At 48.2% G+C, this 72,089-nt stretch overlaps 1 protein-coding gene and 1 pseudogene across 1 annotated transcript; one reads left to right on the forward strand and one right to left on the reverse strand.

Annotated features, from left to right (window-relative positions):
• Nucleotides 1-1,302: 1,302 nt before the first annotated feature.
• Nucleotides 1,303-31,041, reverse strand: LOC149332132 (phospholipid-transporting ATPase ABCA3-like; annotated as a pseudogene).
• On the forward strand, nt 6,687-10,865 carry LOC149332133 (uncharacterized). The gene has a single exon (XM_089557084.1). It carries the CDS (start codon nt 7,002-7,004, stop codon nt 10,407-10,409), a length of 3,408 nt encoding a protein of 1,135 aa, XP_089413210.1. The 5' UTR covers nt 6,687-7,001; the 3' UTR covers nt 10,410-10,865.
• Nucleotides 31,042-72,089: the final 41,048 nt, after the last annotated feature.

Here is a 72,089-nt window from a genome sequence, read left to right on the forward strand (position 1 = left end):
GTGATCTGGGCTCCAGGGTCTACGAGGCAATGAGGCCGCTGATGCGGCCGCCCGAGCGCTCACACACCGGGCTCCTCATCCTAGCTCTCATGGCTCAGAAGCTCATAAACCGCTTCTGCGGTTCCGCGAAATCCTAATTTATTATTGCGACAGCCACCGTCTCTACCCGGCACCTGCCAAGGGGCTGAGTAAGGCGGAGGAGCGAACTCTGCGGCGCCTGCAGACGGGAACCCTTCTCTGTCCTGCAATAGCAAAACACTTCGATCCGAACACAGATGGGCGCTGCCCGCACTGTGGAGAGATCTGCGATATCTTTCACATGGTGTGGGCATGCACTCAGAATCCTCACCTTCCCCCCTCCCCCACCCCCACCCGAGAGGCATGGGAGACTGCCCTCCTCAACTGCTCCACACTGGAGTCCCAAAGGGCTCTGGTCAAGCGGGCGCGAGACGGGGCCTCGTCATGCGGTGTCCCGGACTAAGGATACCGACCATGCAGCAGGGTTATTTTTTTTTTTAACCCTCAAGCTCTCTTTGATTAACGTTTTTCACCACCACCACCACTGGCACACATTTATTACCGCTGAAATCGAACTTCAGTGCACTGAAACTGTACTGGACCGCGCTGTGAACGCACTGGGCCGCATTGGGTCCACGAAATGCTCTTCACACTGCCACGCTCGCGCATTGCATCGCGCTTGTGGCGACTGAGGGTGTGTGCTGCGTTCGGTTGTAAGAGTATGGGCATCACCGTGCCTCATATCTCACTTTTGTCTTTTGTGTTCTGCCATGAGATAATGCAACCCTCGCCCCATTTACACACATTTGCCCAAACCTGCAGGGCATCTGGCAAGAGACGTGTTAACAGAACTTGACAACAAACAACTTGACTTGACAAACGGCGCATCACTAATTGTAAACCCGATCAAGGACAAAACGCCAGTTTGTCAGCGTCGTCTAAGCGAACAAATTTACTGTGCGAATAGGTGTAGTCTTTGCAAAAGCCGATCAGCTGTTGAATAAAAAATTAAGAGTTCTTCTTTGCACTCCTCAACCTCGACGCTTAAGGGATTCAGTAAAGGACGCCATGTTAATAGACATATATACGTACATACATACATAGCGCGACCACCCAAAGGGAGATTGCGCACGCCGTTAATTAAAGAACTACAATGCTCATCTGGAAAATGAATAAATATAAACTTCCAAACATCGTCCTACCTTCACTGTTTGTAAACACCCCCATTGCGATTATGTATAGGGATGATAACCATTATTCCGGCCGCCATGCTAAGCAGTCGTCTTAGTCGCTGCCTTTAAGACCAACATGCTTGCGGCCGAGGCTGGCAAATATATGGTCCAGTGTGGTGTCACTGACGTAAAAAAAAGTGAAACTTGTGCTTCCGCTTGAGGAATAGTAGGCGGTCGAACGTCTCGCACAGGCTGGCCAGTGGCTCAAAAATTCGAAATTCCAGCAGGCCCTCGTAGCATCGCACCAGCGTGCACGTCGGGAAGTGGTCCACCATGTCCAGTGCGATAAGACGCTGGTGCTGCAGGTAAGACTTGCGGTCGGGGAACGTGTACACGGTGATCGTGGTGCCGCGGCAGTACCTGTCACTGAGTTCCTTCACCGAGCCAATGCATTCGATGCGACCGGCCGCAATGATGGCGATACGGTCGCAGGCGCTCTCGTAGTGGTGAAGACGCTCGCACGCCAATACCACGGTGCTGAACTGCCGAAGGGATTCCAGCACCCGTCGTACCACCGAGTGCGTCTGCGTGTCCAAGTCCGGAAGGTCCAGGAGGTATAGCCTGGGGAAGGCCATCAGCGCCAGGGCCAGGGACAGCTGAATCCTGGCGCCCACGGCGTACGACCCGATGGCCGCATCCGGTTCGGCGAGGTCAACGATGCGCAGAAGAGACCTCGTGATCCGTGGCCCGTCCTGGACTCCGCGAAGCACGGCAAGCAGGCAGATCATCTCTCGGCCCGTTAGCGCCTCCAGGAGACCCCCGGCAAACGGAACATAGCCGACTTTGCGTAGCCACTGTCGGTAGTGGAGGGTGAGGGACATGGGACCCATGTAGGCGTCCCCGGACGTCCGCGGGAACAGCTCGCCGCCGAGAACGCCGAGCAGGGTGGACTTGCCGGTTCCCAGGACGCCAACGAAGCCGAGACACTCGCGGTTTGGCACTGAGAAGCTGATGCTGTCGATCGCGAGGCGGGGTCGAAAGAAGCCGTGCGTCTTGCTCAAACGTCTCACGAGCAGCCCGTGTTGTTCGAAGTCACGCTTGTTGTAGATGTTCTCTACCTGCTGCCTGTCTTTCATGACGTCTTCGTCATCCGAAGAGTCCGGGAACGGTTTGCTTGGGGCGGTGGGTTCGCTGGTCCCAAAACGCGACCAGAGGCGCTGCAACAGCTCGGAATCGAGGAAGCTGACCAGGACAAAGCAGAATCCGCCCTCGAGCATCAGGGAAAACATTTCGTAAAAGCCCGTATTCAGGCCCACGCCGAAGGGCTGTAGCTGGTCGACGGAATCTGCAGGGATCAGTGTTAATAATTTATTCGCACCGCGAGGTTATAGAACAATCCGGCTCAGTGGGTAGGGTTGCGTTCAGCTGTACAGAATCTACAGGAAGCTACATTAGCCATATTGTGAGGACTTTTGACACCTGACTCTTCATCTCCAACTGAACAAATCAACTGACCTACAAGATCGGAATCAAATGATTTGACTGAACTGAGTACAGCTGAACTCGACTAACTGGTCTGAAACGAATAGGAAAGAACCGAATGCAAGAGGAACAGCAACATTGCGGCTATATAAATTATGGCAACCTGCCTCGTTGAACTCACGCCAATAAGTATAACTTAGGATGGTTATGGACCATGCGCTGTTTCGGTATATTTGTTGGTGTTTGGCCACAAGCTCTGACACAAGGGAAACGTAACATTACACAGCGTCCACGAATGACGCACGCCAGCAAAATACGCACGAGCGTTCTTGAGCGGCGGGCAGCATTCCTCCAGCCTCTGCGTGAAGCGCACGAAGTCTTCTCGGCAGTACTGCTTCAGCGAGAGGCCGTCTTCTGAGAATATGGTGTTCTCCTTCCTGAGCAGGATGAGCTTGGTCTGCAAAGCAATGAAAGGTGCCGCAGGAAAGAAGCAGAAGAGCACAATAAACTGGTTTCATAGAGAGGACACATGACGAGCATCGCTGACTAGCTACAACTATCTATCCGCACACATACATGAAAGAAAGTCACATGAAGACCTAATTAGCAGCTGTAGATGCCTTCACCGGAAGTGACGTCACCTCCGCACTGGTTACGTTACTTGTTTCTATTCAATGGGAATGCTCCCGTCTGGTGACGTCCCTTCATTATAGCCAATGGGAATTCACCGGCTTGGTGACGCCACTTCCTCGAGCTAAAGAGCCAATGGGAATGTTCCGGTCTGGTGTTGTAACTTCCCTCCAGCCAATCAGCGAATTTATCTTGAAACGGCATATCTTTCCGATAAGGCTTCTAATGCTATGGCTTTAATAACTCATTGCCTACAGAACGACGGTGGTATGAGAGCAGTCTGCAGGGCTGCTAAGGCGGCTATAGTCAATGCTGCATGATTCGAGCGGATCCAGCGCTTAGTTTTGTAAAGTCCAAGCGGAGGGAGAAAATAACTTTTATTATCCAAAAAGCAGTAAGGTTTATATATAACACTTACGGGCGAGCATCAGTCAGTGATTTCTTCAAAAAAAGCGCCTTACCCTCTATTCCTAACAGAAATCACATATGACAGAAGCCAACAGCCACAGAAACCAAGGGGCACAGGGGATTTTTTTAATTTATTTATTTAATTTGTGGTGTTGATAAATTTAGAATATTACTGAATATGTTATCGCTTAATGCTAATTGATTAGAAAAGCAGAAGAAAAAAACAACCACATGCCGCCGGTGGGATCCGAACCCACGATCTCCGAATTCGGAGGTCGTGGGTTCGGATCCCACCGGCGGCATGTGGTTGTTTTTTCTTCTGCTTTTCTAATCAATTAGCATTAAGCGATAACATATTCAGTAATATTCTAAATTTATCAACACCACAAATTAAATAAATAAATTAAAAAAAAATCCCGTGTGCCCCTTGGTTTCTGTGGCTGTTGGCTTCTGTCATATTTATAACGAGCCCCTCATTCCCCTTCCCTTGTTTGCATAAATCACATATGTCGCTTAAAATTTTTCTTTCAGTTAATTAATAATAATTTCAAAGCTGACGCCTCTAATATCCTTGCTTATTCCTCGGGGTACCAAACTATAAATCGCTATTAAATTCTCGAGTTAATTGTTTTAAATATTCTTCTTTTCCGGAATAACCTCACAGATGATGTTGTCAGGCAGAGATCATTGCATTTGTTTGAAGAGCACTTTAAATGATTGTTGTTGATGACCTTGCCGCGGTATTTTTTTGCTCATTTTCTATGTGCAATTCTGGTTTGTTCGTATGCGTCTGTATTTTTGTATCTTAACACATTTTTCCCACCTGCTATGTCTTATGTACAAGATCGCAGTGTTAATAAATAAATAAATAAATAAATAAATAAATAAATAAATAAATAAATAAATAAATAAATAAATAAATAAATAAATAAATAAATAAATAAATAAATAAATAAATAAATAAATAAATAAATAAATAAATAAATAAATAAATAAATAAATAAATAAATAAATAAATAAATGGCATTCCCCCAACCCCTTGACAATATGCCGGGGAGGCAGGAGTCACCGCTTGTGATGCTGGCCAAAAAGACTACATGGAGAATGACATCACACAAAGCGCTGTAATAAAGAAGTTGATAGTAGCTCGCTGTTTCTCGTCCTTATCCGTGACCGGTCTCATTCAGGTCACATAGAAAAAGTTTCTTCCGTTCTTCCTTCTCGCACGTGCAAACAACGCAAGAAAGAAAAGAGAAAAATACAAAAACAACCAAGTAATCAGTGAAATCTTGTTTGTTTTTCTTTTCTAACGACCCTATTGTTGCTACACTGGAGCACTTACATGCCCTTTTTGTTACTGATGGCCAAGGCTTCAAATATTGCTATGCATCAGTAGCTCTCCATACAAGTGATTCCTCAACAGATCGAGAACCACACCTCTTGCAGTCGATCACAAAGTTGTTAGACAGATAACAAATTTCGAAATATTCACATGTTTAGGTTAGCAGCTAAAAACTGACGCAATGACTCGTCTGGTCAACCTGAAGCTATCCAATTTGAAACCAATTAACTTATGAATGCTATTTCGTGCGCAAAACCAGACCGGCACCTCACTAAACTTGTAAAGCGCTCATTATACTGCAAGTAGTTAACTCGTTGGCATAGGACCGTGGCAGTTTTCTGAATAAATATTCAATCGATTTTAAATCAGCACCAAGAAATTTGAATGAAAGAGAAAGTCAGATTCTTGGCCTCCAAGCAAAGATAGACGCACATCATCTCGACCACATGCGTGCGCCAAGGGAGTGACTATCTACAGGTCATTTGGGAACCAAGTTGCCCTGACCACATGTTCTTCAGGGCCCGTAGCCCTGTCCACATGTCCGTCATGGATCACGCCTGCCCTGGCCACATGTGATTCAGGGACCACGCTGCCCTGTCCACGTGACCTTCAGAGCAAAAGTCTGCCCGTAAACATGCCCTTCGGGGCCAAAGCCTTTCCGGCATATATGACACCCCACAGCCAAAGCCAGCTCGTCCATATGTTTTTGAGGACCCAAGCCTACCTTGCCATGCAGTATCCTCTTCGGGCAGCAGATATACGTGGGTGGGTGAGGGAACAAACGCGGCTTGGGCCGCGTGAAGGAATGGGCTTGGGCAGGTCATGCAATGTAAATGCAAAGTAACCACTGGTCCTTAAGAGTAATGGAGTATATTCCAAGAGATGGCAAGCGTATCATGGGGCTACAGAAAGTTAGGTGGGCGGATGAGATTCAGAAGTCTGCGGGAATAGAGTGGCCGCAGCTGGTAAAGGAGGGGTTAATTGGAGAGACATGGGAGAGGCTTTTGTCCTGCAATGGACGTAGTCAGGCTGATGATGATGATGACAGTTATGATACGCGCAATCGTTGTGATTATTGCCTCTCTGTGCCAGTTATAACACTTTTCGCCCGCGTTTTTCTTCGCTTAGATGCGCACTACTGATTTCGCCATGGATTGCGACGAACAAGAAGCAAAACGGCGAGAAATCCTCGCTCATTGCAGAACATGCACACTCACGATGCCTCTGGTGACGGGGTAGGTGGGCACCCAGCGAACAGGCAGCGTTATAGGGCCCCGAATCCCGGCCTGCGCGCTCGGCGAGAACAGGTACAGGTCCGTGGCAGTGGAAAACAGGGAACCCAGTACTCCTGGGCAATCGACGTGGTCATAGAAGTTTTCGACATTACCTATAGGGAGAAAGCTGGCGCCACCGCCTATGCCAATTTCGTAAAGATGTGGTGGAAGAAAAAAAAAACCTCAAAAGGGCGCGTCTGGTATTACCTTGAAGCCTAGTCATAAAAAACTAAAAAAGGATAGACTCGGTCCACTAAGTGATAGTGTGTAATGCGCTGAAGCGCGGACCAGCGCAGCAAAATGACTGCAGACTCTGTGCTTGGAAACAGGTAAAATGCTTGGAAACAGGTGTGAGCGCCAGCTCATCCCCGCCGACGGAGATCCTTCGCCGGAGGGCGAGCAACCCGAACTTTGAGTCCGAGCAACCCGAGCCGCCGTGGGAGGAGAGAGTGATGTGAGGAGAGGATGAGGAGGACGAGCGCTCGCGCGGCGCGTGAAGAACAGACTCAGGTGTTGGACACGAAAGAAGCAACACGGCCTCTTGTTAACCCAGTGACCCTTTGTAACGGAAAGACGAATAAACGTCTTTGGAATTGTTCGTTTATCCTAACAATTCAGAAGTGGGATACAGTCAACGTTCGCCCGAACTTACGAAGTTAACCGGCAAGCCCCACCATGCCTGTCACCCGCACCGGAGCATCTTCAACGGATATGGCAAACGAAGATGGCGGACGACCGAGCAACGATGGCGGGAACGACGACGCCGACGACTCAAGTGAAGGCGGATCCGACAACGTGGTGACAAGTGGGAACTTATCCCCGATACCTCCGTCAACGATCAACGTGGCGGAAATCCTGCAGGCCAGCGTTCAGGCAGCAGTGAGAGAAGCCATCAACGGAATTGCCTTGCTTCAGACGCAGCAAGCAGCGGCCACACCCATCATCGGCGCGGGAGAGACAGCTCGGTTAGTGCCATCGTTTGATCCAGTGTCATCCAGCTCTCCGACAGTAGACGCGTGGATAAGACGCGTGGACGACTTGGCACAAGTCTACCATTGGTCCGACCGGCTGACATCTGGCAACGCACTCTCGAGGTTGGAAGGGCCTGCGAAGACATGGTATGACTCCCTCTCTTCCGTCAACAAAACATGGCCGGAATGGAAAGAAGAAATTAAGCGCGCCTTCCCCACGACAGCGGGATTCCAACGACTCCATCGGGAAATGCAGGAGCGACGGCAAAAGCGCGGTGAGCCCATCGAGTGTTATTACTACGACAAGCTCTCGAAAGCTCGCCGTTGCAACCTCACAGATGAAGCTTGCATTGAATACCTCATCACGGGGCTATACGATGACAACGTGATTAGAGCAGTGAGCGTGCGCACGTACGAGTCGCCGGAAGACCTTCTTCACTGCCTGAAACGCCTCGAAGAAAGATTGGGAAACACTGCCTCCAAAAGTTCAAAATCAAGTGGTCCCCCGAACTACTCTCGTTTCCCCGCATATGCCAACGCCCATGGCAACAAAAGCGAAGCAATGGCGTCGGCCTTGAACACTACCGACCACAAGAACCTTTCTCCGAAGGCGAGGAGGAAGCCGCCATGGAATGAAAGAGGAGAGCCCCTCTGCTTCAACTGCAGCGAGTACGGTCACGTGTCCCTCAATTGCCCGGCCCCACAGCGAAAGGCGAGATGCAACGCTTGCGGACGAGTGGGCCACGGAGAAAAAGACTGCAGGGCAAAAACGGAGAGAGGAGCGCGCGTCGCTCAGAACGCGTTGGGCTTTGACCTCCGAGCCGCTGAAGAGGCGAACGAAAAGTACTTTATGATGGCGAAAGCGAACGGCTGCGACATACGAGCATACGTCGATCTCGGTAGCCAATGCGTAACTCTGCGGAAGGAGGATGCCAACCGAATCGGAGTCGCTTACACGAAGTTGACAAAGCCGTTCACTATCGGGGGCTACGGGTCCGGACATGTCACACCGTGTGGGGAAACGAACATCACCCTCACGGTCGACCAAGCTACAGCGGACGTTCCCGTGCTGGTCGTGCCGGACGCGTCACAGTCCATACCCCTACTTGTGGGCCAACCTTTCACCGAGCAACCACACATCACGATTGTGAGGCGGAAGAACACAGTGCGGATTTTTGAGGAGCACAAGAACGAGGACAATAGAGACGACACGCTTCAGTCCATTGAAATTCCAGAGCACCCAGAACGACCTGTGTGCCTATGGGCGAAGGAAACAACGGTTGTGCCCCCAAAATACGTGGGTTTCGTTAAGCTCTACGCCACTGGTAGCGCACCACGCTCAGATGTCTTCGTGGACATGCAGCTCAGGTGCCAAGAAGGTCAAGAGCATTGCATACCACGCTGTGTCCTCAGCGTTGACGGGACCAACGAAACAGTCGTCCCTATAATGAACATTTCCAATCATGAACTGATCATCAAAGAGAACGAACGAGTCGCACGAGCGGAAATTTGCTACCCAGACGATGCATCGCCACAAGAGGGTGAGTCGGACACCGGCATTGTCCAGCCCTTAATGATAACGAGCAAAGAGTTTACCTTCGACATGGAATATCGTAAGGGGGCGGCAATGGCTCATGTTGATGCACTTAGCCGATCTGCATACGACCCCCCAGAAGAGACGGATATCGTTCCTGGCCTTCACGTCCTTGCAACATGCATAGCGACAGAAGACGTGCTCACCGTTGCCCAGCTGAATGATCCAAAAGTTCAAGCTTTGAAGGAAAGGCTAGAAAAAAAAGAAGACCTATCCAAAGAAGACAGGCGCGTCAAAAACGAATACCGGCTGCGTAATGGCATAGTATTCAAGAAGAACCAAGAAACCGACACGAACGAAGGACTGCTGTGGGTAGTTCCAAACCAGACTCGCTGGAGAATCGTCAGGACCTGTCATGATGACATTGGCCATTTTGGAATGGAGAAAACCTTGAAGAAACTTAGGGAAAGGTATTGGTTTCCCAGCATGAAGCGTTACGTTAGAAGATACATAGCTTCTTGCATCGAATGTCTTTTCCACAAGACGCCATCTGGAAAGAGACCGGGCAAACTTCACAGCATTGACAAGGGCAACAAGCCATTTCGATCAATACACATCGATCACCTAGGCCCATTTGTAAGAAGCAAGTCCGGAAACGCCTACATAATTGTAGTCGTCGACTCTTTCACAAAGTTCGTATTGTTGCGTGCAGTCCGCAACACATCAGCTGCACCAGCGGCGCAGTTTCTACACGATGTGGCAGGAATCTTTGGCCCACCGGCTATGGTGATCACGGACCGCGGAACTGCTTATACAAGTGCCAAATTCAAAGCAGCGTGCGAAACTTACAACATCGTGCACGTCAAAAACGCTACTGCCACTCCGCGAGCTAACGGACAAGTCGAAAGATATAATCGCATGATAACCCCGGCAGTGGCAAGCTTGACGAAAGATGCAAACGGCAAAGACTGGGACTCTTCGTTGCCTCAGGTGATGTGGGGCATAAACAATACGCTCCACAAAGCCACTAAAACTACTCCGTTCGGACTGCTCTTCAACTTCAGGCCGCGAGGCATCAAGGGCGACACCGTGGAAGACGCCCTCGCCGAGGAATTTGACCATGAAGTTGAAACCAGGCGAGCCGCAGCGGCGGAGAATATCCGAGAAGACCAACGCAAGCAACAGGAGCGGTACAACAGGAAGCGGGTGGAAGCGCCGACATACAATCCCGGAGATGTTGTACTAGTTGAGCGAGAACCGGCAGCAAGTGGGGAGTCAAGGAAACTGAAAGAAAAATACAAAGGACCGTATATCATCCGAGAAAGGCTTCCCAACGACCGCTACCGCATCGAAAACGTGCCTCAGGGGCGGCAAAGGCGAAGAGCTTACAGCAGTATTGCACCGGTTGACAAGCTGAAGCTTTGGGACCGGGAATTACACGAGACAAGTTCGGAAGAATCGGGCCGCGAGGACGATCCCGACCGGGGCGGTCGGTGGCACAGGATGGCCGAATGTGAGCGCCAGCTCATCCCCGCCGACGGAGATCCTTCGCCGGAGGGCGAGCAACCCGAACTTTGAGTCCGAGCAACCCGAGCCGCCGTGGGAGGAGAGAGTGATGTGAGGAGAGGATGAGGAGGACGAGCGCTCGCGCGGCGCGTGAAGAACAGACTCAGGTGTTGGACACGAAAGAAGCAACACGGCCTCTTGTTAACCCAGTGACCCTTTGTAACGGAAAGACGAATAAACGTCTTTGGAATTGTTCGTTTATCCTAACACAGGTATTTGGTCTCCTCCTCACGTTATAGAAAAATACCTTCTACTGTGCGCTCTTCGGCCAAAGCTGCCCTTTCGCCATTGAAAAATGTCATCATCACCACCTGATTTGTGCGACTGCGTACTCTTAAATTCAGTTCATTCTCATTTGAAAAGAATGACAGAATCGTGCCCAAAGTACGACAAAATGATTTTTGTTCTGTCATAGCGGGATATTTTGATATAGCATTATAGTATTTCCCTGTAGTACGTTTCTGTAGTTCTGTACAACGGAAAGCACCTTACTATAGAAAAAAAATGGCATCACTCCAAAAAAAGTTAATGGCCAAAAATACTACAAAAAATTGTTGCGACGACAAAGAATATTCTGTTCTTTTCGACTGGACTCGACCCTAATCCAAGAAACTTCAATGATTTCTATCCGACTGGACCGTTACATAACATGCCGTTAAACCAAATGGCCTGGACACTATTCTGGCATACACAGTCTCACATAAACCACCGACTACAGTGTTTTAGTTATGAACTTTTGGAAAATGCGACGCTTTTTTGTGGACGTGGATGTCTCAGTGGCGTTTCTAGATGGTACTTGGACAAGAATAACTCACCTCCGACGAGGTACATGGTGGCTATCGTGTAGAAGGCGTTGGATGCGTTGTCGAACCAAAATGAGAACAAGTAGGCCAAACTGATGGCCACGAAAGTATACAACACGAAGACGACAAATATGGCATCTAAAACGAAGAAAGAGCGAAAACGAAGCTTGTAAAGGCTCTTCACGACAGTGCATAGAAGCTAATAAAAGTACAAGCAAAAAAAAATTGCCGGACGTTTAGTCATGTAGTAATGTGGAATACCACATAAGATTGGTTAGCGCGGAATGTTGGTGCCAGTACGGTCGTTTCTTAACTCCGGGTTGGGGTCTCCTAGTACCTTTAGTGTTTATGCCGCTGCACTCGAGTTAGTGGAAAGGGTTAAAGTTAACTGAATGACATGTTTAGATTTGGAGTAATAGTGTACACTAATAGTCAAGATGTGTGATGCTAGATGCAGGACACGTGTTCAACCGCAGCCATGCATGTTCGCGTATACATCCATATAAGGCGGGTGTCCTGCACTAGAAGCCCAGTGAGCGAAAAGGGCGTAAGAGAGAGAGCAGGAAGGAGAGGAGAAAGATGAGGAGGGCGCGGACGACGACAACGACAACGCGATTTCGCCTAACGTGCAAATAACAGCTCTCGCTGTGAAAACTAAGTTGCGGCTCACGGATGAAGATCCAGCTGAGGAAGGGGCGGAAGGAATCTGTGGCAGCGGTGAAGGCGAACTCGTGCAGCACTCCGCGGCAGCCGTCGAAGAGGAGGTGGCCCAGCCAGAAGAGGGTGCCGCCGATGCCCGTCATGAGCTGCTGGTGCTTGGCGCCCGACACGCGCTCGCCCAGCACCACGACCACAAAGTGGGCCGCGTGGTAGCACAGCGCGGTGGGCACGAACACTGTGCACAGCACGCGCACCAACACCACGTGCACCACGTAGCCGGCATTCTGGCTCCGAGGGCCGCCCAGCTCGAACTCGCGGAAGAAGCTCAGCAGTACGCCCGCGGTCTCCTCGGCCTGCGCCAAAGCACGCCACGGTCACCACACTCCCGTTGATCACGACCAAAAACATCTGCAGGGGCGTCTCTGTTACGCAGGTGTATGATGGGCTGAGACTTCACTGTTGTCGAAACAAGTGGAACGCGTCAGGAAGTACTTTGGTATGGGCTAATTGGTTCATAGCTAAGGTTGATCTCTATAGCGCCATCTTCAGAATCAACTTTAACGCATCAGAGACCGTACTCAGTAAGTACCTACACTTATCAAGTCCCATTAACCTTCTTCATTCCTGCCTTCAAAGCGTTCTTCAAATGCCCACTCAGAAAAGCAGGGCAAAAAATGCTGCACAATTTGGTGTGGTTAGGTAAAATGCGAATTAGGTTCGCCAGCTCTTCGATTTTCACTTCGGTTTCCGTTAGAGCCTCGGTTTTCAAGGTCAAGGAGGCTTCAGACAAAGATCGGCGAAATCGGACTTACGCTCCGCCTTACCGGTATGACGCGATAGCGGTAATGAGATAATGCGCCTATAGACGGAATTGATCATTCTTTACATACATTCACAGATCCCAGGGAGTCCTCATACCACTCCCGGAGCAGTGGTGAAGCGGTTACGGGATGTGCCACTGCCCTGCGATCGCAGATACTGCCACCGGTGGTGCTTGCAAGATACATATTGTTCTTGCAGAGCAACCTCTCGCGACCAATAACTTAACCGCCAGCTGCCACGGTGGGCAGTTTGCTCACAATCAGGTGGCCAGACGAAAGACAGTGGCCAGTGGAAAGACAGGGTGCGGTGCGGTTGCGTTGCGTTGTGTTGTGTTGTTGTGTGTTGCGTTGCGTTGTGTTTTGTGTTGTATTGTGTTGTGTTGCGTTGCGTTGCGTTTTGTTTTGTTTTGTGTTGTGTTGTGTTGTGTTGTGTTGTGTTGTGTTGTGTTGTGTTGTGGTGTGTTGTGTGCTGTGATGTGTCCCTTTCTGTTCCCCGTCCTTTCTTGCTATTGCTCCCCTTTACACAACTACTCGCTATCCTCTCGCTTTCTCTTTCACCTTCGCCGGCTGCAGCTCGTGTGCTTAAGATGTTAAATAGCAACTGCAGCGGCCGGCAACATTCTTTTCTTCCTTGATTTTTTTTAATCAAACACTACCATCCCCCATCCCCACCGCCACAACGCCTATTACTTTTCTCAGAACGGCTGTTATATGGTGACATCGCCTTTTAGTGCACGTCCCATATAGACGCAGTTTGTGCTTTTTGTGTTTCTTTGGTTTGGCTGCCTTGTTATTAGTGCATCAGCACCAAGACCGACAGTCGGGATGTTGATTGATTGTTACTACCACTATTATTACTAGACGAGCGTAAACTGCCGTCCAGGATTAACTCACCAATAATGTGTCGGATCATTTGTATCGCTTTGTGACACACTTAAATTTCCTTTTTTCATTTGGCTACTAAACAGTGCAAGTGGTTTGCGAGTAAATGTGTGGATGTGGAAATTATTGATACATTTCTTACGAAAGTTTGTTAGTGTATTCAGGGCGAGGCATATTTCCTGTTACCCGCTATTTGGTGTGCAAATCATGTGTGATGTATGATCTTTAACTTTCCCAAACTTTTTGACGATGTGCACACTGTCTACAGCAAATAACAATTGTATACTTCATTTATCACATAGTATGAAATCATGTTCCAGCTGGCTTAAGTTTAGCTAAACTCAGCTTTGGTGCAGAACAGGGCAATGCAGAGAAAAAGTTTATTTTCAAATCAAGAAAAACTCCAGAGAGACCAGCTGAAATGGTACATCTCAGAAATGAAAAAACAACAACGACAGCACTTGCACAATTCAAAATAAAGGCTGCATTGTTTAAAATTAATTCATCCACCCTAGCCAAAGCAGAAACCAAACGACTAAAGTGCGCTGAATACCTTTAAAGCTTTATTTAAACCTCTAAATAATGGAGCGTATGAGCCGGAGTATTAATTATTTTTGCGGACTTATCGCTCTTATCAAGTGTCGTAATTTCCCTGCTTAATGCTATTTATACCTGTACTATCTGATAGTGTATTATATCAAGAGGAAATATCGAAGTCGCGTATTATTGAGGTCACATGTAGTGACAGTTCATGTATTTTACATATAACGTATAATAGTGCGTGCGCATGCTTTTATCTCCGTTTTGTCCTTGCCAAGGCAAGGCTTACGGTATCCACAAATGAATAAATATCGTAAAAACTTCGCATAAGATAGGAAGGCTGCCTACATAACACGAGCGCTACACAACTAGGTAGTTCGTGTAATACGGCCCATTCTACTCAATCACTTTCGCATTCGTCTTTGACTGCGTTCGTGGCATCGTGCCTGAAAGGTGTCTGGGGCATTCGTGAACCGAATGGCGGCGGTCTTGTGTCCGGTCAGGTTGCGCAGGAGTGCCGTGTGCAGAAGGTTCAAGGCCAGCAACGCCGAGTGCGGGTTCTGTCCGTTGAACCAAAGTGTGATCCTGTATTGTCAGTGAACCATATATACTAAGCTCCAAGTATTTTGTACCCACAGTAAGGCTCACACTTAGAGGGAGAACAGGAACGTTATTTCAGCACTGAATAAAGCGAAGATTTCAGATCAGGTACAGGTCAGTAATATTTATTAAGGCGAAAACCTTTAATGCCTCATCGTTGTCGACGGAAGATTGTCAGCAGAAGGTTGTCAGCAAAGGTGTCACGCTTCTTCTAGTCAGACCACAAAACAAATATTTGTGCACGATGGGATTCGAACCACCATCCTTCCGCTTCGCAGCTGAGCGTGCTGATGGCTACGCTACTTCCTGCCAACGCATATGTAGTTCTCCTTGTTTGGGGCGCTGGAGAGTGTTGGAAGGAGGCACAAACAACACGAAGGCCGTCTGTCCTCCCCCTGCCCGCACGTCTGCGCATCTGTCACCATTTTTTGTTCATACAGCAAGGGACTGGAATGACCTGCCAAACGCCATCGTGGATCTGACCAACTCATCATCATTCAAATCATCCATCGAAGAAATATTCTGCTGAGTATTCCACCTCCTCATGTAATACCCCTTCAATGGGGCCTTTGAGGTCGAAATAAATAAATAAATAAATAAATAAATAAATAAATAAATAAATAAATAAATAAATAAATAAATAAATAAATAAATAAATAAATAAATAAATAAATAAATAAATAAATAAATAAATAAATAAATAAATAAATAAATAAATCATACGGATGCCTCCCAAACGCCCTCCAGTGTCTCCAGCATTTAAGGGTCACAAACAATTCTGTACTTAACATCTTAACCACACATCAGTGACACAAGCAGCGACACCGCGCTAAAGGCTTTCGCCTCATCGCACTTTAGGTCATCAAAGTGCCCCCCTGAATTTTTTTTAATACATGTTCGCTCACAGAGTCGCATGAAGAGATCTTACAACAAATCAGTGTAAAATGCAGAGATATTTCCTATAGTACAAATTAAGTGTTTCCTTTAAATGAGAACGGCACTGTATACGTCGGTGGCAGGCCAGCACGCGCTGCATGGTTAGCAGGTACAAGTTATACTATTTAAGACATCTATCACGCCATATATAAATGTTTTCTCTGTCCAGAAAGAACGTCTTACGTACACGGACGCCGATTCACTCGATACCGCGCCAATCTGGTAGCGCAAAACGTAGCTGTAGACGTCCCTGTCCGCCATGGAGAGCAGCTGGGGAGCAACATTAGTTAGGTCGATGGTCTCCAACCGCACGCCATTCTCCTCTAGCACAGGACACATGCTCTGGGCCATGAATTGCTGCAGAGACGACGTAAGAGGAACATGTGGCTCTGTGCTTGTGACGACTTTTGCTTTGCGATACGAACCGCCTTGCCGAAGGTTGCACTGGAAATAACACTGTTCTTGTGCGCGCACCAGTTACTCGGTCACAACCTCCGATACACGACACTTCGATGTAGATTTCAAGCATCGTTTTTCGCGAGCCAGCAGTAAGCTGCACCAACTCGCCCAGTTTCGGTTCTTCTCCAGCAGTAAGCATGCATGGCGCAGATTAAATAAGTGTCCATCAAAAAATCCCGGAGCCTATTTTCTGAAGGCAGACTTTACCTATGGCGTAACCACCCCATGAATCTGGTCCTTGGCACGCGCCATCAATAAACACCGTAAGCATGCACGACCAGCAGTGATGCCAATGTAAAAGCTTTTTTCTCTGCACTTCATTGAAAACAGGTGATGCTCTCATGAAAAGAAAGCAGTTCAATCCAATTTATAAGGCTGCTAGAATGCAGCCTTGGTTCCAGCCTTATTCAAATCTTGATTTCCTGTCTTCTTCCAGTCTAGTTCCTTTCGTGCAAGCGACTTAACTGCTAGGGAAGGTTAAGACTGCACTGAATTTCTATTGAGCCTGGAGATTAGAGTAAGTCTGGACTAAAGAGTTTTGTGCAAGCGGGCCCTGGATATGTCATGTACACTCGTATGGTTTATCGTGCTGGTCTATTTGTGTCCGGTTCTGTATAATGAGACAGGGTACAGGCCCATGTGGTTGGCTTGTGAATGCGTGAGAGAGCCCGCTTATGCAGTCCGCCGCGTTGTGCTCGTCGGTTTACTGCAAAGATGGAGTAAAATGCCGAGGTCTGAAATCTAGGTGCGGTGACAGCTCCTGAGAGTATACGGTAAAGGAGGGGCAGAGGGTGTGTAATGAATGTGCCGGAGGTAAGCGTGAGTCGGCTAGAAAACGTTGAGGACTAGTCCTCTCTTGGGCCCCAACGAAGACAGGTCCACCTGTCGGAACGTTGGCTGGCGGACTGAGGTGGTGGTGATCTCTTTTATTACTCCCAAAAACAGGGGACCAGTCCAAGGACCGGTTGGGCGGACTGAGGCTTCCCTCTTGCACATTGACCACTTCGTGCTATCAAGAGTTTCTGGATGATCATCAGCAACGCTCACCTGGAAGCGTCCGCCCTTGGCACCACAGAATCCGACGGCGCCGGCGACGATGTTGTGGACGCCGTAGGTGAGTGCCGCGTCATGCCTGGGGGTGCCGTACAACATGGATCTCTCGCAGTATCCGCCCAAGAGCAACAGGCCCGTGGGAAGCAGCCAACGGAGGGTGCGTTGAACAGACGCGCGCTTCCAGTGCAGGAACCTCTTGTGGAACAGACTCTGCAGCCTCGACCTGGTCGGGACTTCCACGAAGACTGTCCGGTGTCGCAGAGCTCGCAAGGCGTCCCTAATGTCGCCGCCGCCCAGTACTGCGTCCAAATGTTGCAGCCGCGCAATGTACGGGAGAAGGACGACGATGACGTCACGCCCAAGAGCGGATTCCCGCAACCTTATCATGCGCCCCGCTCGTGCTGGTCCCGGGAAGGGACTCTGAGGAAAGCTCCATCCAATTTTTGTTCCTATCAATAATAGATTCTCTGGCTCCTGTGGCTACGCAAAGAATTGTTTACCAGCAAAATTCATTCATTCAGAACTGTATATAAAACAAAACCTTTCTTCTTATCCCGCCACTAGATTCGAACTTCCGATGTCAAGACCAAAAATGACTCTGTGGTCATCGTTTAGAAGTGAATGGTGATGTAATCCAGCTCCAAAGTCTGCTTTAACTCTTTCGTCTTTTCTACCTTATAAAATATCTGATTTAAATGGACGTAGTCTCCGTAAAAATGTCGTACTCTGCTGATACAGGCTAACCCTTATCCGTCCTCACAGTTCCTTCAGAGAAGCAGCTATGTTCTGAAAGCTTCATGCAGGTCTCTGAATTTCCAGGAGGGAAAAGGGGCGCCACCGTACGTGAGAACTTATTAAAGAGCGCTTAATTCATGACGGGAATGCTTGGGCGAGCAAAGTTTTACCATGGCTAGCCTAATTAATGTTTGGCCACACTTACGATGCCCTGCAATAACATATATGAACATCTTTGCAAATCATCGACAGTGCGTGGTTTTGCGTCGAACATTTTCTCTCACCTGGACCTGGCTTCTCAGGCTCTAACCGCGACTCCAGGCTGCTCATGTCAGACTTCAAGCGAGACACGGCCTCTTTGACCGTAAGTGGTGTAACTACGGATTTCCCCCAATTGGATCATAACAACTTCCTCCCAATGTACCCTGTGGTCATTCATCCTGATGGTATAGTTAAAATAATTGACAACCTTAAGATATCCTCCAGTGCTGGTGTTGATTGCATTACTACAAAGTTCCTGAAAAGTACGAAAATGTATTCATCGCTCGCCTTAACTAAAATATTTCAGCAATCATTGGAGAAAGGTGAACTACCGGCTTATTGGAAGATTGGTAAGGTGGTCCCTGTGTATAAATCTGGTAATAAACACTCCCCTCTTAACTACCGGCCCATATCTATTACCAGCATCCCATGTAAAATCTTAGAGCACATACTCTTTTCACATATTGTCACTTTCCTTGAATCAAACTCGTTTTTTCATCCTTCTCAGCACGGTTTTAGGAAGTCCTATTCATGCGAAACACAGCTACTCTTATTCACACACAAACTTCACGCAATTTTAGACCGTCACTCGATCGCCGACTGCATCTTCCTAGATTTCGCGAAGGCATTTAATAAGGTTTCCCATCATCTTTTGTTACTAAAACTGCGCATGGTAGGTTTAGACACTAACATTTTAAAATGACTTGAAGTTTTCCTTACTCACCGAAAGCAATTTGTTTCCGTCAATAATGTTAATTCCGCCGTTCACCCTGTTCTTTCCGGGGTTCCCCAAGGCACCGTCTTGGGTCCCCTGCTTTTTCTTATATTCATCAACGACTTACCCAGCAATCTTTCTTCTTCTGTACATCTTCTTGCCGATGACTGCGTCCTCTTTCGGGAAATAACAAATGATAACGACAAGCACATGATTCAATCTGACCTTAAAACTATCTCAACATGGTGCAAAACTTGGAATATGACTTTGAATGCTGAAAAGTGCAAACTTATGCGCATTTCTCGTGTTAATAGTGATCTTCCCGTATATACTCTTAATGGTGTGCTACTGGATTCAGTTAAAAAATATAAGTACCTCGGAATTCATATTACGTCTAACCTTAGCTGGCATGCGCACATTGAGCACATCACTAACAAAGCTAATCGCATGCTAGGATATCTGAGACGTAACTTTCACGCAGCGCCAACTAACATCAAACTTCTACTCTATACCACACTCGTACGTTCACAACTAGAATATGCGTCATCAGTCTGGGACCCTGGTGTTAAGAGTTTGATCGACCAACTGGAAATGGTACAACACAAATCAGCGCGTTTTATTCTCTCTGACTTCCGGCGTACGTCAAGCGTAACGGCTATGAAAACTACATTGGGCCTAACTTCACTTGCATCACGACGCAAAATTGCACGCTTGTGTCTTTTTCACAAAGTATTTCATCATGAGTCCATTCGCTGCGAGTTACTTCTTCCCCCTTCAAATATTTCACGCCACACAGATCACATACATAAAGTAGGCATTTCTGCATGCAAAACTAAAACATTCAAGGATTCTTTTATTCCTAACACGTCATGTGACTGGAACCACCTTCCTTCTTCAGTCGCCACAATTCCTGACCCTGTATTGTTTCGGACTGCTGTTACCGCTTCTGTTGAATGATATATTGTGTTTATCACTTATTCTAACTTATCCATGTTTTGACAATTTATTCTTCTCTGCTGTTGTTTGTATTTTCAGTGTTATGTATTACCCACTCCCCTCTGTAATGCTTTGCCCTGAGGGTAAAATAAATAAATAAATAAATAAATAAATAAATAAATAAATAAATAAATAAAAGAGCAGAGGAGCTGAGACGCTTGTTGGCGACGCGTTTGGAGCGCCCAAGTGAGTGTTGTTCGTGGATGCTGTGAAGGAGAGAATATGACGGCCATCACGCATATTCATCATCCGCTTTTAAAATCGTCTATAGACTTTCTAATAGACTTCTTATAAACTATTGCCTTCCCGTAGATATTTCCTTTTGTATATTTGCAGTGTAAAGACCGTTTATAGAAAAAAGTATACTAAATGTGTATGGTCACATAAGTATAGGTTGTCAATAGACAGTCTGTAGACTTCATTGGCAAAAGTCTATGGGCACTCTATAAACTGAAGAAATTTCTGTAAGCGTTGTAATTTAGGTTGCGTCGGCTTCAAGAGAATGGCCCCTCCCACCGGTGTCCAACAAGCGCTGTTCGATGCTGAGGCCAGGCTATTCCAGAAAACTTCCCAAAACCATCTCCCCACTAGATTCTCTTCCACTCGCGCACCCCAACGGAATTCTTTCTGTTACCTAAACAGTCATTGTTTATCTGTTATCAAATTTGCATGTCCCGCATAGTCTGCAGAGGTCAAACTGAAACTCGGCATTAGGCATAGCATTTACAAGCTGTTTCAAGTATTTTACACTGAATACTATCAGACAGTGCTTTGAGTACCCAGCGCAGCAGTTACACAATTGGCACTGTCAGTAAGCACCCCTATCAGTGCAGCAATCAATGACACAACATGAAGGCACATTCCGTAAGGAGATAATGTAGAGTTTTTTTAGTATACTGTGTGAATAGACCGGACAGAGAAAGAATACACTATATTTTATTAGCTACGTCAATTTCCTACTAACGCTGTACCTTTCTGCGCTTAAACACCGTAAGGCTGCGCGCCTCCTGGAACAGCAGAGCCGAGACAGCGAGCAGTGGGCAGGGGCTTTCGAAGCCAATTGCAACAGCTGAATTCCGCCTCGCACAAGCTAGCACTCATAGCCTTTTTTCTGCAAATTTGCAACCCACAATTCAAACGTCGTTTCAGTCTTGCCGCCGCGGTGGCTCAGTGGTTATGGTGCTCGGCTGCTGACCCAAAAGACGAGGGTTCAATCCCAGCCGCGGCGGTTGAATTTCTTTGGAGGAGAAATTATAGAGGCCCGTGTACTGTGCGATGTCAGTGCACGTTAAAGAACCCCAGGTGGTCGAAATTTCCGGAGCCCTCCACTACGTCGTCTCCATAGCCTTAGTCGCTTTGGGACGTTAAACCCCATAAACCAAACCAAACCAGTCTTCTGGCTCTAGGATTATTGGACGCACTCCTTTGAGGTCCGAGCTAGAAGAAGGTGGGAATGTAGTTACGGCTCTAACTGATACCACCTAGTAACCTAGGTGGCATTGCTCTAACGCACCCTTCCAGGATGTCCTCTAGTGTGGTGACTATGACGCCCATCTTGGCAACGCCCAGTCTAGCCTTGGAGTCTTCCAGGTCGGCGAAGAGGTCCCGCATCAGAGTGGTCAGCGCGTCGGAGCTGCCGGTCAGCCGGTAGACGACGATGCCCGGCTTGTCTTCGACCTTTTCCGCCCCTGAGTGGTGCTTGCGGAGCACGGTCTCCACGCCTCTGGACTTGTACCCGGGACCCTTGTGGAGCAAGAGCTGCGCAATAGGGCAGTGTAAAGGCAAAGGTGAATTTGAACAGCCACAGAAAAAATAACAGCATTTCTTCCTATGTAGCTGCGTGTCTCCTTCAGCGCTTTAACGCGATAGCTTCAAGGAGCTTGTGTCGCAGAAAATCCAGCGTCGCTGACAGTGAGCGAATCCATGAAAAAAAATTGCAGTTGTTTAGCTCTGGTTAAACTTGGATGTGTTGCGAAAGCAACTGCTGCCTGGCTACGCTCAGAATTCGCTTGTGGTTAGGCGTTTTGGTTAAGCTCTATTGTTTATACACGAAGAAGACACACTGAGGCAAACCGTATACATAGTTTTCACTGACGTCATAGTGGACGCCATCTCTGGGTCCCGAAAGCACAGCGAGAGCCTCGGCGATTTGTTAACCCGTCCATCGCAAACCGGTTCCTGCGTACACTGTGGAAGCTAGCCACAGTACCCAAAGATGGCGCCCGTGACGTGACGTGAAAACTATCTATATTTGCCTTCGAAGCGACACCCCCTCCCCCCCTCTACTACGCACAACTGGCGAAGCGAGAGCCGGCGGCGGCGGCGCCATCTGGCGAAGCGCAGCGGCGGCTGCTGCGGTTGCTAGGCGACGGCTCAAGGTGGCGAAACGGTGGGCGTAGAGGTACTTTCGCAACAAAATGCCTAGAAGCGACCTGGGAGGACGGTGGGCCATCTAGGTCTCGCGACCTTGCGGCGTCATCAAAACCTGCCTACCGGATTGTCAGCAAAGTGGACACCGTGGCAGGTGGCGGTTAAATTACTGATTGGTCGCTAGAGGTTCTCAGCAAGAGCAACCTCGGTCGCACAAGATCCATCGGTCGCAGCGCCTGCAATCGCAGGGCAGTGGCGCATCGCTTAACCGCTGCACCACTGCGCCAGGAGTGGTATGAAGACTCCCAGGGATCTATGAATGTTGAGTAGAGAATAATTCTGCATATATGGTCATTAGCTATATGCATATATGGTCATTAATAAGATTGATTATGAAACAACAGCGCGAAGCCGACGGGGACAACAGTGAAGACAAAACGAGCGCTGGTTTTGTCGTCTTCACTGTTGTACCCGTCTACTTCGCGCTGTTGGTGCATAATGAACCGGTACCAACTCGCCCAACTCGCTATTCTTCTACTAGAATAAGAGGCAGGTATGCGCCTTCCCTTTTCTCAAAAGCAGCGGAGGGTTCAGACTCTCTTGGTTCTAAGGAAAGGAAAGATGCATAACTGGCCCACTGTGCCAGTGGATGCCTCAGTAGCGCTCTGAGGTGGCGGTTGTGTCCATCTTCAAAGTGAGGCAGTTATGCGCCTTTCCTTTCCTCAGAACCAACGGAGGGTTCAGTAAGACAAGACTGGGTCTCGCCCCTGCCGCCGCGACAGGATTCCTTTATTTCCTTTCTTCAAGAACCATTAATAATGCGCCGCCGCGGTGGCTCAGTGGCTATGGTGCCCGGCTGCTGTCCCGAAAGACGCGGGTTCGATCCCGGCCGCGGCGGCTGAATTTCTTTGGAGGAGAAATTCGAGGCCCGTGTACTGTGCGATGTCAGTGCACGTTAAAGAACCCCAGGTGGTCGAAATTTCCGAAGCCCTCCACTACGGCGTCTCTCATAGCCTTAGTCGCTTTGGGACGATAAACCCCACAAACCAAACCAAACCAAACCATTAATAATGCGCGTTACGCCTAACTGCGACATCGACTCCGCCATTGTACCCACTGTGTATGGCTCTTAACTAAGCTATAACAGCTTTCGCTGTAAAATTTCCCGTTTTCTTCTTACTGAAAACACGCTGCAACGCCATTTCACGCGGAAATCAGTGCTCCCTGCGTCAAAACAGTGGTCAGCAGAGGCGCTCCATCAGAAGCTTACAGTGGAGGAAGGACCATGTCTGGCGTACCATGTATCCCATGCCGAGCTGGCTCATGATGTACTCGGGCGAGCCGACTAAGCTAAGTTCCCCGTGTTGGATCACAACGAGACGGTCGGCTAGGGCCTCGGCCTCCGAGAAGTCACTGGTGGTGAGGAAGACGCCCTTGTAACGGCGGATCTTGAAGAGGAGCTCCCACATCTCCCGCCGGCTGCGTGGGTCCATGTTCCGCGTCGGCTCGTCCAGGAGGATCATCTGCACCTGATGAGTAGGCGCGTGCCACAAAGTTTTCTAAAACCCATAAATTTTAAACAGCCATCAAGGATAATGCGATAAGCGACGCCTAAGCGCGTAGGCAAACTTCATAACTAAGTATATCACGCGTTCACTAAGGATTCTAACTTCGTTAGTGGAGCGACCATCGATGGCCAAGAAAGAGCGAGAGGTCATTGAGGAACTAGAGGTCATCAATGAAAAGATGTGTCAATAAATTGCCGCTAAAATGACTCGGTGGCGAAGCAAGATTTTGCTTGCCCTCTGAACCTGGCAGACACGGTCCACGGCTTCTCAAACACACACCACGAGGTCTTGTCGGTGTTTACGTTTGATCAGGGTTATGTCCTTTTAGGCCTTGTCGTCGTGGGTACCTTTGGTCTGCTTCACGGACACGAACTTTGGGATCTCGCCGTCGTTGTCGCTTATGCTCTCGGCAACATCTTCACATTTACTTCGCGCTACAACGTTGGTGCTGATCGCTCTTCTCTAGCAGGAGAATAAGCACCTTAGAGAAGCCCCGCTCAAGCCTTCAAGACGAAGCCGTTCTTCATTTCATCGGCTTCACGTAGCCAGTAAGGGAGAGCGCGTGCCACGGTGCAAACTACTGGCGGGCACTTCAGGCTTAACACGGGATTTGGACTACTTTCTCTATCATTTCCCGAGGATGTTTGGAGATGAGCTCAACCACATCAAAACTGAATGTATGTGCGCGTGATATGTGTCTAGCTCAAAGGCGAACGCAGCACCTCGAATCTGGCACCTGCTCTCAGAGTTTGTTCATCTTGCTACGCAGCTAATGGCTCGTGCGCTCAGAGGTACGAATAACTTAATCCACACGAGTCCACCCATACGGCTAAAAAGTAAAGCTATGAATTTTTTTTTTTTACAGAGTCAGTCCAAGAAAAATTTCTCCTGGCCCGGGCTTAGAACTCGGGACCACTGCAAGTCCGAAAGAGCTGCCTTGGGTACTTAGCAGGCGGTGGGGACCAGCGCAGTCATACGGCTGCTAAGGTGAAGTGTGGGTGTTAGTAAGTAAATTAACTTAAATATATTCCAATTGAGAAAATTACCTTGAAGAAAACTGGAGGAAGTTCGCAACTCTATTGATCCAGCAAAACACCTCCAGTGGCTTTTTGTGCCGCGAAGGGACGGCTTTTTGAGCTATTTCTCGCTCCTGTGACGCCACAACTAGCATCGAGTCCCCATGAGCGACAAGCAGGCAGAGATTTCCACTCACTGAAACATTGACGTCACGGGTACGCTCCCGAAGGGGGTCGTTGGTCGTGTTTACCTGCTCGAATCCCACTGCCGTGCGCGTATATAGTTTTCCCTTCCTGCAACTAAAGATCTGTAGTTCCGGTGCAACATGTCATCTATTTTCGGAAGTAAAAAACAAAAAACAATGTCTAGTGTATGCGATGAGATGTGGTGGTGGTGGTGTGACACTTTTTTTTTCGAACATCCTTTTTGTTAGGCGTTCAGTACATCCTGGGCCAAGGCGACGAGGGCACGTTGCAGTCTCAGATCCAGGGAGGCGAGCCAGATGGGCCACGGTGGGGGTGGGGGGAAAGGATAGGCGGGGGACTGGAAGGCTGCGTGGCACTGTGTAAGGCAGTGTTCTATGTCTGCATATGTGTGTGGACAGTTAGGGCACTGAGGTGTGGAAGTGTACCGGTATAGGTAAAGTTTGGCTGGTGTATGTAGGAGATTAAACTGTATTCGGCGAAGAATGCGAGCTTCACGGATCGATAAGGATGGGTGCGGTGGTGGTAAATCAGCTAAATCCAATTTTTGCTGCGCGTAGTATTCGTCGACAGTGCGTTTGTAAGCCCTGACCGCCTGCTCCGTCGGTGGGCTCGTCCATGGGATCCCCGGCGCCCGGTGTATAGTTTCGCAGGCAAGCTGGTGAGCCAGCTCATTGCCGGGGATGCCCATGTGACCAGGGATCCACCGAAGGGTCACCGGTCGTGGACTTAATGCTAAGAGGGCGGCATCTAAGGCCGATCGAGTAGGGAAAGGGAGGGCTCTTTCATGGAAGGCACGCAGAGCTGCCTGCGAGTCTGTATAGACAACGTATTGGGGGGCGGGGGGTAGGGTGGCAAAGTGTGTGATGGCATCGGCGATCCCGTGTATTTCTAGGGCGAGCGTGGAGGGTGGGGAGGTGTATGGACCGGTTGTGTGAGTGCTGATTGTAGAGAGGGAAGGGTGGAGGAAGAAGGCTGCTGTGGAGCCCGCGGTTTCCGTGAGACAGGCGTCTGTGTAGGCCACCGCCGCAGCGTCCAAAGGTGGCTTGTGGTTGTATGCGTATGCTTGGCGGCGGCCTGCGTGTGTGTGTGCGGACATGTTGCGTGGAATGGGTGCGAGGCGGAGGTTAGGGGGATAGATCGGAGACTGCGGTGGGTCTGGGAAAGAGATGGGTGTGTAGGGAGTCTGGGAAAGTATCCACCGGCCAGCTGGTGTACTGGACAGGCGGATGATTTGTCTCTCCCGGTGCAGGTTAAGGAGGGCTTGAATAGGGTGGAAGAGGCCTGTTCTGTACAGGGTGTCTGTAGAAGCCTGAGGGGGGAGTCCTAGTGTTGCTTTATATAGTGTATTGAGGGCCCGGGTTAGTTTGTCTTGTTGTGTACTTGTAAGTGGGCAGTAAGGTATGTAGTACAGGAATTTGTTCAGAGCCAGCGCTTGAGCAAGGCTGCTGGCGTGTGTCTCGGAGAGGCCGGCATGTTTTAAATCTACGCGGCGCAGTAAGTGTGTTACTGAGCGGCATGTGCGTATGGACTGATTGATGGTAGAGGTGAAAGTGTTGGAGTTGAGTGGCATACCCAGGATGCGACAAGATTCGACGCGGGGGATGCGCTGTCCGGCAAGGGTGAGGGAGATGGAGGGGTTCATCATCCGTTGATATTTACTGCGTGTTATGAGTAAAAGTTCTGATTTCTCCGGAGCGGGTTGCAGGCCCGCTTGGGTGAGGTGTGAGGAAATGGTGTTAAGTGCATGTTTGAGTGTGGTTTGGACCTCTCCCGGTGAGCCAGCGGTGACCCATAAGGTGAGATCGTCTGCATAGAAGACGAAATGAAGGTTGGGAATATCGGCTAAGGCCCGGGCGAGTGGGACCATGCCTAGGTTAAAGAGGATGGGAGAGAGGACGGCACCTTGTGGAGTGCCACGAGTGAGTGGGATTAGGTTAGACAGTTTGTTGAGGCAGCGAATACGGGCAGAGCGGTGGGAGAGGAAAGCTCTTATGTAATTGTGCATGCTGTGTCCGCACTGCGTATCAGCTAGTATGGTGAGGATGTGGTCGTGTGATATGTAGTCGAAAGCCTTGCGTATGTCAACAGTTACTAAGGCTTTGACCTGCGCAGTGTCTGAGGCATTTGAGTTAAAGTGTGTTGAAGGAGAAGGAAAAGGTCTTGGGTGGATAGTGCTCGGCGAAATCCAATGAGGGTGTGGGGGAGATAGTCGGTGGCTTGAAGATGGGAAGTGAGGCGGGCAAGCACCATGTGCTCAATGAGCTTGCCTGCGCAGGAGGTAAGAGAAATAGGACGGAGGTTATTGATGCTGGAGGGTTTATTGGGTTTCGGTATGAATGAGACCAGGGACGATGTCCAGTCCACTGGCAGGGTGCCAGAGGTCCAGGCGTCGTTGATGACATTAAGAAGAAATTTGTTGGCTTCGGGGGGAAGGTTCTTGAGAGTTTTGTATGTGATTTTGTCTGCACCGGGGGCAGAGTGTGTGTTACAGCGTGCGAGTGCTGTGTCAAGTTCTGTGTGCGTGAAGGGGATGTCTAGTGCGAGAAGGGCTGGACCATGATATGGTGAGTTTAAAGAGGATTGTGAGGGTGGGAAATAAAGTTTTTGGAGGTCAGTGAAAACCTCTGTTGGAGTATGGGAGGCGAAGAGGCGTTCAAAAGTGGGTGTGGGATGAGGTTGAGGTCCGAGAAGGGAGCGGAGAAGGTACCAGGATGATTTTTGATGTAAAGTTCCGTCTAAGCGGTCGCATGTTCGTGTCCAGTGTTCGGTGTCGAGTGTCTTGCAGTGGGAGATAATGTCGTTGCGGATTGATTGTATTCTGTCGCGGAGCTGTGTGTTGTGTGGTTGTGTAGCAAATGTGCGTTGGAGACGTTTTCTCCGCTCCCACAATCGTAGAAGGTGAGGATCAGGGTTGTCACGGGGAGTAGGATTAGAAATTTCACGTGTTGCCCGTGACTGGGTGTTTCTGAAATCATCGACCCATGAAGCGTAGTCGGAGGGGTTAGATGGGGGTGGGGGTAAGAACCGGCGAAAGTCTGACCACGAAGTGTGTCGCACCTTCGCTCTGCGTCGGGGGTGTTGTGTTGTGTGGGTATGTTGATGACAAGGATGGAATGGTCGCTAAGTAGGTATGTGTCAGTATTGTGCCAAGTAACATGTGGTATGCATAGAGCGAAGTTCAGGTCGGGTGTGGTGTCTCTGTGATAGGAGGAACCCTGTCTAGTGGGGCGTAAAAAGTCATTCAGCAAAGAGTAGTGTTGAGAGTATATATGATCGTGGAGCAAACGCCCTGCTTTTTGTGTGGTTGTGTAGCCCCACTGTGTGTGTGGTGCGTTGAAGTCGCCTGCCACAAGGAGCAGGGAAGTGATGGCTTGGAGGAAGTCGAAAAGGTGGGGTAGAAGGGAATGCTGTTTGGGGGGGTTGTAGAAGTTAACGAGAATGGTGGGAGGGGATGTAGGTGCAAGGAAGAGCTCGACGGCAACTAGATGCTATGCGAGTATATCAGGAATTTGGAGGACTGAGAATTTGAGGTCTCTTCGGATATATGTTGAGACCAGCGGTGTTCGATCCGTAGAACTCGCATGAATCGCTTTGTATCCCGGGAGGGTGCGTTCGCCTCTGGTTTCCTGGAGTAGGAGACCAGAGGGGGGGTGTGGAAGGGTGAGGAGATGCTGTGAAAAGGGGCGTACGTGCCGTGCGGATGCATCGGCAGTTCCACTGGAGAAAGCTATGGAATTGGGGGCGGGTCATAGTCTGATATGTCATCTGGGTGGGGGCTTTGAGGACGGCCACAGGGCTTTTTCTTTTTAAGGAGTGGGGAGTCAGATGGAGAGGAGAGGGCTGTAAGTGTGTGCTGAATTTGTTCTATGAATTCCGCCTGCTTGGCGGCGGCGTTGGAGAGTGTAGTGACTAGAGCTGTGAGTTGAGTTATCTGCAGTGTCTGTGCCTGTATTTGTTGTTCCAGGGCCTCTTGGCGTTGTGGTATGGTGTCAAAGAGGGAGGCGAGGTGGTTCATGCGTGTCTCAAGGGCCTGCATGTCAAGTTGAAGCTGGGCTAGGGTTTCGGGTATATCGGGTTGTTGTGGGGGGGGGGGGGGGGGGTAACGGAGTGTGCTGGTGCGGGTTGGGGAGTTGAGGGAGTGGGAAGTGGCCCACCTGAATGCTGTCGCGAGGCTGGTGGTTCTTGGCTCAGGACACTGGCGGCATCCGTACTGGAGGATGGGCTCCGGGTGGAAGTAGGTTCTTGGAGTCGGCTTGGTGCGGCAGTGTTGGGCGTCAGGGAGCATTGTGCTGGTGGCCGTGGAGGTTCTTGCAGGATATCTGCATAGGTCTTGGTGGTGGCAGTGTGAATGGTGAAGGGAAGATGCCTGCCAGGGGAGTGGTTTGGAGTGGTTGCGGGGGTTTCAGGGCTGTTGCCCGACAGATGGCTTGGTGGTGGGTCACGGGGTTTCGCCTTTGTAGAGGGCTGTGCTCGGGCTTGATCCTGCTGCTTGCGGACCGGGCAGGTGTCGGCGAAGGTAACGTGGTCCTTTTGGCAGTGCAAGCACCAGGGCGAACAGGGATGGGTAGCGTTCGGGTGGACAAGGGTGGTCGTACAGGTCGGACAGAGGGCTTGGGTGGAAGGGCATTGGAACTGTCTGTGCCCATACTGAAGGCAGCGAAGGCAGCACAATGCCCGGGGACGGTGTGGGTAGCAGCGGTACGCTATTTGTTCGAAGTAGATAGTTCGTGGGACGGTGCGGCCTTCAAACGTAACCAGGACAGTGTTTGTGGATCCCATCATTCGTACACCGATAATAGTGTGGGTCCGGGAAGAGATGCCAGCCAGGAGTTGGGAGTGGGTGAGCCCGCTGCGGTCGATCCGGAATATTCCGCGGGCTGAGTTTGCGGGGGTGAGTTCGTACGGGGTTAGATGGTGAGTAGTGGAACTAGGAAGCGATGAGACGCCGGTTTCCGATGAGACGCCTGGGCCCGATGAGCCGCCGAAGACCGCTGAGACGCTGGAGACTGATGAAACGCCGAGAAGGCGTTTCGCAGTGTCGTTGGAGTTAGTCCGAAGAATTATAAGCCTTTGGTCCAAACGGGTGTGGACAGTAATTTCGGTGCGTGCGTGGTCAGTGAGGTGTGCGGCAGTCGTGATAAGGTGGAAGATATGACTCACCGGTGCAGCTATGAGTGAGGCAGGGAGATGAAAGCCAATCGAGATGAGCGTGTGTCGATGGCGGGGTGGCTCGGGAAGCTTGCGGGTTCTACGGCCGTGCATAACCGTGGTGAATGGGGTAGGGTCATCAACGTCTTGAAGTGGAGTCATCTTGGGCAGCAATGCAGGAGTAGGCAAGGCTTGTGGTGAGGCTGGAAACGTGACCGGCTCAACGCCGTCTTCGGCGAGTTCCATCACCTGCATAGGTTGTGGCGTGGCGGACACGGCGTCGGTGGTAGGCTTACCGTGGCGTCTGCTGCTTCATACTTTCAAAAGAGCGCTCCGTGGTGAAAAAAGGTCTGATTCCGTAAGTATTAGTGTTGGGTGAAAGCTGCGAACTTGCCGGGAACGATGTTGAAGATATTTTGGGGCGATAGGCAAAAATTCCAGCCAGTTGGGGCAGATGAGAGGGAGCTCGATGTGAGGCGGTCTGCATCTGCTAGGCCATGAGATGTAGAGAGGAATGTAATTTTCAATCGAAGATATTTTTGGTGTTAATGAAGCTAGGGAAAAAAAAATCTAGCGGTGCGGTGACGAGTGAGAAATAGTTTTCACTGATCTTTTTTTCTTAACCTCAGTGAAAACAGTTTCGATTTTTTTAAATGCTATACATGAGTCCTGCGTCTCTTAAAGGTGCAGACACTGGCGGTCTTCAGGGGGTCTACTAGGGCTAGTCGATGAGTATAAGGGGCCTACTTACGTTTGGATACGGCATGAAGGCGATGGCAGTGCTGAGGAGGCGCTGAATGCTCTGGGTGAGGTCATCGGCGAGGCGAGCCCGGTAGAAGGACAACCCGATGTCATCCATGAGTTCGTTGACGTCGAACCGGACTTTGCTTCTGGAAATCCCTTTTGCCTATCGGAGAGGCCATGGCCTAAGATGAAGCTTAACTGTGAGCGATATGCTTTTCAATGCAAAAAAACACTGATCCGAGTACAAACGAAAGGAAGCAGACGATCGCTTAAGCGGGAGGCATTAAAAGTGCACTAAAGAGTAATCTCAACTCGTCTTTTTACCGCGAGAACTCGATCTTCACGTTCCTAGCATTCTTATAAACTTCGAATTATTGTCCTGTGCGGCCGATTTTCCAAATTTAAATCGAAATTAAATGTCGTGTTTAAACAAATGGAGGAGTGATAGAGAAAAAAAATTAGCGCCGCGTACCATTCCCCTCAACACTGGCCAGCCCACCTTCCGACGGCGTGGATCGTCAGGCTCCTGCATCGACGTTGCGTTCGCGTCCAGCGGCATCGAGGCGACCTGGCGTCGTGCACCATCACTCTGGGGCTCGGATCACTTCTCCATCACCATAGAGCCCACTGCTAAAGAGGCGCGCCCCATGCGTACGTACGCAATCGTGAATTGGGGCCGCTTCCGCCAAGAGGTGGACGCCGCCGCTGCGTCCGGCGCCGATTACTTCACCAGTCTTGTCCGGAGCGCCCTCGCAGCCACGCGTCGCGCAGAGGTGCGGGCAGGTCAGCCAACACCCGACAATAAGCTGCTCGATCTGCGCGACAAAAGGGACAAGGCGGAGCGCAGGGCGCGACGGACGGACAAGCCAGAAGACTGGACGGTCTACAATCGGCTGGACGCAGCGGCAAGGCGTCACTCCAACAAGCTTTATCGACGGCAGTGGGCTTCTCTCTGCAACACGATGGAGAAGGATCGCAGCTCGCGGCGGCTCTTCACCACCCTGCGGCGCATCACTACACCTCAGGCGAACCCTCAGCCCCTGGCCGCTCTCGACATCTCGAGCGGCCAAACAAACCAACAGCTGGCTGAGCAGTTCGCTGACCGATTTGCGCCACAGCGTCCCGCGAGCAGTGCAGTGACGACATCGGGCCCCAGTTTTGACGCCAGGTACTCTTCCCCCGCCCCGGATGACGGCCCGTGCAACGCGCTCTTCACAGCGGCGGAACTGAACGACGCGCTGCACCACTGCACCCGCCGCTCATCGCCCGGGCCAGACGGGGTTACGTACCAGATGCTGCGCAACCTGGACGCGGAACAACGTCAAGTCCTCCTGCGGCAGCTCAACCTGGTGTGGGAACGCGGGGTGATACCTGAGGAGTGGCGCACAGCGGTCCTCTGCCCGATACCGAAGCCAGGCCGCCCACCCAGGGAGCTCAGCGGATAACGGCCAGTGGCGCTAACGTCGGCGGCATGCAAGCTGATGGAGCATATGGCGCTCCAACGCCTGCATGCGCGGGCCGCGGAGGCGGACTTGTTCGACGAGCGTCAGACAGGGTTTCGCGGGATGCGCTGCGCGGCAGATTCAATCGCGGACGTTGTCTCTGCACTCGAGCACGCCGTGGCGGCGCGGCAGGTAGCACTGCTCTTGCTGCTCGACGTGTCGAGTGCGTTTGACAACGTCCACCGTGCGGTAATTCTCGCGAGGCTGGAAGAGGCGGGCGCGGCCGGTCGTCTGTTGCGTTATGTGCAGGGGTTCCTCAACGCGCGCACTATTCGCGTGCGCGTGGGAGCGGCTCTCTCTCAGCCCCGCCCGGTGGATCTAGGCGTGCCGCAGGGGTCGGTGTTGTCTCCGTTCCTGTTCCATGTGGCGATGTCGGCGGTGCCGGGCTGTCTGCTCACAGGCAACCGGCACCGCGTGTACATCTCCATATACGTGGACGACATCGCTCTGTGGTGCTTGGGACCTCCGGGCGAGGCTTCCCGCGTGAGAGACTGTCTCCAGGGGTCCCTTGACGCTATCGGCGACCGGTTGCGGGGCCTCGGCCTGGCGCTTTGCGCGGAGAAGACTGCAGCCATGGCCTGCGGAGCTCGCAGATGCGCTCGCCTGGCGCCGCTGACGTTGGCTGGGACGCCGCTGCCGTGGAAGAGCTCCGCGCGGTACCTCGGCCTGGAAATCGACCAGCGCCTCTCCTTCCGCCCCGCGGCGACCAGGGCCTGCCAGCAGATGAAGAGGACTACAGCCGCTGTGCACAAGCTCACCGCCCGGGGCCAGGGGATTTCTCAGCAGGCTGCGCTGCGCCTCTACAACGCCGCAGCCTTAGGGGCGATACTCTACGCGCTGCCCCTCGTCACGGTGCGCAAACCATCATGGAAGGCACTGGAGGTGCAGCATCGCAAAGCGCTGCGGACCTGCCTCGGTTTACCCGGAAACTCGCAATGCGAGGCGACACTGGCCGAGGCGGGCGCGTGGCCGCTGCAGCTACAGGCCACGCAGCGCTCGCTGCACCACATTGACCGCCTTCACCGCGCACCAGACGGCGCGGAACTCCTGCAGCGCCTTCGTCACTACCCGCGCTCAAGAATGGGCGCGGCACTGCAGGAATATGACCAGCTGACGCGCGCCACGCCCCCCTACGGCCTCTGCTCCCCCTGGCCCCTCACGACGGAGGTACAGCGAGAGATCGTTGGCATCGCGTGAAAACGCAGCACACCACTATGTGCGGTGCAGCAGCTAGCTGGAGCCGTCATCTACGAGCAACTGCGCGACCATCTGCTTGTGTTCACTGACGGCTCCGTGGTGAGCGAAAACTGCTCGCTCGCCGCAGCGGCCACCATCCCCGCCCTGCAGCTGCACCGCCAGTAAAGAGTGGCTTACCTGGGCTCTTCGACCACGGCGGAGCTACTGGGTCTTCGCCTGGGCTTGGACCTGGTGCTCACCCTTACTCCGCCGCCACCCAGGTGTGCTCTGCTGTGTGATTCCCGTGCCGCCCTCAGCCGCCTGCAGACTCCCGGCCGTGGCACCCCGTTGCTGTGCGCGTTACGCGAGCGCATTGAGCGCCTCGCGGAGCGCAGATGCAGTATTCGCGTGCAGTGGATGCCCGGTCACTGCGGCATCCGCGGCAACGAGCAAGCCGACGAGCTCGCCACCGCCGCACATCAGCTTCCTCCCAGCGACGAACCGCTCGCCCTGGAAGACGTGCGTGCGGTGATCTACGACCACCTCCGTCAGCAACACCCGGACCCTCGCATCGCGCGAGGAGAGCGCATTTCTCTCGTCGGCGCGCGCTCACTGTCGCGCCTCCAGCGGGCGATGATCATCCGAGTGCGCGACGGCTGCGTGTGGCCCGGGGAAAGACGGGTGCGCCACGGACTGTCGTCGAGCGACGCGTGCGCTGACTGCGGCGCAGTGGAGATATTGGAGCACATGCTCCTTCGCTGTACCGCTTCTGCAGTGCCGCGTCGCGAGATGCTCGCGGCCTACAGGGCGCTGGGAATCATCCCGGACAGTCTCGAAGCGCTCCCGTGGCCGCGCGGCAGTGCGCGCACCCGTGACAGAACAATGGTGAGCCTCTGTGCGTTCATCGAGCAGGCGGACTTGACTCCCCGCTTGCTCTACGCCAGGTAGTGCACGCGTGACACGTACGCTCCGTGGGTGCTACCTCGGACGGTATACGCGGCCGGGCGCCCCACCCCGGCCGCTAGTGCAGTGTGCCGCGCGCGCGATTAGTCCGAGACAGGACGCTACGTGCGCGCGGCTATGTACATACAGTTTACTTCTTGTGTAAGTGATTGTGCGCAGTGGCCGCTCGCGCGCACTTATTTTCGGACAATGCTTGGACATTAGCGCGCGAGCGGCGCGAACTTGATTACTTTTGTATTTTGTAAATAGTGTACAAAGCTCTCCCCTGTCCTTTTTGCTGTCGCTCCCCTCTATACTTCTCCTAACTATCCTCTCCCTTTCCCTTTCGTTTCCGCCGGCTGCAGCTCGGGTGCTTAAGATATTAGATAGCAATTGCCGCGGCCGGCAACACTCTTTTGCTTCACTTTTTATTTTTTATTTTAAATAAACCACTACCACCAGACTGCTTGCAACGAAAGCTAGCGACTGAGTGACGGAGCGCTGACAACAGTGCTGGAATGGTCGAAATATGTTTTTTTTTTAGAAGCTTTTGGAGAACAAAATGGGCGTTCTGGGGCAACTATGGAACGGAAAATGTGCATTCTGATGCAGCTGTGAAGTAGAAACATCGCCATTTTGTTGCAGTAATACCAGTATTGTGGAGCTCCAACACAAAAAATATTTATTAAAACAACCCCTCATGCTGAGAAGTACTGGTGTGGTTGAAAGTTTTGTTGCTTCTCAACCAACTATCCCATTTACCTCATCCTTCACAGTTTAGATACCTTCCCGACCATGTTGTTAATGGTAGCAACTGTCAGGCTTTTAGGGCTCCGCTCTCTGATTATCGCAGCGAAGTCTTGTCCCGTTGTCTCGAAAAAGTTCTGTGCCGCTTATGGGACGTTTAGTCATGTTTTATGTGATGTGTATACTTGCAGTAATTTTTGACAAATCATCGCTCGAAGTCGCACGAAGAAGGCACAGAGCCCTGTTAGCCGCGACCCGACTTTTCCTTTTCTTGCACGCCAACAAAGGGAGCACGGAGGGCAGCCGCACAGTCAGCCCGCCTTGAACACGCTGGGTGAGAAAAGAAAAAATAAACGCAATACGGCTGGTTTCTTGACACACAGGCTGAGGACACGTGGTTTCCGAAGCTTCCACCAATTACGTGGCCGCAGAAAGGTCTTGCTCCACATGGCAGTGGAACAACTGCGACCTGATGCGATCAGTTTTTTTTTTTTTTACCCGGTGGTGAGGCTTCTTAGTGTGCGCCTAGGTCCGTCTGTATGTCTGGAGTTTTCTTGACCTTAAATAAAATTAACTAAACGAAAGTACCTTACGGACCGAGTGGGTTGCGAATCCGGACGGCGCGATTAGATTAGTTTTGCTGGCCACTGCATCAGACCACTACATCACTGCCTTTTGTTCTATGTACATGAACCGTGTTCAAACCATACGGAAAACAGTAGCAGATCGACATGACACGTAATACGACACACCTCAGCAGCACAGCACTCGCTCTTACATCACCGCAGCCGAACATCCCGTGTCCTAAACTACCCGTCTCTCGCGCTGTGCTTTGGGTATCTTCTTCATCAACTTGCAGCCGTGATCAGTGGATTCGAATATCGAAACCGCAGTGCTAACACACCTAATTCGCATTTGCCGTAGCCACGACAAATGGACCAAAATTTGTTTTTGTGCCACTCTTTGTGCCTTGCACTGCTCTCTTCACAAAGCTGGTGGCAGACCTGCGTAACCAGGACGTCAGAGAATGCAACTGATTCTCTCCAAAAACTCTGATGGGATTTTTGGGAAATGTTTGACCGCCTCAGTCAGGAGTGGCACATTAGCAGCTGTAAGGGTTTTTTTTTTTTAGGTGAGCCGGCAAGCATGCGTTCATGCATGAGACCTTTCAGGACCGGTTTGGCAGACGCGCCAGCTTTGTCGTTCTGCAACGTCGGAAGTAAAAAAAAAAACAGCGCACTTTAGAAGAAAGCTCGGCCTGCGCTCCACGGCTCAAGGAAAAGTAAAAGGGGGAAAAGAGAAAGGCGCACACAAAGGTACAGCAGGAGACAGCACCCTCTCCCTACTGCCCTTTGCTCTTTCCTCCCCCTCACCCCCTCAACCGGTCACCTACGTACCTCTTGAAAATAACGCCCATTTCTGCCTGTGTTCGTCATCCATTTAATTCTGCGAATCTTGTGTCGCGTTGTCATAGCCTTTCTGAGAGGAACATATTGTCAAAGAGTTGTGTCGGAAGGGTAGCGTGAAATTCAAGCAAGTTTAGGTTGAAAGCGATGCCCAATTCTTCCTTATTTATTTTAAAATCAGCGATAGCAGTGCTTTTAGCATGCGGTTCGCGGGCGGTTCGGTTGTTCGATTCCCAGTGCCCCCCGGGTACCTATCGCTTTCCAATGCATACAAATTTTTTCGTGGTTTCTCTGAGGTGAATTGACTCGAAAAATGTCTTTCACCTAACCTTATGTAGAAGAAAACACTGTTCCACGGCGCTCTTTGGTGCAAGGCGGCCCTTGCACCATTAAAACTTGTCAACAAAAGAAAACATCCTTATGGGAAAAAAACGCAACAAAAACAATTCTACGCGTAGGCTAAGTACACGCCAGGAGCAAAAACGCGTATGCAATCTGTACGTAAAAGGCGTCAGCAAAACCTTGGCCAGCATTCGCGGAAAGGAAGCGGTGGAAACTGGGTACCAGCCGGACATCATTATCAGGCGCCTCCTCCCCTCTCCCGAAGACCCGTCATCCTACTGAAAAGATGCAAGGCGTGGTACGCAAAAACCCTGCTCGAGTGCATGGTGTCTAGAGCGGCGTTTACTTGAAGGGGTTTAGTTGAGGAATTCAGTTGAAAACTGGTTACTGGTTTCATGTAAACACCGCACAGTCGGTTCCGGGAGTCGAGGAAGTGAGTCCAGTCAACTGCGCTGCAGGGGGGGGGGGGGGGGGGGGGGTTGACTCTCGCTCAATCCCAACGGAAGATAGCACGTAAACCGGATAGAGACGAAGAGTCGGGTTAGTGGGAGTGGAGAGCATAAATTACGATCCTGTTTTTACGCTTGCGCCATCGCGCCTGCGAGACAGCGGTGCCGTGCCGCAATCGCTCGGCTGCCACTGCCCTCACCCGCTGCGCTGCTCGATGCTTGGTGTCGCTGCAGTTGAACCGGTCTCGACTCGCTAAAATCTAGTTCATGTAAACACGCAATCGTCGAGTCGGGCTGAACTTACACAACTTGACCCCCCGATTCGATCTACCGCAGTCCGGTTCATGTAAACGAGGCTTAGGCTGGGGACACCAACAATATGACGGAAACAGTGAAGCAGCACAAAGCCTATGGCAAGCAAATGAACAGAAGCGCAGTGGCCGTACTTCCCAGCCATGCCACCACAGGGGTGACTTTGACGGCACTATTGTGGTGGAAACCGAACCAAACTGCGCAGAAGCCTTCTACCTGAGTCATGACGGAGGAGAATGTCGAATGTTTTCTGGGAACCACTCCCTTTTCCTACATCCACGGTTTAAGCTCCGTGACCCTGCGGTCGACCTTATGTGGGCTTAAAAAAGGCTCCGCAACGCGCCCGCAGTCGCACCTTCAAGAAGTAGTAGTAATCGTTTACTGACAAAAAAAATACAAAAAGGAAGCACGAGAGCTGCAGCCGGTGGAATTCGCGGAATTCAGAGCCGGCGGAAGTCACAGGGAGAGGATAGCGAGGAAAAGTACGGAGGAAAGCGACCGGCAGAAAAGACGGGGAAGCTTTGTACACAATTCACAAAATACAAAAAAGTATCAAGTTCGCGCCGCTCGCAAGCTAGTGCCTAAGCATTGCCGTACACATTTACAACGCGCGTAAATTAACTGCATATTCTAGGCCGCGTGCACGTAGCGTCCTGTCGCTAATGGACAGCGCGAGCGGCGCATTGCGCAAATGGCCCGGATGGAGCGCCCAGCTGCCGCCTTAAAGCAGAAACAGAGCCGGCTTTGAAACGTCGTGTTATCCTACAAGAACTTATTTGGCTGGCGTTTACTTCTCAAATAAATGCAAATTATAGTCATAAAATTTTAATGGGATTTGCCTCTGGGTTGCAGCTTTGGGAAAAGGCGTAGCTTCCTGCACAGCAAATGGCAGATTTGTCAGAATAGCTCACAACATGCCGTTCTATGAACTCTTCGTTATCGCTTCATAGTTTGCACACACTTTTGACATGAACGCGGAAATTAGCAGCGATTACGGCAATGGCAAAGCCCTTAGCTACGGCGAATGATCGAATAACTAGAGGCACTTTAACAACCTAGAAGAAATGCTGTGAATTACCACACTACGAATTGTTACACTGGACAAATTGCCTAATGAGGTAGTGAAACAGGCACGAAACGGAGCACCAGGTTTCTTGCATAGAATCCTGCAGTACTTGCAACGTACAAGCTTATGGGCGTCTATATATGTACAGATGACAGGAGTACAGCAAGAAGCCAAACGAATTCGGCTTGATTGGGCTTGTAACGTTACAGAAATAGCTTTATATTCAATAAAGAGACTACAGAGGTACACTGATTTCAACGCATCCCTGCTGCATTTTGACCGCATCGCCTAAACTTTCGAAGAGCTGAACGCTATTGAGCTTTAAGATATAGCGATTAATGGGCTAATACCTAAGTTTCGTGGCTTTGTATAGTTAATGCGCACGCATTTCCACTATCACTCATCCTCAAGTAGCCACTGTATGCGTATGCAATAGTAAATGTGTCTGTAAAGCTCCGGAGTTTGCTTATAATCCTCTATAATACCCATACATGGCGAGCACTTTCTTGTAGCGGCCCATGTTTGTGTGCCTACATCCGATGGGGACACTTTTAATAAAAGCGCGCATTCACAAGGCGTGACTTGATCTCCTTAAAGCAAGCAAAAAAAGCGTAGACGTGCGCCTAGCCAAAGGCACCAAGAGAGGGCGCCACACGTTTCTTGCCGATGCTGAGGATGCATGATGAATAGAAAAATAGCCAGGGAAAAATTCTGCCTCTTTCAAATGTAAAATACTTTACATCTATTAAAAGATGGGACATTTCGCTACCTAAAGCTCCTAGTGCAGTCCGATATATTGTAAATCATGACAGCGGTGAGTGATCAAGTGAGGACATGTGGGGTTTTTTTCGCGACCTCGTCATGAGCATCATGCGACCATATCTCATCGCGTAAGGTAAACGCAATATTTAAGCCACAGTGCTGAAACTTTATTAAAAGAAACTTTATGAGGTATTTAACCCCTCAGGGTCAGAGCTCGCTTGTAACTGTTATGCGTGACGAGATATTGATTTTTTATTTTTCATCGCCATTCAGTTACGCGCCGCCGCGCCGCCGGCTGTCGCGAGATGGCGCGACCGGTTTTCCGAGGCGCATGGGCCGGAATCCTGGGGATGTCCCACGGAAACTGCCACCGGTCTCTGCGCTGTGGGTTTCTGAATATAATATAACGAAACTTGTGAGAACGACAAAACAGCAAATAGGGAGTATCGGGAGCGCGGTCAGTTCCTGCACGAAGGGAGGCAATGGAAATAAATGTGCGTGAGCTTGTGGGCTCCCGAGTTCGCGCTTGCGTCTGTTTGGGCGATTGTGGTTTCGCTCTTGTGGGTTTGAGCATGACGCCAAAGGGACTGGCTTACACAAACAGCGCGCACTACGCTCATTGCGTCAGAGCCATCACAAACGTTTTCTCGGGTTAAAAACGGGCGCGTTCCCTAAATGAGCCTTTTCATACCACCTCCCACCCTCCCTGGCCGGCTTCAGTCACCGTTAACTTCTTTTCATCTATTCCCACCCCGCCGTGAACCTAAGCGAGCGTATTTCACACCCTTAACCGGGGCGCGCGCTCCAGCTCGTTTGGGGAGGGCTTTCCCGCGTAATAAAAGGGAGAACGGGAACGACGGCTGCCCCCGGTGCCGCGCGCAGAAAACCAAGAAATAAAGAAGGCAAAAATCAAATCGTCGCGATGTCGCAAAAGTCAGGTCTTACTTGCCGCACGCCAAGCAAAGCATTTACAGCGTCTTTTACGTATTTCATGAAGCGCACTCCGCTTATAAGTGAAACTAGAGTCGTTTACCACTTGTTGTGGGAAAAATATAAAGAAATATAAAAAAGAAAAACAGAAGATGAAATAACGGAAGAAAAAAAGAAGGCAAGAAAGAAAGAAAGTAAGAAAAGCAAGAAAGAGAGAAAGAAAAGGAGAGAGAATGAAAGATTCTGGGTTAGCTTCAAGCGACCTTCCTGTGGTGGCGTTCAGGCTTTGTTTATGATTCCCTCCTAATGTACGCGACTTTTTCTGCTTGATTGGGAGTTTAGTTTTTAGTTTTATTTGTCTTGCAGCTGCGCGAAATATTCGTGTGGGCGCCGTCGTGGGTAACCAGTTGCTCTGGTTTATTACGACTCGGCGGTTCTGGTGATTTATATCATGACTCGGTAACATTGACGGTAAAGAAGACAAAGTGCCCGAAGATGGTTATATGAAAGCTCGTCACGCAGTACTGCGCGGGAGATAATATTCAATTTAGTTCTCGAGCTTAATTAACTTCGAGCCTTCGTTCGCGTATACAAGGGCTTTACTACTACTGCTGTTAATGATAGCTACAGCATCTTCAGAGACTAATTCGTTGTTTCGTGAAAGCTGCCAGCCGAATAGTTGTAGAAGTTAGTTTTCTTTCTTTCTCTCTTTCCTTCTTTCTTTCTTTCTTTCTTTCTCTCTTTCTTTCTTTCTTTCTTTCTTTCTTTCTTTTCTTCTCTCTTTCTTTCTTTCTTTCTTTCTCTCTTTCTTCCTTTCTTTCTTTCTTTCTTTCTTCCTTTCTTTCGTTCTTTCCTTCGTTCTTTCTTCCTTCCTTTCCTTCTTTCTTTCTTTCTTTCTTTCTTTCTTCCTTTTTTCCTTCTTTCTTTCTTTCTTTCTTCCTTCTTCTCTTTCTTTCCTTCCTTCTTTCTTTCTCTCTTTCTTCCTTTCTTTCATTCTTTCTTCCTTTCTTTCTTCAGTTCTTTCTTTCTTTATTTCTTTCTTTCCTTCCTTCCTTCCTTCCTTCCTTCCTTCTTTCTTTCTCTATTTCTTTTTCCTTCTTTATTTCTTTCTTTCTTTCTTCCCTTTTCTCATCCTTTCTTCCTTTCTTTCCTTCCTTCTTTCTTCCTTTCTTCCTTTGCTTCTTCCTTTCTCTTTTTGTTTGTTTCTTTCTTTCTGTCTTTCTTGTTTTAATGGAGTTCAGGTAATTTCGATTGCATATACTGAGTGATTTTTTAAAAATATTTGTCGTTTTTCATTTAAAATCTCTGAGAGATGCATCGGTGTACTTATTGCAGGTGGACTCTACAGCTTAGCGGTCAGTGCGTTCGTGATAGAGCTAATAATTACCAGAATAATTAATTATAACTAACTAATACAATTTTCATATTCAGTGTTACGGGGAAGGAATATGTTGCGAAATTCAATATTGTCAACATCGCAGGCGAGCCAAGTTTATAATTTTTTTTCCGCATTGTGGTTAGAAATTGTACAATGTATTCTATGTCCAGATAAACTCCGAACTTCCAAATATAGAACGTCAAAAATATTCTTTTCAAAGCTCGCTGAGTGGGCTTTACCCGCATTGCATATTTATCATTGGGGCCGTTGCGTCTCGTATCGGTGGCGAAATAGTATTAACTGTTTCTGCGCCATAAAATGTACAAACGGCCTCTGTATTTGATGCTCAAGAAATGCTAGCGACGTCATTTTATAAATGCGCAATGAGGGCAAGCCAAGTCAACCAGCTTATAAATGCATATTTTTGACGTTCGATATTTCGAAACGCATTGCCGATTAAGAAAATGTAAAAACCGGGCTCACTTTCGATGCGTGTAATCTTGCCCCTCAAATAAAAAATAAGTTTCTACTTAATTTTAGTTAATTAATCGCCTCATTACTGAGCTTCATCACGTACATATTGTTCGCCTTGGAGTACAACTAACATGCACAGATCTCACAGAGGTTCCTCTAACAGTTTCGCAAATAAAACTCTGTGAACGTTAACAAAACCAGCCGGTATTTTTGCAGAAAACTGGCATCAGCGATAAAATTTAAATTTTAGCTTACCCGCATAACCTTCACAAAGTATATGCCATCGAGCAATATTGCTTAACCTGCTCGTAACTGGACGAATGCGACGAATGGTAACCAACAGCCTCTTCGTCCAAACAGCACAATTGACCAAAGCAAGTGTAGTTTGATACCCCTCGTGTATAAATGACCGGCCCATCCACTTTGCCCACCTTCAAAATTCAGAAGCACGAAACGAGCCAATTCAGACACCCATTATGAATTTCCTCCTAGACAGTTACGGCCTGCTAAATCTCGCCACGGTTTTGTCCGAGCGAGCTATCCAGTTTAACGGACTCCACGCTACGAGCTGTGAAGCCTCGACATACAAGTCCCACATTCACGGCATCCCGAACTCAACACTTAAGCGTAACAGCGGCTTAGTGTCACGCTTATTCCTGGGTCTCTCTTTTTCAAGCCTCTTTCGCATTCATACAGCGGGACCGAACGAAATTACCCTGACGAATTTATCGCGTCCTCTTAGAGCGTAAACCCATAAATGCAGAGGAGGCACAAGCCGTATATATGAAAGTATATACACAAACATACTCATTTACATACACATACAAATAGCTCGAAGATTAAAGGCGAAATGTGGGGTCGGGGATCAGCTCGGTATCGAGTCGACCATTGAACGTCGTTGCTAAACGACGACTGAATGGGGAGGGGGGAGAGAGAATACCGTCCTGCGCTTAAATCTACATCCGGATTATCTCTCGGCCTCCCGTGGGATTAAGTATAGGGCATATGGCATCGAATATCCCACCCCTCACGCGTCCTTCGCTATTATAGTTATAGCGCGCGACAGGAGAAGGTTTTCGAACGTTTATAAACCCGATGAGATTTCGCTCTGAGCGCGTGTGTTTCATTGTCGCCAAGCTTCGGTTTGAAACCGCTAATGCGTCACGGAATTGTTGGCATAAACGTTCAGATATATATCTAGCTGAACCTCCTACGGACGCGAACATGCGTTCTTTCTATCGCTTGCCGTATATAATACCGCGCCCTCTTGTAATCCGTTCGGCTAACTGAGTTTTAGAGTTTTGAAAAGGGAACGACATGCGGCCTAAGGTTGGCTAACAAGGCTCGCGCCATGTTTTCCGGAGCTGTTCGAGCCGCTTTCGAAGTGGAGGTTTGTGAAGAGGTTGGGGGAGCCCATTTTCCTGACCCGCTCTAGACGTCGGCAGTTGTCCGCTAAATGACCTTTCGTGTTTGGTTTTCGAGTACCCGAACGGCGGGGCTCGAACGGGGTTTGCAAAAACGTTTGCTCTCCTTTTATGTCGTGTCGTAGCTTGCGCGTCAGAGCGTTAGTGTGTTGAACGAGCAGCCCTGACGGTCGAATACATGTCGCAAAGCGATGATTTAAGAGCCCCGTTAATCTTGTCGTTTACATTGCCCACTTATACCATTGCGTTGGAAGGCCATGTCCGGTATACTACAGGAGAGCCCAAAGAAAAAAGTTGTTGGGATTATCCTTTCTTTTTTTTTTTTTTGCTGCGAAGCTGAAACAGTGACTGTTAAAAAGAAAAGATTTGAATTATGGCCGTATTCTAGCTTCCGTGCTGTTGTGTGAAAGTGGGAAAGCGAGTTAAGAATGAGAATGTTTCAAAGAAGAAGGACCGTTTGACTAGGCAGTTGTTGCCTCTGAAGGAGGCAGTTCTATACGTCATACCATTCTTTTTCTTTCTGCTCTTCTTTATGTGGTCAGTATGCCCTTTCGCATCGCGTTTTTTTTTTCTTTGAAGAGTTTGTAGTGTCTGCTTTTCAACAACTGAGGAAAGCTTTAATGCTTTCGCAACTTTTTAGAGCACTGATATTATTGGATTTCGAGATATCAAGTAAGAAATGTTGCTAGGAACTGCAGCATTCTCGCAAAGTGTTACACTCTTGCAAAAGTTAGTTTGCGTGAGGAGTTCATACAGTTGATTACGCCGAACCACGAATGGTCTATTTCGCTAACTATGAAAGCGAGCGCCTGGTAATCCAGAAGACAGTGCATCTTTTATTGTCGCATTTTGTTTTCCGCTTTCACCTCACCACGTTTTCTAGTTGTCGAATGAGAAGTGCGTATAAATTTTTGCCCTGAGTTGTTCATATAAAAATAACAGGCCTTGGAGTTTGGCACGAAACAAATATAAACTACTGGCTTCACAAGAAAATAATCAGAATTTGAATGAACCTATTCTTGAAGCGATTATGTATCGTCCCATTGCGCCCCTGCATTAGCGTGGTTGCCAGCCACATTTATAACACAACCCCCGAACGTGTCACAAATAAAACAAACTGCAATGCGCTATAAGTTCACAGGGTATATATTACACACTGATATACCTTTTCCCACAAGAAACCGAACGGTATGTCTCTATTACACTCATCTAACTTGTAGTCTCACTTATGGATATGCGAGCTATATACCCGTTATATAAGCTTGGTCAGAAGTAAACAAGGCACACTTCTGAAATGAAATAACACTGGTATGCCCGGACGCAGGCAGCATAGTTATCAAAGCCACCCGTATATATAACTCAGGGTTTCATACTTGAAGCTTGAAGGTGGGCATGTCTTTTCATCGCTCATTTCACTGTGTTTTTTTTTTTAAGGTCTGCCAGCAATGCTCAGAAGCGTGACAAACACTGCCTATCAGTAGCCGTTCCCGTTCATACAGGCGGAGGTATTTGAGCGACCCCTCTATGCCGCTATAAGCGCCAACGCGTCGGTCGCCATATGGGCAGTGTTTGTCTGGCCAGGTGAACAAACATCCTTTCTTTTCTCCCTTCCTTTCTTCCAACCTCGCATTCTTTTTTCTTCTTCCTTCTTGCTCTCTTACTTCCCTTCTGCTTGGCGTGAAAGAGTGAGAGTCGGCTGTTTTCTTTTTAGGGGGCGCAAAGCTTTTTGGAAAGTGGCATGGCTCACACTCCGTATACCTACCCAGTGTTATGAAAGCTATACCAGGCGTGCTCACAGAGTGGTGGCGTGCCCTCAAAAGTGGTGTCAAGCTCGGAACACTCTTCAGCACATTTTTTGTTCGTTATCTGTACTTACTTTTTGTTAGTTCTCTGTATTTACTTTTTGTTCGCAGCCTCAGTCAAGCAGCTTGGTACGAATGTCTGTTTGCAGCTTCGTATCACTTAGTCATGCCGCTCACAATGCTCCCGTACTCTGCGCAGCTTTTAAGATCGCTGTACTGTGATTGGTCTAAAACTCGACAGTTTGCAAACTCCTACGCCACCTGTGGCCAGAAAGAAACAAACACTTAACACCCGTTGAAAGGTTCCAGTGGGTCGCTGACAACCGACTCCGAAAGAGTATAGGTGGCGTCTCCATCTTTCCAGATGTTGACTGTATGGCAAGCCTGGACTTTTAGCTCCGTCTTGGTACCTGGAAAAATTTGAATTTACGTATATTTTTATGGCACACAGGGAGGAAGGGACAAAATTTGAAACTGGTTTATTTAATCTACACTGTAGAAGATTACCTCTAGAAGCCCTCCATTTGAGGATCTAACACCGTAGGTGACAGGGTATAAAAAGGGGGGGGGGGGGGGGGGGGGCACAAGAATATGCATCAGGAAAAAAGTAGTCCAAATTGTCAATATAACAAACCAATATAGAGCGCGGAAACGCACCACCAATAATCAAAAAGAACAAAAATAAAACTACACAGGGGGGGGGGGGGCAAATTGGTAGTGTTACATTATATTCATCTCAGTTAACGCAAAAATGACAACAGAAAGAATGTGCCCGCGTTCATCATCTTTCTTTTGTCCTGTTTTTTTTTTTCGCTAAATGAAAAGATCAAAACCGCTGAAAAGATTTAAGCGGCATGGTGGCCAAAATTATTTTTACGCATCACTTAAAGGCCGGAACTTAAAGGAAAGGCCGGCTGACGCAAGAATTCTGAACACCTCTTGCTTACAGTAGGTACGCAAGAAGTCTCAAAATATCGTCAACAATGCCGACTGGAAGCAATCGGCGACTTAAGATAATTCCATTCAGTGGTTGTGCCGGCGGCAGCTGAGTGCGAATACACTAAGCATTGATGGATTCACTGGCCCCATCGGTTTAAAGCGGCTCTGGGCTTCATCAGCGCTGCACCGTACTTGCGAGGCAAGGAAATACAGTAGGAGAGAGTGGGACTTGGCGGAAAAATGGCGGCAATCTCATATCGCATTCTCGGCGGGAAACTGGTAAAGAGGAAGTACTGATCGATAAAGAAGAAAGAAAAAGAGACTTGTCTGGCCCGGTCTGGACGCCGCGGTGCAATCTACGCTGCTGCTGCTGCCGTGCCCGCTTGGAGTCCTTGGTCAACAGTTCCAACTGTGATAACGGCGTGGGTGGGGAGGGGGAGAGAGCGCATAAAACAGCAGTGCGCATGGTTCAGCCACTGAGCTCAACGGCCGCTACGGCGCCAACGAGTCGGTTAGTCACAGGGATCGGAATGGGGTGACGAAAAAGAGAACAAAAAGAGAAAAAAACGTGTGGGTATGACTTCCGTTTACGTCTCCAACGTTGGCGCCAGCTCTCCTGTTTGCGTGGACCTGAGGTGGAACGACGTGCAGAGAGCTTTGAGAGGTCGCAGGGGCATCACACTGTTGATATTGGTCCCGAATGTGATCTGTTGTTTACCTCAACCCTGTTACCATCTCTTCCATCGGCATACATGATTCGACGACAGACACTGGCAGCTGCTGTGAGCGGTTCTCCGGGCGCCAACGATACGTACAAAACATCTGGTGCACAGGCAGAGACAGTGAAAAAATGGAGCATTCTACAAATGGTGTCATTTCTGTATTGAAGTAGACGTAGACATTACATCGCTCGGAGGTAAACTCAAGTCCAACATTCTTGAACAAACAATTTTGAGTATTCAAAAATTGTCAGGTACTGTTGTGAAAATTTAGAAGGTAATAATTCATTCTTCTCAGATGTAGCGAAATCTTTTTTTTTAAGTTTTTCCATAGCTCACATAGAGCAGTTAAGACTGCCATAGAAAACCAAAGGGGAACGCTTGTGACGACAGCAAAAACGGTAATAGCAAAGAAACGCAAGCCTGTTGACAGGTGATCTGCGGATATATTGATTGTTATAGCGAAATCTTATCTCACGATATATGAAAATATTGAGTTCATAAACTGTCTCCCGTTCAAAGATGCTTTTGTCCAGAATTGCGAGGCATGATTTAGAAAAAAGTAGGAAAGAGTGTTGTTCTTGTGGAGTGATAATTAACTGAATGTTCGCAATGGGTTCCGTTCATTACGCCCCTAGAAGCAAATAAATACTTCAAAATGAATGAATGAAATGAATGAATGAATGAATGAACGAATGAATGAATTTTTGAAGCTAGCGATTTCGCTGGGAGCATGGCAAAACGATATGTTCTATGTCTGTGAAAGCGGTCTTATCGCGGTGGTTTGTTTATAACAGCACACAAAAAAGAAAAAAAAAGCGACGCTTGTGACCTGCGATGAAGATTCCTTGGATTGGGGCTATGACACGGTGTAATATATCTATAGACATTGGTTGATACTCTGCGATTTTTTTTACTCATTTTGCTATAGAGATCAGTCTGGTAGTTTTTCGCTACATTAAAAAATAAAAAAAATGTACGTTTCCCGAATACTCCGCAACTCGAAGTATTTGTGCTATGAAAAACAAGTTGCGGTGTCCTCTCTCAGGAACTCATCTGCTTCGTTTCTCGATGAAAAGTGTACTGTGATGTCACGATTGACATCGTCGGCTGCGTGATGCATTCAGGAAACAAAAACGGAGGTGCAGAAGGTGCAGGAAACACAAATGCAGGTGCAGGTTTTGCTGGGAACACAAATGCTACAGGTGACCACTTCTTTCGATCTACAGTCGAACCCATTTATTACGAACCTGGTGGTTGCGTGGACTGCGGTTTCTGGGTCCAATATTCATATTAGGCAGCTTTCCTATATTAAAGCAAAAATACTCAGTAAGAAAAATTGATGTTTATTTCTTAAAAAACGGCCGCTAAGCACGTAAAGCAGACAGTATCATATCTGTTTCCATACTCTCGAGCGTGGTCATGTTGATTATGTAAAGAGAAAATTATCAAAACTTGCAGGAACTGCACTGAAAATGACCAGGGAAGTACTGAGATTTACGAGGCAAATGCACCATAGGAAAAAAGATATGTATTCAGCGAGCTTTTTAAAGAACGATTTCCTAGGGTAAGAAAGGTTGTCGAAGTGGGAAAATTGACTGCTAGATAAGTACGTTTATCTTGTATGCTAAAGGCATCCTCATCATCACCATCACCTGCAGTCAAAGGAAAATAATATTGGTTGAAAAAAAGTTCTGCGGAAAAGAACATCAGCACTCAGAAGTCATCTCTTTATGTGCCCTGGCTTTCAGTTGTTCTATATATCTACCCAAACCAAAGATACCACGTATTTCCTCAAGATGGAGCCACGCGCACGTCACAATCCTTGAGCGCACATAATGCGCAGTGTTTCGGGCTCGGCAGAAGCGCTCAAGGGGACGTGGCTGCGAGCGAAGATTTCCTTTTATCTACCTTCGTGGAAGCCTGGTCTTGACTTCCCCGATAAGGAACGCCAATGCAATAGCTCTCCTCGAGAATAAGCTGCGCTGATACACGGATGTGACATCGCAAGAACATCCAACGCCAACCTGGACATCGTGTTCATATTGTCTTTACCCTATGTGTTTCATTGTCGCTCTTTTGTGCTACGTTCGAGTGGCAGGTAGTAGCGTTCAGAATTCACTCACTGAACGGATAAACATGGCAGTGTCGTGCTTTTGTTGCCAACGACCGAGGAAAAAATCAATATGTATATTCATGTTCGTCCGAATTCGGTTTGGTTTGATTTATTGGGGTTTAACGTCTCAAAGCGACTCAGGCTATGAGGGACGCCTTAGTGAAGGGCTCCGGAAATTTTGACCACCTGGGGTTCTTTAACGTCAGACATAACTTCACCAGCCCACATGGGTACCTTGTTCTTTAACGTGCAGTGACATCCCACAGCACACGGGCCTCTATAATTTGGCCTCCATCGAAATTCCGCCGCTGAGGCCGGGATCGAACCCGCGTCTTTTTGGATCAGCAGCCGAGCGCCATAACCACTGAGGCACCGCGGCGGGGTTCGACCGAATTTGAGTGGATTTTTAAGGATAGTTTCTAGATGAACAAAAAATTAGAGCATTTCGAAGAGAGGTAGAGTATTAGATCTCGGTAACCGAATTGCCGCCGGGGTGGCTCAGTGGTTATGGCGCTCGGCTGCTCACACGGAAACGCGGGTTATATTCCGATCGCGGCGGTCACATTTCGATGGAGGCGAAATCCTAGAGGCCCGTGTATTGCGCGATGTCAGTGCTCGTTAAAAAATCCCAGGTGGTTGAAATTTCCGGAGCCCTCCACTACGGCGTCCTTCATAGCCTCAACTGCTTTGGGACGTTAAACCCCATAAACCAAACCAGACCAATAACCTATCTGAACCGCTTAGCGTCGCTTCGGTACTTTGGCAAAAGCCGTAAATCACTTCATGCAGATGTTACCAGTCAGATAAGACAAAGATAACACAATGAAAAACATAGTCAATAGGGTACGGGCAGTCCTATAGTATATGGGAACCATGGTATTCATTCTATCATTCCTATGGAAAGTTACATGGTATATCAATATCGCTAACGTTATATGACCCTTCGATTTCATTCAATCTTTCTAGTGCGTGCGATTCGCGTGCAGTTTAATTTGAATTGGAAAGATGATTTCGTTGAACTGACAACCAATCAATTCCATAGCCGCAAATGATTTTAAAAACATTTGGTGTGAGTAGATTTTAAGATATCAATTTCTGAGGGAGGCGTCCAAAGATCAGGAAGCGCTTTCGTTTCCATGAAGACAACGGCTTCGAGCGGAGGAGGAAGGCTTATCTATAGCTTTCTTGTCCATCCGCAGACGGCCCCTAGAAATCAATCAAATAAGTTCTTGTTTATTTTTTACGCATTGATTAGCTAGTCAGTGGTATGTCTTTTGGATGAGCAGATCCCGACATATTTTACTTGACTCTGATGTACGTTTACCTTTCCTTTGACAGTGTTAAAAATTCAGAGGGATAGGACGGTTGTAGTTTGAGCACGGCATGACTAATTGGCGATCAGTGGGAAATGCTGATGGGCTATAGTGGACTTAATCATTCTCGTGGAAACGATGATTATAGTGCTGCAAAGCTATGTGTTCGCACTGACGAAGAGAAACAATATAGTATATTGCAACAACTGACCTCACTATTTGTCGCAGAAATTTTTCCAGGACCAAAAGGGCAACCTAGAATCAGCAAAATTTGAAATAAGTCTACCCTAACTTCATCGGTAGGCTCATTTTTGGCCTGCTTTAAAAAGTGTGCGCAGTTTTGTAGCGCAAAATTCTGGCTGGAAACAAGTTTGCGTGCTACATATGTTGTTTGCAGTGTAACAAGCACACTTGAACGGGAAGCATCACTGTGGCGGCGCCCGCTGAAGATCTCTGAAAACTACAACATGTAAAAAAAAAAAAAAAACGTGAACTCTACACCGTCAGAAATACTGATACCCGCTGCAAGGGCAGCAGAGAACATATGACAGATACAGAATAAGCTGCAGTCTCTAGAACACCACACCACGATCAACGTTTCCCTCTCTTTTTTCTCTTTAAACGATATCAATTTTTGCTTGACACTCGCAGTAATCAGCCCTCCAAAGAACTCATTCACGTTATCAGATCATCGGCAACTCATTAACACTGTCGCACTCCTATGAGACTCAGGAAGCAATCAGAAATCATTGTGTTTCACAACTCCACATTATCCTCACACTCACTCCCAAGAATCTATACATTTCGCAGGGCACTTCACTCGCTAGGTGATATTCCTATTCGAGTTGCATGGAATCAGAGATGTCGAACAGGCTAATCACGTTTATCACACAGCGGATCTTCCAGGTGGCTCACGTGCACTACTCCCAAGAGGTCACAGTCGAGATGAACAAATGCCGAAGAGTGATGACCCAGCCGCGCACTTGAAAAGGGCGTTCATTGCCACAACAATCGTCATGGTCATTCTCACACTGACAAAGCTCCAGATCCACATACAGTTGCACACGTCTACCGTCTCCGCCACGTATGTAGTCTCTTCTGGGAAGTCGTTCGACGTGAAGGGCGACGGCCTGTTGCAAGAGTCGGTGTGAACATGCGTCCTGATTTCAATGCGACACGCTTGAAACACAACCATCCTTCAAGTCGCCAACTTTCGCACTCACTCAAAGTAATTTACCACCCGCGTTTTTACAGGCTCGAACGTCCGTCGGCCGACCAAGCTCGCACGTTTGGGCACCGGGACTACTGCCACGCTAGTGACTGGACCTCACAGCCGGTCGTTCCGGGGCTCTTATAAAGCAGCTGCTCGTCAGGCGGTCAGGCCGTTCAAAAGAAGTGGCACTCCAAGACACAAGCCCCCTCCCCACCATCCTCGCAACTAATCAGCGATGGAGGCTTGAGGGTGTCGCCCCCCACCCCCCTTCCTCCATGCACTTGGAGGCTCAAGAAGCCACTTGGCACGAGTGGCACTCCGGCCGGCCAGCCACGCTAGCATCGCTGGCGCCCGGCCCGCCGAACGTGCATGTGTGAGCGCCTCACAAACAATGCGATGTTGGTCGTGCGTGGGCACAGCCCGCGACGTCCACTCAAACCCTATACGCGGCCGCTGAGCATTTTACGCGCGCGAAGTTAAACGACGGAGTGCCTTGAACAAACTGGTGGATCTGAAGAGAAAGATGACATCAAAGTGGAGGTGAACGAATAGAATAAGCGAAGGGCCACTATTTAAGCAAAATAGCGGGAGAGATAAAAAAATTTGAAAATATTTTTGTGAAAATTGACCTAAGTATACGTCCTGCTGGCTGAGGCACGCAAGGTCGAAGGTCAAAGGAGAGCGGATGAGAAATGTAGGAAGTAAAGGCAAAGTTTATTTGCCACCAATCGCTCAAGCCCTTTTCCTGCTGTATCCCAGCAGTGCTGTAGTTGATTTTTTAGCCGATCAGAGGTAAAGCTATGTTCACGGTCCCAGGGACCTGGCAAGTTTCCGTTGGCGGCAGTCAACTTATTCGACACAGGGCATTTGAAACATAGAGGTCAGGTATGCGGTAAGTTGACTGTTCCCTGAAGATAAATCATTTTAATGTTGAAGGGGTCGCAGGGACGGATCAGGTGTTCGATGCATCCTTTATGTCCGCGGATCTTGCTATTTCTATATAAAGGAAACGCAACCATGTGAGCTACCTGCGCTCTTCAAGCTATGCAGCACCTTTTCATAATGATGAGACAGTTTGAATGGTTACAATCGCTGGAAAAGGTAGCAAGTACACAATCTAGCAAGTACACAAAACTCTCGAGCGGTGTCCTCTCTTGATGTGTGCCTCGATGATCGAAAGGTGGAGCGGAGTCGGCGAGGTCATTATACCCACAAATCTGACGTGACCTGAGAGCTAAAGAAAAGTGACATCACAACAATTCCTGAAGGCATTGGTGGTACACTGTTCTAGTCGCTCACAGCTCCTGTTAATGATTCGATGAGGGCTGTTTGTAAACTTTTAAATGAGGCCTCGCATTCAAAGAACGTTGTATGTATTTGAGGTGATCACTGCATATCATAATCAGGAGTCGTGCGAAGGTCGTTGAGTTTGGACCCTATGGAACTTGCCGATCAATATCATTTCATCGTGACAAGCTCTACAAAGAACCCTACGGCGCATAACGAGCTGGCGGATGAGACATAGTCGTTCACATGAATGCGCCTAAGGCGTATTGTAAGAAACGAGCAGTTCTATGTTTGAGAGCCAGTGATGCCAACCAAACTTTCTGAATCCGTGAAAAAGTGACACGCTTGAAAGTCGGGCACAGATACAAAATGGGCTACAGAGGTTTTACCCCACGCTTAACGAGGGTGCCAATAAATAGTCACAAAAAGAATAAATGATCAATAAGTGTGCCGCATTGCTGTTTTAAGACAATGAGTGCATAACCTCTAAAAGCTGATAAGCACTATTTAGCTCACTAAATAAATGACTGGGGTGTTTGGGTATTCCTCCTCGCACCGTACTGGGCAAATACGTTTGGGTTTTTATCACTTCAAGAGCCGTGCACTTTGCTCTTGCTGTTTAAGACAGCCAGCTTTATCTGTGCAAGCCTTATGTCTCTGTCACATTGTCTTAGGTTTTCCTTATGTATTCTAGCTTTGGCGATAACGGTTCCCGTCCAGCTCAAGGCAGCGGTTTTTGTTGCTCCCATTGGTTGGACAGTACCGTTTCAGCACCCCTCCTATTCGGTGTTTTTTGGCGTTAAGCTCAGCCTCGTACGCTAAGCGGCGGCATCTTAAACTTCAACACCAACCTCAACATCCGACTGCGTTGACTGTTGAGGGCGTACCCTATCCGCTCTCCACTGAACCTCTAGGGCCACCTCGCAGTACAATTCGATAAACTCCGTGGTCAGTTTTCCTGCACAATATTTACCCCTCCCCGCAAGAACCGCGCGGAACAAAGGTTTTGAATCTGTTTACAAATAGAAACTCGTCTCTGTTCCATGTTTTTACTGTTAGAGAGTGGTCGGAAGGCATAGGCCGGCCCTAGTTCTGCTTTTCATGGCATGTAAGTATGCCTTTAAAGAGCTGCATCCACGCATTCTCTGTAGGGCACCAAATCTTTCACACGAATCAGTCACATCATTTTGCAATTGGTTGAATTGACAAAACCTGGGCTCAGGTTGTATATTAAATAATAGAAGCCCTCAGAAATGTACAGCCGTTGATTTTAAATTATTGGGAGGGCGTGGTGCCATACGTGGACAGGTTTTTATTTATTTATTTATTTATTGCAAGTACCTACAGCGCCCATGCGGCATTATTCTGGGAGGATATAAGTACATACAATAGCGAATTGGAAAAACAGCGCAATCAAAGACGAGACACAAGAGAAGGACAAAACACCAGCGCTGACTAAGCGCTGACTTAGTCAGCGCTGGTGTTTTGTCCTTCTCTTGTGTCTCGTCTTTGATTGCGCTGTTTTTCCAATTCGTAAAACATGTACCAACCAGCCCGTATTTGCCCTCTTCTGACATACAATAACACATGCACAGAATATATTCGGATAGAGTTTATGTGTGTGGTGCGTTGCATAGCCAACGCCGCAGCACCGGAGGGTTAAGGAGGAGGAGGAAAGGGTTGTAATGAAAGAAAGTGCGCTGTAAGTGTCTTGACTACCGCTGAAGCTATGGCGGCGGTGGTGGCAGCTGGCAAGATGATTGGAAGGTGATTCGGGAGCGGCGGGAGGGGGGGGGGGGGTACGTTGAACTATAGTGCAAAGTATGACGTACAACACGCTGACTGTGAGTGTAGAGATGGGGAGACATATCTGTTTACAAAGGGAGGTAAAGAAGTTGATCTGAGGTATGACTCTATAGCCTGCTACTCTGCAAAGGGATAGGGAATGACAGGAAGAAAGTTGGTTATGATAGGTGAAGATATATGTACAGCAGAAATTAGCGAATGTTCACAGTTGCTTGACAAATTCTTGTCTGGAGCCTAAGCTCTCGTTGCGTAAGAAACGAAGGAACTCCATATTCCGTGCAAAAATTTTATGCCTTTGCTGTGCGCAAATCCGTTGCTTCTTTTTCATTTTGGATTATTAACCCATATTTCTTTTCCGGTTTCCCTATAGGGTCCCTAGTGCTGAAAACCTCTACATTTCCCCGGTCAATCTCCCCTTCTCTCCTTCTCGCCTCTATAAAGGAAAGCTTAAAGGAAGGCCTGTTGTGGAAGCTGGCCAAGGAAGCAGATAACACCTGCCTTTTTGAGCTCGTACTGGCGATTTCATGACCTGCACTGTGAACAGGGAGGGGTAAAAAGGGAGTAAACTGTCCTCTAACTCCTTTTTATAGAAAGGAGTGCGCCAGAGGACAGCCTATTCTCTTTTCACTCCCCTATAGGGATATTCGTGTTTAGAGTGTACAAGGGAGACCTCAAACGATCCAACTTAGATCCAACATGACGGCGCTACGGAGGTCTGCTTCTCTGGTTGTCAAAGGTAGAATCGCGTTTTTTCATCGATGGTGGCTGCCTCGTGTGAATCAAAAAGTCTAATTTTTCGTCGACTCAATTCAGTAAAGCGATAGACGAGGAAGAAATCTGTTTTTCATTTCAAAACGGCTTCTTGAAAGCAGAGCAATGGGTCGACACGTGCTTTGGCGAGAGTTTAAAACACTCAGTGGCATCGGTGATGAATAGTTTTTTATATACAGAGGGCAGATGACAAAATAAGACGCGCAATTTTTTCGCATTTGGCACTGCAGGTACGCAAGGCCCAGCGACTGGCATGCTGCTTGCGCGAAAAACGAGCTACAAAAGTTTACCCTGTAGCTTGAATTTAACTGATAAAGCTAGAGTATTTTGCTTTCTGCACTCGTAAATTTTATTAACTACCTCGTGACTTAAATATGAATATTTAACATTTTTGTGTAGACCCCGGAGGCTACGCTACAAAGCCATTCACTTCAAAACGGATGCAACTCGTTCTTTTCGGGAAGGACGTCACGAGTTTGGATCTATTGGCGGGTATATTTTAACTCAGCAGCGTTAACTGAACTTGTCTTTTTGCCGCGGGAACTCGACCTACACAATCCTAGCATTCTTAGAAACAGTGACTTATTGCCCTGTGTGGCCGATTTCCCCAATTAAATCGAATTAACGTCCGGCTCCCGCCTTTCTTTTTTGAATTCTCCCTCGTATGGTGGGCGGAGTCGACCAACGCGTGGAGCGCCTTTCACCTAGTCCCATGGAGGCTTTGCTTTCGCTTTATTTTGTTTTTTAGGTTTCCATGAATAAATAGTTTCATTCGGAAATAATGTAACCGCAAAATAAGCCCGAAGAAATAAAAATACGCGCGGACTATTTGCTACTACGGACTACTACGTATACTCCGCCGATGGCAGAGCGGCAAGCCGCCACGGGACTGGGTGAAAGGCGCTCCACGCGTTGGTCGACTCCGCCCACCGTACGAGGGAGAATTAAAAAAAAAAATAGGCGGGAGCCGGACGTTAATTCAATTTAATTACGGAAATCGGCCACACAGGGCAATAAATCGACGTTTCTAAGAAAGCTCGGAATGTGTAGATCGAGTTCCCGCGGCAAAAAGACAAGTTCAGATTCCTCTTCAGTGCACTTTTAAGGCAACCGTTCTGCAGTAAAACCGGCATCGTCGCCCTCGGCATTTTGAGCGAAAGAATTCAGGAGAAGCAATCAAGGCGTGCCATCTGGGTCACGTGATCTTATGACGTCATCACTACCTGCCCATCGGGTTGCGATTAAACTGACCACCTTGGCATGTGGCAGCTAAATTAATGATCCGTCGTGAGAGGCTGCCCGGAAAGAGCCACCTGGTTCTCAAAAGCCCCACCAGTGGCAGCACTTGCCATCGCAAGGCAGTGGAGCATCCCTTAACCGCATGCAACCACTGCTCCAGGAGTGTCATGAGAACTCCCAGTAATCTATCCATGTATGAAATCTAAGACATCGAGAATGTCCAGTTCCGAATCTATGGCCGTTAACACATTAAGGCTATGGCGTCATACCTTTAAGGTGCAGCTAAAATGCTCAAGTGTTTCCGCCAATTTTCGAATCAAATTTTCTCCCTAATAAACTATTTTGCTTCCGGGGATAACGTCAACAAAAAGAGACTAAGAAACAATTATTACTCAAAAAAAGAAGAACTGGATTGAGCTGTCTTCGATGTCGCTTTAAAATAAACAATCCCAGTGCGTTTAGTTAATTTTCGGGCAGCTGTTGAGAAGATTTTACTGACGTAAATTACGTACTTTTCAAAAGTACTCATTGCTTGTATGCTGCTGAATAATGCTCTAAGCCGGTGAATTTAACTCTACAAACCTTTCTTGCTGTGCCTTTCCTTTTGACAGACATACATTTTGTTTCCTTGCCCAGTCTGTTATCTCTCGGAGTGGTGTGGGTAATACTATGCCCGTAGCTTGTTCATTTCTTTGTTCATTCATTTGTTCATTTCTTCGTTCATACCTTATTGATTTCTTCCTTCACTGCGATCGCGGACGAACCGTATGGTTAGAAAGCTGCTCTCCAGTTTCCGTGCCCCCCCCCCCCCCCCCCCCCCTCCAATAAGAGTGATCGCATTTCACACATACCGGGATGCTAAGAAAGAACAAAAAAGAAAAAAGAAAAATTCCTGGCCCGGCGGACCCATGGCATCGATATCTGATGTACTCCGCCCCTCCCTCTGAAAAGGGAAGAGAAAGGGAATGCTAATGGGCCTTATAAACAATGTTACACTTCGGAGAGGAAGAAGGACTTTTTTGTATCGTGTGCCTTCTGCCTGCTGCATGGTGCTCTTTGAGTAACTAATGGCGGCAAAACGCAGTTATTTCCGAAACTACTAACTGCTGCAGCACCTTTAGTTGATTGGTCAGTATGTTGGGACAATAAACGTAGTTCATACGACTTTTCTCTTAGTATATAAGGGAGTAACGATTGTACTTTGGAGAGAAACGATGAAACAGTATTAGCCATGCGCCTGCAGTCCTGTGTAGGCTGGTCTTTGAAGGACTAATGGCTCTCGAACGCAGTTAGCCCCCAAATGACGAACAACTACACCACTGTTACTCGACCGGATAGTCCATGGGGAAAATAGCTGTGCTCAATGTCACTTCAGTGTTAGTCCTTCAGAGAGAAATGGTTGCTCCTTGAGGGACTAATGGTTGTGGCAACGCAATAAGTCTGCAACAAACTAAGGTATATAGTTTTAGTTTGTTATATAGCATATCACAATTGCACTTTGAAGAGGAATGGCAAAACTATATTAGCCATATTGCCAGCAGAAACCGCAAGGCTAACCCCACCTGTAGCTTAAAGCATCTCAGCTCAACTCATCATATAATAGCCATAAGACTCCAGTCTTTGTAGTTGGACTTTGAGGGTCGAATGGCTGTGGAACGCAGTTAGTTCCCAAATCACAAACCACTGTAGCACTGTTACTCGAACGGCTAGTCCTTGGAGGAAAGAACCATGACCGATGTCACTTTAGTGTTAGTCCTCCAGAGAATTACAGGTGCTCCTTCAGTCACTAATGGCTGTGGCAACGCAGTAAGTCTGCAACAAACTAAAGCATATTGTTCAATTAATCGAGCGGTTAGTCTGTAGGGAAATAAAACTGTGACCAGTCACCGATGTCCCTTCCCAATTAGTCTTTGAGGAAGTAAATGGTTGCGTTTTGAGAGTGTAATGACTGTAGAACGTAGTAACAAAACGACAACTCCTGAAGTACTCTTAGTCCTTTCTCGCCTAGGATGCTCGTCGAGACCTGCGCCTCGTGTTGTTGTGCTCCTGCGCGCTTCTTCGGGCTCCTTGAGTCGCGGAAGGCAGCAGGCCCAGGGGATTCGCGGCGGTCGCCGAGGCTGAGATTAGATGACATTGTGTCGCGTTTGTCGGACGGCGAAAAGCTGGCCGCTATCGGCAATGGCCGCGGCGAAGGCAGAGACGAAATTCACGCCTCGTGTGCGTGCCGCGTGTGTTTTTGCTGGCCGTGTCGTTTTATCTTGTTGCCGAGTTCGTGTTTAGCCAGCTGACTTTTGACCCCGCCGCATCAGCTGGGGTGACGAGCGGACACCGTGTTTCCGGCGCCCTGTGCATCGGCACAATGTTTCGCGTGCAGAATTTTTTTTTTGCGAAATCCGCCCTGACGTCTCTGCGGCAGGGCCTGGAAATTATAAAAATTGTCCTTGGCAGTGAGCCGACAAGTAGTACATGTGCGGCGTTTCGGAGTCTTAATGCCTTTAATATGTTGTGGTGATTTTAATGTAGCGTTCTTTTTTAAATAACAGAATATAAATGAAGATAAAAGTGAGTGTTTCCGCATAATCTCCTACATTACCTTCGAGCACCTGAACGTCATCAGGTGGAAATGAAGGGTAGGGAAGACGCAGGAAGTGATATGAATAAGGACAGTACAGAGGGGTTAAATTATTTGCAGCCTATATGCGAAGAAATGCATTCACACAAACACCAGGACACATTCAGACAACTACACGCGTATAAATGTCCTATGACCGTCTTAAACCTCATAGTTCACTCGCGTTTTGCCTTTGGAAGAGTTTGCTATTCCAGAGCATTTAGGCCGTATAGGCACTATAGCGAAATGTGTCGGCGGATTGAGTGGTTTTGCAAGGTCTGGGCGTGTATCCATTGAAAAGGAAATACTGGGATTTCAGAGGTGAAAAAAGCAGTTAACAACACGTTACTCCTTGGACGCAAGTGGTCCCTTCCATAATCATTATCTATTTGAGTTCTCAAGCACGCGACGGAACAAACCTAAGAGTCTGTTATTTCAACCGAGGGCGGCAATACTGTGATCACAAATGGGATTTCGGCGGCATCAGGGGCTGACTACGCCACATTAGTCTGTGATACACTACATGCACACATTCTTCTTCTTGATCGATTCTTTGCGTATATTATGTAATCAGTTAACCTATCGGTTGAAAGTTGTCCTGAGTAACACTTGATTCTTTCCAAAATGTCTTGTAGAAATAAAAAAGAAATGCTTGAAAAATTATCTTTCGTACCACCTTGTTTAAGGAAACGTACCTTGTGCCATGGCGTTGTTTGGCCAAAGCTGCCCCTGCGGCACTGAAACCAATCATCATCATCATCAAAAAAGAACGCCTCTGACGTTTTACCACAGGCAAGAGGGCTGCCCCCTTTACGTCACCAGTCACGTGCCGAGAAGTGTGTAATACAGTAAGCTTGAGCGATCGCTAGTGCTTGACGAGTTCCGTTGTAACTTAAGTGCAAACGCTTCTTTCATCTATTTTCAGTCGAAATGGAGAAAACGGCCCAGGAAACTGCTCATGTCACAAGGAAGTGGATCACGAGGCCATACGCAATAAAGAGAAGTGAAGAATGCAGGAAATGTGAAAGAAGAAAAAAAAGGAAACAGGGGAATAAAATACAAAGCAAAGCGCGGTAACAGAGGGAAAACCGCAAACAGCAGCGGGGGCGGATTGGTGGGTGCGTCTCTCTTTCACCACTCGGGATCTCTTTCAGCGCTGCCGCGGGCATTGCTTCGACTGCAGGTGCAACCGAAGAGGCGTCCATCACTGAGGCGACAGAAGGTGCTGAAGCAGCGGTCGTGGGTCCGAGCAGCCGGACAGTAAGTCATCCCCCACACCTTCTTTCCCTTCACTCCTCGTTTTTATTCCTTCCTGCGGCCTGGGGCCGTAATCCTACGGCTATTATTCGGGAATAGGCAAGAAAGGGGGTAGGGAGGAGGTGGCTGGGATTGGAACTAGGAGCGGTAAGAAGGTCCTTCTCTCCACCTCAACCTACCCGTGCTTCTGGCTTCTCGGTGTTCGGGCCTCTTCCCCAACTCCTCCACCATTCCCCTTTCCGACGCGCGCCCTAGGGATAAGCTCTCGCGCTTCCACCTTTCATGGTGCCGACCTAAAGGAAAGGGTCAGCGACGGTTTCCGTATTATAATACGCTCAGCACTTTTTATTTTTCTTTCATTTTCAACATCTTTGTGTGCTTAGTGCATTTTTCTTTTCTTTCTATTTTTTTCTTGTCAAGTTTCTAGCTTCCTTGCATTGAAGAAATGGGGAAAAGCAGTTGAACCGAGGAGCCCTTTGACCTATGCGCTTTTGCTTGCGCTCCCGTTCATCCCCCTCCGTTTGGCCCGAGCGCTTTTGAGTCGGTCGGCTTCTTAACGTGTTTACAATGGCGCCGAAAGCTATACCGATGATTACTACCGGCTCTTTGTTTGTTATTATCTCTTTTATCACTTCTCAAGTTTTTACTTTTTTTTATTTTTCCATTTCGTTCAGCATTCAAAGCTCACTAGAGAGCTCACAGGAGTGACAGAACGCCTAAGCGGATTACTAGAGTGGTTTTCTTTAGAACTACTCAGTTACTTTTCAAGACGCTTCTTAGATTAGGCTCCTGTGCGGTACTAGAGCAGACGTGGTCGCCCCGCCACATTAATGTAGCACCCCAAAGGGGTGGCTTTTACGCGGCTTTTCATTTTGTTTGATTACAATTTAAAAAATTGCATAACAGTCAGAGAGCTGCGCTATTATGATATGGCGTTCAGGACAGGCTTACACCTCGTTCAGTTAAATTTGAGAACATGCAAATACGCTTGCATATTCATACTCGTTTATTCCTCGGACAAGCAATGACTGGAAGAACCTACCAGCATCACTAACAAGCATATCTGAAATTGAGAACTTTAAATCGGCATTACACAGTTTCTTTTCATAGCTAGTGTTCATATCATCATCATGGCGTTCATAGATGGTGTTCATATTCCCATTACGACTGTTTGTTTATTAGGAACTGCATTCCTTGTTTATTATTTGTTTTCTTTGTCATATTTTTCTGTATTTTTAACACCGTTACCGATTTCGTAATTTACTCTTTGTACCTTTGTTCTTTTTCATTCTTTTTGTATGCTTACTTTCGTTTCTGTGCTGGTTTTACAGAGATTGTGTATATTTTTTACTAATAACTTTTTTGTGTACAATGTGTATGCCTCTGCATCCGCCCCTCCCCTCTATAATGTACATTTGTACCCTGAGGGTATGATAAATAAATAAATAAATAAATAAATAAATAAATAAATATTTGCTTAGAGAGCAGGTTCCATACTCAGCGATTGTGAATGGACCATGTAATTAAATTATCGATATTAACGAATAATTGCTTGGAGTGTTATGAATAAACCTCATAAATGTTTTATTGCAATCATTTTGTAGCGAATGAAACCAGACAGCTTGCAGAATGTAGCAGCGCTGCAGAGGTGAAGGTGAAGTAGATACTTGGCTAGTAATCTTATGCTCCGTACCGCGCTGAATAGTTTGGTACCACTCCGAACATTCTGCGCCAATTAGATGATCCACAATCTGTGTACCAATGGTACCACCCACTAGTCCCACTTGAATGACCATGTGGTACATACTAACGCGACCTTGAGTAATGGGAGTATTAGAGCTTACGCCCTGAAACGTCATCCAGAGCACTGAACCCTACATACCACCTTAAGAGAAACTGCATAGGTTTTAGAAATAAATGAGCTTAAGAGGCTCCGATCTGCGAAAGTTGCAGGTAAAGCATGCGAAGTCTTTTTGGGCTAGCATTTGAAATAGTGACGTGAACGCTGATTAAAATCGCGACGTCCTTCGAGCTTCTCCGCAGCGCACAACGCCAAGTGAGGGGTGCATGATGACGTCATCGAAGGTATCGGTACATTTCCAATGCACTAACTCTTGCTTTGATGAAAAAAAAAAATAAACGCCACCGAAGGCAAATCCCTCCGAGAGTTGTTTGGCAGCGTCCAACCAGGCACGGTAGGGTGTAACTGACGGCAGCGGTAGTTTGAAATCATACCTTCCATGATGTCACACTAAGCTTCCTCGCACTCTTTTGGTGCATTGAGGAGAAACACAAAGTTCAATCGTCAATTTTGTCACTATTTTCAGTGCTAGTGCAAAAACACTTGGCATGCTTTACCTACCGCCTATATAGGTATGAATCCTTGAATATCGCGAAATTCTCCAAAAAAGTCGTGCAGTTGTCCTTTAACGCGAATGTGAGGCAGGACCAGGTCCGAGAAAAGCACAGGCGAAAATGAATGATTGACTGTTTATTAACGCGTGGTGTGTGCATCCAGCAGGTAATAGAACACACAAAACACTGCGGGGGCGAGACTGCCAGCGCGCCCCACTCGGAAAAGAAGAGTGAAGTGCATATGCACAAAAGAGAGGGGACATCGCGGCGCGAGCCACTGATGAGTATCGTGTGTCGTGCTTCGGCGGTGCGCGGACGCACGCGTTCCCACGGTAAACGGACACTTAGTACGCATACAATGGCTGGCGTTAAGACAACCGGCGCAAGGGTAAATGACATGGGCCAAGCTATGTGGTGTACGGTAGACCTCACACTATAGCTAACCAACTTATGCATTATTACCCACTGTAATGATTAGTATCATTACAGGGTAATTAAAATGATATTACCCACTGGAAGATGATTTCGTGATCTGTAAGGATGGATACTTGCAGACACATGGTGACAATGGCGCACGCTATAGCTGCTCGGTGCACAGAGCAACAATTTTGGACAAACGCATTTTTGAACGGGAAAGATTTCATGAACGCAATTTTTTTTCATATATTGTAAGATTTCACTCTAAAAATTAATATATAAATAAAATAAATACATACTTAGTAATGCGTTTACTTTGGAGCAGGGGACGATTTATTGGTCTCCGTTTGAGGCGGGGATAGGGGTGGAAGTCTCTTCGAACTGTGTGTTTCTTGGGAATTTTTCGGCGGAAAAGGAGCTTCATCGTAGTTTTTCTGTGTAAAGTGTTTCGCTTAGAGAAATAAAATAAGGGGGGGGGGGGGGGGGGTGTCTTCTCCCCACTCCCTCCCTCTTTCATATATGCACCTCTCTATTGGAGAAGCATCGTGTTTTGCCGCGTGCTCTCTTATTTTGTCCCGCTGGTTGGAGCAAAATGCGACATTTTGAAATTTTGAATGTCATAAATTTTTTAATTTTTTCCTGTGCTCCGATTCAGCTGGCTTTTTGATATTCACTGAGGTCAGGATGAGGATGGTAGCAAATCACTGACATTTACTCGTTAAAAAAAAGCCGTGCGATGTTCGGCAAATTTGTGCCGCGTTTTGCCCAACTCTACCCTAGTTCAATCTCGGGGCTTGTACGAGCTACCATTCAGTTCAAAGTGATGGATGATGCATATGAATAGCATGAATTGCAGCATGACAAAAATGAACTGTTCGATCTACACTGCGTGTCGTCTGCATGCCTTTGTGATGCGCCCTGAAGAGTGTTGATGTCAGATATTAAGCTCGAATCTCGGAGGCTAATCTGAATGCCACAGCATCCGCAGCGTATCAGAGGCTTGCCTGTTCATGAGAGAATAATCACACTGTGACGCGCGGCGGTGACGGTTTTGTTTTAGTGAAGGCAAAACTGTTTATAATGTATAAAGTTGTAAATTATCGTTCGTGCTGCTCCGGAATACTTTGAGTCTCCTGCCATTACAGGTAATATTTAATAATCGAACATTAATGCGAAAGAGAAAAAAAATTTAGAAGCCAGTTTGAATACTTTGAACAGGGGAGGCGAAAAAAATGAGCAAACAAATGCTTAGCGATAAACTGAATTTTGATTTTCAAGGTGTATAATATAGCATTATACATTTGTACCAGCTGTCATTAGTATTTATCTGATCAAAATAACTTCCACCGCCTATCCTTCAGTCATCACCCATGCGAACTTTGTAGCTTTTTCTGCGGTGTCCTAGAAGGCCCAACTTTCACTGATATCTGAATACTGTGGTGCCGCTTAGCTGCTTCAATAAAGTGCGCTGTGGAGAATGCTCCTTTCGAACCGCGACCTCAGAGCTGGCAGATAAATACCTGGTAATGTTCTCGCGACATCCACGCTGAAGAGGACAATGTCTGTCGTATCTGGTTCATCTTATTTGCTATTTAATAATTTTCCTCGCGTAAATAAAAATGCCCAGTTCTTTGAATGCATACAAAGGCTTCCCGGTAAGGGGGTAAACCCTGTTGTTCAGGACCACAACAAGAGCAGACACCACACAAGATTAAGCATTCAGCGTAGCGCACATTATGCGTCGGCGAGTCAACGAGGAGACTAGCGTGGCGTCGTCGGCAACTCTTCACACCCTCGAGCCAAAATGACATCAGCTAGGCGTCCCAGAAAGCGAGATACGGGAGGACAAACGTCGATATCACTTTGTTCCCGTCTGGCGTGCTCCAGGCGGCAGAAGGCACACAGACGAGAAGCCAAAGCCAAAGCCGTGACTCAAGCCACGGAGTCCGCGCTAATGTACACTAGCGCGGACACCCTCGGGGGGCTGGGAAGACAGGGGGGGGGGGGGGGGGGGGAGCGAACTGAGTGTACACGTACACACACCGGGTTGGAGAGAACTGTGAGTACAGGGTTGGAACAAAATGAATGGCGCTTTGGGATCGCGGTAGAGAAGGGGTGCGCTTTTTACGGCGAGTTGGTCATAAAAGAGCCGCCCGATAGAGGACGCCGTAGAAAGGGTACAGGATCCAGTGACTCTAGGTACAAGAGACTGAACAATCACATTCGATGTTTATTACCTTTACGCTTAGACTGTTGTGGCTAGCGGTGTTTTTGTTTGGTTGGAACTGTGTCGTTTGATTCGCGCTCGCGATGCGCAGATAGAAAGCTCGGCTTTGAAAGTGCCCTGGTGCAAGTCGTGAGGTACGATTTTCAAAGTCGTGTTCATTGTTGAAACGATTCATATAGGTGTTGCTATTCAAGTTCTGGAAAGGCAAACATCGTGGGCTGCCTTCTTGGTTGTCACGAGTGTCATCATCGTATTTAATGCCCATCTCTTTGTACAGATGTTCCACCTGTCTAGAGCCAACGGTTATAAAAGAAAGAAATAGTACAGGTAGGCTGAACTGGTCTAAAACAATATGACTACCGGTTGCCCAGAGCAACAGGCAGTGTGTTTTATTCTGAACGCTTATTTTAATTACTTAGCAAAACTCAAGCATTGAAATTTTGATCCGCTAGTGACATGGTGACGTTCCGGTTCAACGTGGGAATGTCGAATGCTATGGAACGCCGAGAGACACCACATGCCCAAACATTCTGGACAAAAGAATTTTTCAACTTGAAAGAGGTAATGGACGCAGTTGTTTCATGAATTGTGAGATTTCAATATAACAATTAATGTATCCGCAGATTTTCTCTCAACACGCTTGAATTTTTTTGTTTTGCAGTTAACATTTCTGCTGTCCACAAAAACGTTCTCCATAGTTTTATATGGGAGCCATAGCTGTAATCGTCCGTAATCGTAGTTTTAATCGTCCGGCCAAGGAGAAGGGTTGCTGGGAGACGCGTCGCTAGCGAGGGCGTGCACCCGTTCGTTCCCTTCTATTCCCTAATGACCAAGTACACATCCCAGAAGGACGAGCAGGTGTGGCTGCTGGTGAAGGTGGGTTTTAGTTGGGCGTGGACATGTCACGGGAGCATGCTGGTGGCGAAGTCACGGTGGGTGTTCTCGTTGTCCGCGCGCACTGTGATGGTGTTAGCTTGGTATTCCTTCAGCGATTGCTTATGTTTCAGTTGAGGTGGGGTCAGGACCGCCGGCAGAGACGCAGTTGTAGAGCTTGCTGGGGTCTTAAAGTGAGGCGTTCAGTCTGGCTTTTGATTAAGAAATAAAGTTTAATATTATTACAAGCTCTTGCTTCTTGGCGTGTGCAATCCCACTTCGGGTCCATGTTGGGGGTATTGAGATCCCAAGCTCTGCCAAGCGGCTCTCTGGAAGCTTAGAAGGGTCAGGGTTGGGGCTAGTGGGCAGTCAACATGAGAATCCATAGCGCACAAAATTTAAGGGACGAAGCACAAGCGCTATACTTCCACTGAACAATCTTTATTTGGCGCGGACAACCTTATAAAGATTACGTAAGGTACAGCCGGCCAAATCTTTAGCTGGCGTGCATGACGGCCGCGTTTTCTGGGCTCCTGTAGCTTATGACGGAGCAAACTTGCGAAAATATGAAATTTAAGTAAAGGCTCACTAAGTCCGTGCTTAATATCGAGCTTTCCGCAAGTTTGCTTCATCCCAAAGCGCAGGAGCACAGAAAAAGCGGCCGTCGCGCACGCCAGCTAAAGACTTGGCCGGCTATACAGGTATAGATGACTAACAACGATTATCTTGTCAAGTTCATGATGTGTCAAGGAATGAGAAAAAACACAATGCAAGCCACCAATCAGTGAGCACGTTTCACAGTATCGCCCGCTGCCTTGAATCTAAGAAAGCTAAGTCATTCCTTGATAATGACATCGAAGGATCACTAACACAATTTTCCAATCCCTCTTTTTCCATCGCTGCAGCTTCAATTACCTCCCTCGTTTTTTGATCATTTTTTTTTTCATAACACTGAACACTCCTCAAACTTAGGTGCGCACTTGTGAACACGGCAGTGACGAGCCAAATTACCTGGTCCCTCATCTCTAACGTTTCTGTAGTGCTCGCTGAGTCGCTTATTCAGGCACCGGCCTCACTGTCCAATATAAAACTTGCCACATGAAAGCGGCAACTTGTATACAACTTTATCGGTGCACGTCATCGGTGACACATCATCATCATCAAAGTTATCGGTGACACATCATGCACTTGACAAGATAATCGTTGTTAGTCATCTATACCTGTACCTTACGTGATCTTTATAAGGTTGTCTGCGCCAAATAAAGATTGTTCAGTGGAAGTTTAGCGCTTGTGTTGTGTCCCTTCAATTTTGTGCGCTATGGATCCTCATGTTCTGGAAGCGAACAATCAGCGCTCTCTATGGCGAGAATTTCGTGAAGTGGGAGCAGGGCTGGCTGTACCGCTTCCTTGAAAGGCTGTGCTCGCACAAAGATACGTTTTTTTTTTTCGCGATTTCGACGCTTTCGCTCCCACGTACCATTTTCAGGCAGGTTCAAGAGCTCAACCGTGTTTTACCGCATTCTCTAAAGTAACACCGACATTTAGCAACGTCAGTCAGAGTGAAAGTAGAACTCACAGCGCATAATAAAAATTTATGCAGCGCTGAAGCAAAGGCATCTTTCTTTTTTCCAAGGCCTTCAAGCTTGGAATGAAGTTGAAGAGAGCGCCTCACCGGTGCTAATGCCACACATATACAAGAATAGTTAAATAATAATGTAATAGAAGAGAGTAATGAAGCTTAAAGCCAACGCGCTACGCCACACTACAAAAATAAACCTGGCTTTTGCAAAAGCTTTGCAGACCATTAAAGATAACGGATCACTGGTTTACTTAACGTTATTATAAACTGTCCTTAGAAAGCGTCCGCGAGTGCGTAGATGCTCACAGATCAGCTGAAGCCGCTTTGTTTATAGTGTCGCATACTTCCCAGGTAACGCTAATAAATCGCTAGCAGCGCTGTCGCGATCTCGCACTAACTAGTGCTCCAAGCGGAACAAAGAATGCCGTCAAGCGTCACTGAATGCCATTTCGAATTAGAAAGTGCCCCGAAAAAGGCAAAGCCCAAAAACGGAGAAGCGATATGCACAGCGCTGAAAGCGTGTCGCATCTGAGATCTCTCCGTGTGTCGCGTTTTTGCTCTGCTAATACGAAATGGAGGGGGGGGGGGGGCTGGCAGGCTAAGATATTCGTTGCACCCATGCCCACTTCCGGATATCATAAGCACTAGCACGGTGACTCGTCATCATCATCATCGTTACTACAGTGGGAAGATTTCATGCCTAGGGATGAGAGGGTCACACAATACTGACGCTGCACAACGATGGCTTTCTCTATCTTGAAGGCTCAAAGAATACCGCAAGCGTGCAATGACTCACTCGACGTTTGCAGTTAGCAATATTACACCTTTATATAAGGATCGCGGTAAGAGCTATAGCTAAACTCGTGACGCCGCCCCAGAAGGACTCGAGGTTGTTGTCGACGGCGAGGCGATCCCCGTGGGAACCGACACCGCGGCGGAGCGGCGACGGAAAGACGAGCCGAGCCACCACTGTGGAGAGGGCCCGCGTGGATGGAGGACTCGATGAACTGGGCACCTGTGCGCTTCTCAGTCGGAGTCTCGTGAGCTCGCCGATCGGCCTGGGCGGCTTGCTCGCCTTTCACCGACAACACCAGTGCGGGGCCCAGGGACCGGATGACGCCACCGCGCGCCTGGATGCCGCCTTGGTCGCGTCACTTGCAGGAGTGGAGGGCCGTTGGCGAGTTCTTGCAGTCCTGGAGCCGCTACACCAGGCGAGTATGCAAAAGCAAACGGACGACTTTTGAATGACGTCATCATCATCACCGTCATCATCAGCCTTACTACGCCCAATGCAGGGCAAAGGCCTCTGCCATGTCTCTCCAATTAACCCGGTCAATTGTCAGCTGCGGCCACCGCATTCCCGCAAACTTCTTAATCTCATCCGTCCGCCTAACTTTCTGCCGCCCCCTTGGAATACACTCCGTTGCCCTTTAGGACCAGCGGTTATTTTGCCTTCGCATTAAATGCCCTGCCCAAGCCCATTTCTTCCTCTTTATTTCGACCAGGATGTCATTAATCCGAGTTTGTTCCCTCTCCTACTTTGCCCTCTTCCTGTCTGTTACTGTTACACCTATCATTTTCCTTTCCATGGCTCGCTGCGTTGTTCTTAACTTAAACATTTCTGCCCCATACGTGAGTACCTTTAAGGTACAACTGTTCTATACTTTCCGCTTGAGGGATATTGGTAAACTGCCATTCATGATCTGAGAGAACCTGCCCAGTATTGGAAATGGATCGTTTCACAGCAGTGCTTTGCTGGGCTGGTCTTTGCCGATATACATTCCAATATTGCGCCGATGGGCTGTGCTGCTGGTGTGTGTGATGCTTGAAGATCGTGCACAGCCCTAAAAACAGACGGCACAAGAGACGTACGTAGACACGGGAACAGCAAGCAGAAGCAGTTTAGTGCACTAGCAATGGTTATCTCTAAACTCTGCAGAACAAATTCTTATTAAGGCGAAAACGTTACAGTGCTATCTCGCGACAGCAAAGTGTCCGCAAAACGTGTCCGCGCGATTACGTCATTCTCTGAAGATCAATTTATAAAAGTGTGATTCTTATAGATAGTGTGTGATAAAATGTTGACGAGGGAAAAATCTGGTTGATGAGGTGTAATCAGTTAATTAATTAAACGCGAAAAACCTTCAGACATCAAAATAGCCATGGACGTTGATATAGTACATGGACGTAAAAATAGCCAAGGACGTCGATATGGTGCACGGACGTCAGAACAGCTCCGGACGTCGATATAGTATGTGGGCGTTTTGCTTTCGCATTGCTCCAATGCGGGTCGCCGCAGTGATCTCAAAGATTTTCGCTCATGTCTTTGTCTTTCTGCATTGCTGGAAGTGTTCTTTTTTTCCTCGCCTTGGTTCGCTTGCGGCGAGAAGTATGAATTTCAAGGAGCACAACTTTCGTACTGAAAGTGAGGGCCATACTTGACAAATGGCGTCGAATGATGAGAAGAGAGACCCAGCCATAGAGAAAGACAAAGACAAGCGTTCGTTCTGTACTGTACATAGATCTCAGTTGCTACTGCGTTCGACTGCCTATGCTTCGTTTTGTTCCTGTTCCCATGTCCCGTGCCCTCTATATGTAATGTTGCATGCAGTATTCAAAGTTCAATGAACTATGCGTAATGTACGCAGTATTGAAGGTTCAGTGAGTTTTAGGCTGACTTAAATCCCGCCCTGCTTCGGCATTTTTGTCTCTCAGTGCGCCCCAGAGAGCTATTCACCCATTACGTACTGAAACGTTATTGAACATACTGTACGTCCCGTCGCTGCATCTAATAGGCGGGCAGGAATTGGTGTGTTGAGTGCCTATGCCTAAGTACTATATAGACCAGCGTAAGTTTAAGCGGTTAGTGAATGATGCGCTGCTACAAGCTAGTTGAGCAAGGATAATGTAAATAAGGTTTCTTTTTGCTCTAAAAGATCATTCTGATGTGAGGCGCGTGCTCTGATGTGTCCAATTTTGAGCTTGACTCATTCGTAAAATATTCGATTTTGAGCACGTTACGTGCTGAGAGGTGCGGTAATTCGAGGTAATTTTCGGCGCCGATCGGCTACTCTTCGCTCATCTTCAATACAGGGGCATGCGATTTCCTGACAAGCCCTCCTCTTCATAATCCAAATGGCTTACTTAACAGAGGCATTGGCTTCGCACGTTGACGTATGACTTACTGAAGTGAGGCGCCAAGAAAGGTCGCCAGTGCTCCTGCTTCGGGAGATGGTGCTCTCGAATCGAGCACTCAGCGCCCTCTTTGGCTCAGATTTCATAAAGTGCGAAGAGCATCGTTTGCTAAGTCGCTTCCTTGCAAGGCGCTGTTCGCGCGAAAGCGGATGTTCCGTTTCGCTATTTACCCGCTTTCGCTTTGCTTCAGTGCAAAGTTTGCAGTGCGGGTTTGAAGAGCTGAGCTGCGTATTAATTAGAAGCCCTGTGGGGCCGAAATTGCGTGCTCGGTCATAAATTTCGCCCATTGGCTGGAGAAAAGTGACGTTACCAGACCGGAGCATTTTCATTGGCTGGAGAAAAGTGACATCACCAGGCCGAAGCACGGCACTTCCGGTAAAGGCGTCAGCAGCTGCTAATGACAATGACACTGCCGACAGATAGTGGTATTTGGTTTCCCTGTGAAATATTTTACTGTAGTTTCATTCTAAATTTGTGCAGTATTGATTAACTGTGCCGTTCTCTGGCTTGCTCCATTCTGCCGAGCACTGCCCCACAAGCCCATTGTTG

Source organism: Amblyomma mixtum, chromosome 8 (genome assembly GCF_055824585.1).
Source record: "Amblyomma mixtum isolate Tamu chromosome 8, ASM5582458v1, whole genome shotgun sequence".
Taxonomy (NCBI): domain Eukaryota; kingdom Metazoa; phylum Arthropoda; class Arachnida; order Ixodida; family Ixodidae; genus Amblyomma; species Amblyomma mixtum.

What these genes read in the sequence shown, in the direction of transcription:
- LOC149332133 (XM_089557084.1), top strand. Translation starts at nt 7,002, where the DNA reads ATGCCTGTCACCCGCACCGGAGCATCTTCAACGGATATGGCAAACGAA.